The sequence below is a fragment of the Mustela erminea genome, chromosome 3 (assembly GCF_009829155.1).
Source record: "Mustela erminea isolate mMusErm1 chromosome 3, mMusErm1.Pri, whole genome shotgun sequence".
Taxonomy (NCBI): domain Eukaryota; kingdom Metazoa; phylum Chordata; class Mammalia; order Carnivora; family Mustelidae; genus Mustela; species Mustela erminea.
Genome location: NC_045616.1, coordinates 149,140,887 through 149,212,975, shown reverse-complemented (window position 1 = coordinate 149,212,975; position 72,089 = coordinate 149,140,887). Strand labels below are relative to the sequence as shown.

The window sequence follows — 72,089 nt, the reverse complement described above, 5'->3', positions numbered from 1 at the left end:
AAAGGTCTTATAATCCTATGACGTAGATGTGATTGTCCACCTTTAACAGTTAGGAAAACTGAGGGTCAGAGATACAGGAGCTAAGAATAAGTGGCCTGAGGCCCTCAGGTAATGAGAGACAAAACTGGGACGTGAACATGACTTTCAGGGACCCAAGACTTTGCTCAAAGCCATGACATTGAAAGTCCTGCACTTCCCAGCTCACCAGCTCCAAAATAGCGTGCAGTAAAAGTCTCAGGACAAGTTACATAAGAAGCATTGTTAAAGGCACAAGGGCTGGACAGCACCTGTGTGTTGTCTTTTGTACAAGGGCCCTGAGAGTTTTCAACATAACTCTGCCAAGATGAAGGGTGTAGGGGATTTTAAAGTTGTTCAAAACATTCAGAAGCACATGGCTGTGCTGTCTTCCTTAAATCCTTTATTGCCCAACCAATTCACAGTTGTTTGATAGGGCTGAGCACTGTACTAGGTACGTGGTACTAAACATAAATACAAAAGTATATAAGACATAGTCTCTGTCAGTTTGAGGTGTAAGATCTAAATATTTCTCAGGAACTACTCAATGGTTAAAAAGTCAAATTCAGACTTCTCAATATTGTAATAAACATTCTCCAAAGTCCATATTTTAAAGAAAAACCTGCTCTTACATTTATCATGGTATGAAATTACTTCTTAGTAATATCAACTTTGTGTTATCAATAATAAGGTTAAAATTTTGCTTTCAAATTTTTTATTAAAGTTTACCTTCCCTTCCCCTCCTTTGTACTTTTTTAAGATTTTATTTATTTGTTAGAGAGAGAGAGCACAAGTAGGGGGAGAATCAGGCTCCCTGCTGAGTCTGATGTAGGACTTGACCACAGAACACTGGGATTATGACCTGAGCTGCAGCAGACACTTAACTGACTGAAACACCCAATCATATCTCCTCCTTTGTATTTTGAATAATATTTTTTTACAAAAGGAATTTTATTTTTTAAAAGATTTTTATTTATTTATTTGACAGACAAAGATCACAAGTAGGCAGAGAGGCAGGCAGAGAGAGAGAGGGGGAAGCAGGCTCCCTGCTGAGCAGAAAGCCCAATGTGGGGCTCGATCCCAGGACTCTGGGATCATGACCTGAGCTGAAGGCAGAGGTTTGACCCATTGAGCCACCCAGGTGCCCCTAAAAAAGAATTTATAAAAGGTTAGGAAGTGGAAGGGCTTAGGTACAAATTTAGCCAACTGTTGTCTGGCCAAAAGAGCTCTACACTACTAAGTGAAGCTAGCTATCTCCAGGCCATGTATATTAATATTTTGTGGACAAATAAAGTACATTTCCATGAGGACATTACTGCCATACAGGAGAGTCAGAAACATGGAAAGCAGTGTCAACTAGACAGTTTTCATAGTAAAATCTAGCACCAGCTCAGGGAATACCAAGGCAATAAGTGCTTCATGAGCACTCATTAAGTGTGACTGGTTTCCATGGGCTCACCTAATATGGCACCTTAATTAAGCTTAGGGTGTCCCTAGTTTCACTGTTCTCCCTTTTAGTTAGTTTCTTTTAGTTTAGTTTCTTTGACTTACCAAATCTGACCAAAGAGAAATTTTTACCGGGACTCAACTTGGACTATAACATCCAAACTATTATAGCTACTAAGCCTGGAAATTAATAAAATGTTGGCAATGAGTGTTGGTTGATTTGCTTTCTATGATAAAATACTACAAAAAATATGCGTGCATACACACACACTTAACACTGGCCTATGAGCAAAAAAGGATTAAAGGGGAAGTAGAGAGCCTGGAAATTATGGAATTTATAGGATTAGAAAAATGAACTGGTGCTTGTAATTATGTGTAAAAAATTTTTGAAAAAGTGCTATTATTTATACAGACCCGACAAGACTCAGGATAAGACTAAGACTCAGGAATAAAATGAATTCAAAAGAATGGCTACTATGCTGTTTGTTAAGATACTTGATTACCTTAGTGTGCACCCCAATAAATATTTCCATTATTCAAAATGGATCAGGGCCAAAATCCTAAAGGAGACTGATAGGCTCTATCTTCTTGGCTATACTTCTAATCCAACCCTGATTGGCTCAGTCTTCTGGGTTATACTCCCAACCAAGTAACTGCCAATTTACAAGCTCATGAGAGAAAGATCTGAGTGCAACAACATAGGCTGTTACTGCAGATAAAACTTTCTTATAGACCACTCCATTTAATGATTCTTTTTGTTTTGTTTTGTTTTCATATTAACTTGTATCTTTTTGTTTGTTTCAGGTGTAGCTCTTACCCATACTTATAATTATTTTATGTATTTGTGTATTTCTTATTTTAACTGCCTGACTCATCACTCTACATGTTCTGTGAAGACATGGGCTGCTCTTATCACTGTGATCCTAAAGTCTAAAACATTTAGGTAGTAGATATGCAAAAATATTTGTTGAAGTAATGCCTGATTGAAAAGTTCCTCTCTTACACAGTGATATCTTTCACATATGAATGTGTATTATTAATATACATAACTCAAGTAGAAGCTGGCAATGTATTAAAAATTTTAATTGGATGTATTTAAACTTTATTTCCATCTATAGGGTTAAAGATCTCTAATGGCAGTGACCCGGTCTCATACATCTAATATTATCTGTAGTTCCATGCCCAAAGAACTTTTCCATAGTTTAAAAAAATTGATTATTCTGACTCTGAGAATAAAGCTACCTAGTCTCTCTGATACTATATGCCTGCAAATGGTTTTATAGGATTCATTTTTTCTCACTGTCATTCCTAGAATTTCCACTGGAATGAAAGTGGTACATCTCAGTGAAGTGATTACCAGGTGACATGAAGAAATATTACATCTATTCTCAGAAGCACTTTCTTCATTGCTTCAGTCATTTTTTTAGGTCTTTATCATTCAGTGCCATTCTAAGTCTTTTGGGTTTCCAATCATTCCATTATGGAACTCTGAATACTACTTTCACTAGGATTTTAGTCTCTGTAGAGAAACAAGCTGGTAGAATAATGACTGCTTATGCCTTCCTATGACATCTCACAATTATTTATGGGCCACACCATCTCCACATTGCAGACCAAATAATCTTTTCATATATATATATATATATATATATATATATATATATATATATATATTTCATCTGGAAGTGAATTTTTTTTTCTTTCTGGTAAGATCCAGCTAAATATTATAAAATTTCTCAAGTTAAGTTGGTCTTGTTCTTACAAGAACAGACATATAAAATCTGAATTATAATACTTATCATCATCCCTAAAATTTCTGCATCTTTAGAGTTTCCAGCTTTGCACACATTGTTTCATGGGGTTTTCCCAACAGTGCTATGGGACAGATACAAGTAGCACCATTTGAGAGGTAAGAAAACCAAAAACTATAGAATTTAAGTCAGGTTTCTAAAATTATGCAATATCTATAAATTATGACCCAAACTAGAGAATTATGAATGAAATGCAATAATCTTCTTATTAGTCCATTTGTGGCTCTGTTCATATTCTTTACTATAGGTAGACTTTCATGGAAATCACTACTGCTATCTTTTCTCAGTAATGGGGAAAGAAAAGCTTCTTATTTTAATTAAATAGAAGGACTTTTAGTATTTTCTGAAATAATTTATCCAAAATGGACTATTTTGTCTTAGTCAATGCAATATGTATGTCAATAAAATATACCCCCTCTGGGCAGAAATTTAATGAATTAGCTTGTTGGTCACTGTGTTGTTTTACTTCCTCCTCTGTGATTATGAAAGCCTGTGTTTCCAGTGAATCTCTGCCTTGACCCTTGTTGATCCCAATAAGCCGAGTCTCTGGGTGGCCTGTTCAGTTACTTTTTCGTTTGTTTGTTTTGTTTTGGTTTGGTTTGGTTTTTAAAGTTAAGTTAAATGTATGTAAAATTTGTGGTCATCAGAATAAGTGATATGAATGCACCATTGTAAAGAAGGTGTGTTAAGTCTGGAGAGAGCCCATATTGTACAGTTTCTTCTTGGGCCTGGTATTATATTGCACAGTAGCACAGTGCTTGGCACATGAAATATTGAAAATTAATTTAATTTTTAATTTATTTATATTAACTATAATCAAGTATTCTCTGCTATAATGTCTGGTATTGCATATATTACAAACATCTAATTTTAGGGAATGGCTATGGATTTTAAGAATTGTAAAAATGGGGGTACCTGGGTGGTTCAGTTGGTTAAGCAGGTGCCTTCAACTCAGGTCATGATCTCAGGGTCCTGTGATTAAGCCCCCCATCAGGCCCCCTGTTCAGCGGGGAGTCTGCTTCTCCCTCTCCTTCTACCCCTCCCCGACTTGTGCATAATCTCTCTCTTTCAAGTAAAAATCTTAAAAAAATAAATTTAAAGAATGCATTGATTTAGGGGCATCTGGATGGCTCAGTTCGTTGAGGGTCTGACTCTTGGGTTTGGCCTGTGTCTTGATCTCATGGTCCTGAGATCAAGCCCTACATCCGGCTCAGAGTGCAGCAGGGATTCCTGATGCTTGCTATTCCCCCTACCTCTCCCACTGCCCCACTCTCCACCTCTGTTCACTCTCTTTCTCAAATAAATAAATAATACATTAATTTGCTGGAGGGAGGGGGATGTGAGGGATGAGGTGGCTGGGTGATGGACTTCAGGCTGGGTGAGTGCTGTGAATTGTGTTAAGACTGATGTATCACAGACTTGTACCCCTGAAGCAAATAACACATTATATGTCAATAAAAAATTCATTGATTTATAAAATAACCAAATAACATCCTAAGGACACTTCCATATGCATGTTGAATACATTTTTGTGAATATGTTTTCTAATTTGTCATTTATAAGTTTAAGAAAACTCTACTTCCAAATTTTGGTCAAATGACACAGTGAGAACACTCTTTCTGGAGAAATTACTCAATGAATTATAATTTGTTAAAACACTCATATATACATACCTATTTGAAATAAAACTTATCAAAAAATATAGAATGCTATAATTTAGACTCTCAACATGTCTATTTAGATGGAGATTTTATTGAGGCACGTGCATGGCTCTGTCCTTTAAGTGTCTGTCTTCGGCTCCAGTCATGATCTCCAGGTCTTGGGATCGAGCCCCAGGTCAGCCTTCCTGCTCAGTGGGGAGTCTGCTTCTCCCCCTGCCTGTTCATGTTCTCTCTCTCTTTCTCTCTCCTCCCTTTCAAATAAATAAAATCTTTAAAATTATTCTATTTTGTTTTATTTGAGAGCAAACGAGAGAGAGAGAGAGAGAGCTTGCGCGTGTGCGAGTGCAAGCACCAGCATGGGAGAAGGAGAGGGAAAAGCTGACTCCCCACTGAGCAGGAAGCCTAATGTGGAGCTCAATCCCAGGACCTTGGGATCATGACCTGAGCTGAAGGCAGACGCTTAATGACTGAGCTACCCAGGTGCCCCCCGCCCCCCCCAAAATGCTATGAACTTTGGATACATAAGTAGTTGTCAAGGCTTTGATAGCTATTAATAGTTTATTTTTAATTAAAATATGTTATTCCATTAAAATTTTTTAAAAAATCCTAAATGTTCAATGTAATACACATGTCCTCTCTTCTTGAAATGCATCAACATGTCTTCTATGAAAAAATGTAATCAATCATTTTTGTCAGGCTTCATGTTCGTAAATTTTCCCAAATGAGTTTAATCAATTGAAGAATAATGAGTTATATATTTACAGGCAACTCAAACAGACAAAATCTTTGTTGCTTAATAGTCCTCAATGAAAATAGTTTCATAGTTTCAACTAGAAGTTGTACCGCCTATGTTGCCTCTGATCATTAACCTGTGGATGTTAGAAACAAATCAACATGATAGACATTTTTTTTTTTTTGACAGGAGAGTAGAGAATTCTAAAGATATAAACATTATTATTAAATGATGCTTCAATATGAGCATAGAAGTAAATATTAATGAGCTTTTTGTGACTAAGGGATTAATTTACTGTCAAGCAGACATTACCTTCAGAGGAAAAAGGCAGATTTATGGAAATAAAAAGTCTACAACATAGGCAAATACTTCTAATGTACAATTAAATTGTATTAATATTGAACACAGCAGTGTTAACTCTAGAGGGTTTTTGATCCATTTTGATCACTAGCATTTGTGAAATAAGAAGTGTTGGCTAGTTTTTACCTTGGCCTGTGTTTCTTCCAGAAAGCAATGCCTAATAAGCTCTGTGGGCTTCTGAATTCACTCTTGGCTCCTTTAGGGCTGTCTAAAACAAACCCTTAAGCAACTCCTGCAACATGTAATGTAGACTCTGCTTTTTTATTTTTCTTTGCACCTTGAAAGTTTGATGGAAGTTTTTATCTTTTCAAACCCAGATAAATGGATATATGCCCAGACCTTTGTACAAGTATTTTTTAAAGGGGTTCAAAAAATCCATGAAGTCTATCCATGCATCAATACAGAAGTCCTGGATTTAGTGATTTTGGCTGTTTTTTTTAAAACCTGTTCAGGTACTTAGTTATTGTCTGAAGTTTGACCTCCAAACTCAGCATGTGCTGGCAAATTTGGCCTTGGCACATGGACCATAGGGAACATGTGAAAACCATGGTACGTAAAGAAGTCTAGAATGGACTTCCCTAAGCTGAAGAGGTCTGCACTTGCTTCAGGTTTGTCTTTTTTATGAGCAGGGACCAGTAGGATATAAAGTGACTGGGAAAGTATGCTTAATATGTTGTGGGGCATTCCAGTGTAACCTTTTTTCTCTGAGTCACTTTACTTTCTTTATATTCTCTATAGCTAACTAAACTAGTGTAAGGAACATGTGTTCTCAGTGAATTTTGGGATAAATTATAAAACTAGGTCCACTCATACAGATTTTATGGTCTAGTAGAAACTTTTATATATAAGAATGCATGCTCTCTCAAATATGACTTTTTTGAAGTTCCCCTAACATACCTTGGAATGTAAAAAAAATTAAGTTTATAATGATAGTGTTATAGATATTGTTATATTTCTAATGTATTCAGAATGTATCTACTAGTTCTCAGACCTTCGTTCCATGCTAATGAAGGCTGTTTAGTCTAGAAGCAGGATGAAATACTGAAAAGGGTCAGAGTACTTGAACCTGGATAAATCCTGTTCTCTTTCCTGAAATCGGACCTATTATGTAATGGGGACATGTTCTGGGAGTGAGATGGAGATGGATGGTCTTGATTGATTGAGAGGCCAGAGCAGCCCTTATTAGGTGTGTGTAAACTATAGGTAGGAAGAAGAACAGACAATGGGTATCAGGGAGGCTGAGTAAATAAAGGACAGCTAAGTAGGAGTGCAGGAAGAAATTGCAATTTCAGTAGAGAACTACTGATAATCTCATAAAAATGAGAAGGAGGAAGAAGGGGAGAGACAAAAGAGAGAACAAGAATGAGCAGTCACCTATTTCCCAGAGATAGTGTCTTCTGCTTATGGCTTTCCAGTTTCCTTTTATGGACACACTTACTATAAAACATTTTTACTTTTTACTCCTTGAGTCCATCTTTGTTTCTTGCAGTTGAAAAAAGAAATGTCTTACTAGAAAACAGAAAATGAAAAACACAATTTTATGAAATATTTTCCATTGTGTGCTGCATTTTTAGAGACAAAACTGAGAAGCCCAAGTGAATTAAAATAGTATTTAAGGTAAATAATTTTAATAGGATATCACTTATTAAAATGTTTTTCAGAAGAATGAATGCCACCATGACCCACACCATGGTAATTGCCTTAAGACTTCATGTTTGATTAGGAAGAGACTTATCTAGTTTTTAATTTCTTTGCTTTCTTTTGAATCCTTGGTTTCATTTAATATATGAAAATTATAAAACTTATTGTATCTGATTCCAATTATTTCTTTATATGTAATATAATTATTTGGTTGTCTATTTTTATAGATTGATGGTATGTTTCTCACAGACAAGATGATCTAATTTATTTTGGTATGTGCAGAACTAGCACAGGGACTAGCAAACAGAAGATGCTTTTTCAGTATTTATTAGATGAATAAATTATTTGTCCTATTTGTAAATTTGCTAACACATTTTTATATACTCTCACTTCTAGGGGATTCATTTCAAAATATAGATTTCTCCACAAATTAAAAAAAACAAGTTCCTATCAATTGAAAGATGGGTGTGAAGAAATGAAATGAAAAAGGAGACACACACATACCAGGAAATTCTTTTTATTTTCTGCCCACTAGGAAACTGGCAATCATATTTAATTTCATTCTCCATAGGAGAATATATATTTTATTCCTTGTCTTCCTTCCTCCTTATAGTTCAACAAACAATGGTTTTTGTGTCAATCACTCCTTAGTTGGAGGCTTTAGAAACAGTGTATAAGCAAAATTTTCATAAAGTATCCCTGCAGCTTAACTACTTCATATGTATATTTCAAAAAAAAATCTAGAAAATACAACTTTTTCAGTAGGATCAATGTTAAAAGGTTTAAACTTTTCCACTGCTACAAAATTTGAAAGAAGTAAAGAAACATGGCATTTATTCAAGTAATGACCTGGAAATAGAGCCTTTTTGGGGAAAGGAGGACTGTGTTGATTCTAACATATCAACAACTTATTTGGTAAGCATTTAGTTAAAAATTTATGTTAATTCAAAATGAGTAGCAATACAAATATAAATCTAATTAGTAACGGCATACTTTATTGCTATGCTGGCTTATGCTAATTCTATTTTATTCTATTACACTAGCCCATCATTATTAACTCCAAGCTTAATAAACGTCACTGGACTCTGTCTCTAAAGCTTAAGATGGTTAGAACAACAAAACAAATGACAACAACAGCAACAAAAAAGGTAAGTAAATTCTTAAAATTCAGGAACAATTAATATTTAAAAATAAAACAATTATCTTAAAATTAGAATAGAAGATCATAGGTTCAAAGGAATTGTTTGAAAATTTTCTAAGTAAGCAAGATCTGATGCCCCAGGTATACCACAAAAATATAATGATGATAATACCCTTAATAGGGGAGTCCAGTGGCTTTGAATTCTTAATACTTACTGCATTCTGTTTCTCATGCTATCTTCCCAAGAGAAAAGCAAAAGCTTCATATAGTCTATTTATTACATATAACACATATAGCTGTAGCATGCCAGTAAATATAATTGGCTTTAGGAAAAAGCTATTATGTGTAATGTTTGCCAATTTCCCTGGTGTAAATATTCTCATTGTTAAAGGCTGAATTGTGTGTTCCCCAAAAGATATGCTGAAGTCCTTACTTCAAGGATGTCAGAATGTGACCTTTTTTTTTGAGATAGATTATTTGCAGAGGTAATCAAGTTAAAATGAGATCATTTTTTTCAAAGATTTTATTTATTTACTTGACAGACAGAGATCATAAGTAGGCAGAGAGGCAGGCAGAGAGGAGGAAGTAGGCCCCCCACTGAGCAGAGAGCCTGATGTGGGGCTCGATCCCAGGATCCTGAGATGATGACCTGAGCCAAAGCCAGAGGCTTTAACCCACTGAGCCACCCAGGTGCCCCTAAAAATGAGATCACTAGGATGGATCCTAATCCAATATATATGGTATTCATCAGAAAACTTGATTCCCAAGAATGAGATTACAGTCTTATGTTTAGTGGATTGGTTACACAGCTAAGCATGAGTGAGAAGGGATAAAGCAGATGCTGGCCACCCCTTAGGGTTAACAGCCATACTTTCAGAACCACCTCCAAGGGCTAATAGATCAGGAAAAGCCTAGTCACAAAACTAGCTCTAAACCACAAGGGGACATCTAAGATCTGAACATGTGCACAAAAGGTGCAACTTGTTCTTGACTACCTTTAAGGTCACAACAGAAGCTCGTTAGACACTTATAAATAAATATACAATGCATGGATAAATACAATTAAAACAGAATGCATGATGGAGGGAGGCATGTGCAGAGCCCAGATGTTATAAAATCACCAGCTGTCAATCAAAACCACTTTATAGGTACAAAAAGCAGACGTAAAAGGATCAAGCCAGAGCTACTTGGGGCCATCGCCACTCTTGCTCAGGTAGTGGACCACTTTCACTCTTGAAAGTGTCCTGAACTTACCTACTCAATAAACTCTATCTCCCCATTCTGGTCTCTGGTCTCCAAATCTTTGGTGCATCTGGGACAAAAACCGAGTGACTGGATGACAGATCAATAATTTAATGAAACGTTGATGAGTGGCTTTCCAAAATGGTTTTAATCTTCAACACAGAGGAAAATATGTACACAGAGAGAAATGTGACAATTAGAATTCTGCTGCCACAAGCTAAGGTACTACCAGAGCCTAGGTGAGTGGCCTGGACTAAATTCTTCCCCAGCACTTTCAGAAGAGTCTAGCCCTACCAACCACTCCAGTTCAGACTTCTAGCCTACAGAATTGTGACACAATACATTCCTGTTGTTTGTTGCTCCCTGTTACACCAGCCTTAGAAAACAAATACACTTATATATGACTGACTTCAAACTACCGACATGAAATCTTGAAGATTTAATGTCTCATAAGGCATTATGAGTCCATTCTAGCACACTTTAGTGGATTACCACTTGTTTGGTAATAGGAATTTTTATCAGTTTATTTCTTAATAATAGTTTTGAAAATTTCTTCTAAAAACTATGTCATAAAAATGAAGAAAAAAAAAACATTGCATGAAAAAGAGAAGCCTTTCTGAAGAAGGTAATGTAAGGAGCACTTAAATGATGTGTTTACTTGACTAGACTAAGAGGTGTTAAGAGGCTATCAGGGGTGGGGGGGACTATTAGAAAACTGTAGGGTAGATGAAAAGAAAGTAGCAACTTAAAGAAAATTAAAAATATATATATAACACAAACACATCACATGACAAAGCAGATCTGTGTTGATATTATCTGAATATCTTAGATATTCTTGATATTTTCTGAATATCTTGGATATTCTTCTACATCTTTACTTTGTTTTAAGCTTGTAAATGATTTTTACCTTTTTATTTCTTTGTGACAATCCTTTTATTCATCACTTCACAGGTGAACATAAGCACAGATCATACTGAAATATATAACATTTGTGAATGCTACATATTCACACATACTGATGCTACATATTCACACTTACTGTGTTTTCTAAACATCATTAACACCCACATTTACAGATAAACTTCCCATCTCTAAGTTCAATATTAACAACCTCGTGTATATATATGATACCCTCATAGATATTCTTATCAATTAACACTAAAATGCCATACTATAATCATTTCAAAAAGTACTACAATTATTTAATGGATAAAGAAACTGAGAAACCAAGAGGGTAAGTAAATTTTCCAAGCACAAATATCAAGTAATGGATTACAGAATCTGTATAACACAAAACAAACAAACAAAACAAACAAACAAAAAACCCCCACAATCTCCTGTATCTCATTTTCATTATAACCCAGCAAATTTTTTTATTTATATTTGATTCCCAGGAGTGATAATACTGACTCTCATGTTTGGTGGGTATATAATTAAATGAAATAGTGTTAAATGGCTTTCTCAAATTATTTTAATGTTTCATATTTTTTCCTCCTTTTCCTATATTGTTGAAAGAAGTCAGTATCTTATTTTTTATTTTTGCTATTCTGATAGGTAAGGAAATATATCTCATTGTTCAATATTTTTTTTTTCAGATTTAGGAATCTAGGCAAGCTTCTCCTGATCATTAGATATTTGATTTATTTGACTATAAATTTCCTATTTTATAATTCCCTCATTTTTCATTTAATTTGCATAACATTTTATAATCATCTTCATACACCTTATATATTTTCAATTTATTATTTTTATTTTAGATGCCTCTTGATGTATATTAAATGTGTAATCAAAGTTTATTTCATCTTTTTATAGCTCCATATTTTCTTTATTAATTAAGTACATCATATCTCCAACTCAGAATAAGGAAAGGATCATTACTAATAATTTTAAAATATCAGTTTGCCATCATCCGATTACATTTTCCCAGTAATAACCACTCTTTCTCTATTAATCAGAACTTTTTCTCTTTCACCAAATATGTATCTATCCTTAAGCTTTATGTCATATAATTTACAGTGCTGTAAAAATTCATATGGATAAATTTGCTTGTCTCCTTGAATATTTGTATTTTCCACTTAATGTGTTTTTGAGCTAATACATTCAGTATTTTATAAATATCCATAATTTATTTATCTACTCAAATGACAAGGGACAGTGTTTTTGGTTCAAGTACTTTGTTTTTATAAACAAAGTTGCTATGAATATTCTAATACCTAACATCTGCGTGCAATGTACATCTTCAATTTCACTAGGTATGGCCAAATTGTTCTCTAAAATGTTTTATCCCCTCTGTAAAATTCCTGTCCATAATCTTTTGCCAGCAAATTTATTGATTAGAAGTGTTTTTTTTTTAACCAGAGTATCCCACAATACTTTTTTTATTTTAAAAATTATAACATTTTCAAATATTTAATTCCTGTATCTATGTTTGTTTATTTTTACCTATTTTAAGATATTATATTTAACTTAAATTATTCTTTTTTCATTTCCTTTACTATATTTTTTGGGGTGTTTCACTTTCCCTGAATTTAGTTTGAAATAACTCCTTTTTTTGGCATTGGTCATAATAAACTTTTGAATTATTATTAATTTGACTTTCATCTTTTTTATTTGCTAATAGCTTCTGGCCTTCTGCATGGTTAGATTTGACTCTGGGTGTCTTTCACTGTTGACTTTTAGGGGAAGGAAGGTAAATAACTCACATTCTGCTTGTGTTGACTCCTCCTCACTCTGAAACAAAATCCCCAATCACTCCAATCCAGGACTCATAATTCACAGATCCTCTTTTTTTCTTTTATTTTTCTAAGATCTTTTATTGTTATCCATTCTTCCAAATTTAAAACAAATCTCAATTTCTTCATAAAGTTTTTTCTGATTATACCAACTAGTATGAACCTCTCCTACCAAGATACATTGAAAATGCATGCTCTCTTCCAGCTTTTATAGCATATGACCTTTTATTTTTACTTGTGTTTCTACTCTCAATGTTTTAATATCCATTTATTAAACATTTTTTCCAACTTAAAATTATATCTCAAAATTACAAAATTATATCTCAAAAGTTTCACTTTCAATCATTTGTTGTTGGTGGTGGTGATTTAATTTGTAGGCAACAGATCTTTGTGTCGCTCTGTATCATTTTTGGCATTACCTCCCCAGGTAAATGTAAAGGCAATGTCTATAGCTCCATGTTGATTAAATTCTAACTCATGGTTTACTCATTTTATAGTACCTCTTAATAAATAATGGGAAAGTATTGTTCAATCTAGGTCAGTTTCATTTTGTGTTAAAAGATAAACTGAGAGGGGCCCCTGGGTGGCTCAGTGGGGTAAGGCTCTGCTTTCAGCTCAGGTCATGATCTCAGGGTCCTGGGATGGAGCCCTGCATCGGGCTCTCTGCTCACCAGGGAGCCTCCTTCTTCCATCTTTCTCTGCCTGTTGCTCTGCCTACTTGTGATCTCTCTCTCTCTCTCTGTCAAATAAATACATAAAATCTTTAAAAAAAGATCAACTGAGGTATATTAAAAATATTAATTTATTGAGCAAAAATCATTTCAACTCAGGCAGCATCCCACCTAGTAGATAAAGAGAAGCTCTGAGGGGCTGAACAAAATGAAAGACATTTATAAACAGAAAGCTTTGGGGTTGGGCACCTGGGTGGTTCAGTGGGTTAAAGCCTCTGCCTTCGGCTCAGGTCATGATCTCAGGGTCCTGGGATCGAGTCCCGCATCGGACTTTCTGCTCAGCAGGGAGCCTGCTTCCTCCTCTCTCTCTCTCTGCCTGCCTCTCTGCCTACTTGTGATCTCTCTCTGTTAAATAAATAAAATATTTTTTAAAAAAATAATAAAAAAAAGGAAACTTTGGGGCAAGGAATTTATATAGGCAAAAAAGCAGGTTGGTTGTTACAAGGTTATTTTCTTTTAGAGACTGGCGGTAATCTATAAGGCATATTACCTAATTAGTACTGTCCAGGCAATTCCCGAGAATTAAGATAGCATTTCTGGGAGAACAGAAACCACAATTAAGTAGTTTTGGATTGGCGATAATGGGGTTTAGCATAAGTGACTCCAGTTTGGACCTGTTGTCTTGCTTTTAACAGTAGAAAAGTTATATTTTTGGTGATGAGTTGCTACAAGGACTCTTAATAACTTTTCTACCTTTTCAGTAAATATTTAGTTTCTATGAATTATGATCAATTATAAGATAAAACATAATGGACTCTAATGTTCAACATGGGAAATTTAGGAAGGTGTTATTATTAAGGGTAAGATGTATCTAAATATTAAAAATAAGTAAAAAATGGCTAGTCAGAATGCCTGGGTAGCTCAGTCAGTTGGTTAAGCATTTGCCTTCAGCCCACGTCATAATCCCAGGGTACTGGGATCAGGTTTGAGTCAGGCTTCCTACTTGGTGGGGAGCCTGCTTCTCTCCCTGCTGCTTCTCCCTCTGCCTGCCACTCCCCCTGCTTGTGTTCTTTCTATCTTTCTGACAAAAAATAATATCTTAAAAAAAAAAAATGCCTGGTCAAAAGGCAAATCTCTAGTTTTCTTTTTGTTTTTATTTTTCCTATTTCAATTTGTAGTTACGTAGTTGGAAAACTAGGTTTTTTTTGAAGTAGCTTTTAAATGCAGAATGATTTGCTTTTTAATAAAGAAAAATAGATTTATACTGTTTCACCATTAATTTTCAAATCAATGTAAAATTCCTTCAGTGTTAGCATATGTTTAATAGCAATTTAAATGAGAAGTGATTGAAAAACGCCTTTTAGTTCTCAGCCAAAACTCTTTCAAGTTAGTGTCCTAAAAGTGAGCCTTAGAAAGTAGCAGAAGTGTCAGTATAACAATGTCTTCAGACATCTTATATTTTACATTATTTTTAAAAAATTTTAAAGGTTTTTTCTTAAATTAAATTAAATTTTTTTATTTAAGTAATCTCTACACCCAACATGGGTGAGAACCCATGACCCCAAGATCAAGGATTGTATGTTCTTCTAACTGAGCTAGCTAGATGCCCCTATTTTATGTATATATTTTTAAAAATATTATTGGCTTTTGATTAAGTTAAAAATTAAGTATAGCTCACAAAAAAGCCCATATGAACAATGTTGTAGGAGATCTAAACTCATCTATAGATTACCAAAAAGAAACATATTAACACAAATTAATAATACATGCAAATCAGAAAATTTTTATATCCGTTTTCCACATCATTAAGAATATCTTAAATAGAACAGCACTGCTCTCTCTTCCTGAGTACGTGGTTGACTGACCTTTTTTCTTTTTTTTTTTTTAACCTCCAAGTAGATGTGTTTTTTGATTATAAATATCTTGAAGCTTTGAAAGAAGTAATAACCTGACTTTTCATCAGAGTCTCACTTCATTGCACTCATTTCTTTTTGCTTGGCCTTAAGATGAAGAGCTTAGACCTAGGTAGAAAATGTTTTCATTTTCTTATATTACGGTTTCTCTTATCTTTAATTTCATGAACTGATGTAATTTTTAAAGTGTCTTATATTTGTCTGTTGGAGATGTTCGATAATATATGTTCCATTCATAACTGAAGCCTTAGTTTCTCTGTCTTGCAGATACTTGACATTGTAAATCCACATATTTCCTTATAATTATAGTGGGCAGAATTTCTCTTTGGCTTTATTTTTAGATCTCCTTACAGAATGCTGGCTTATTCTTGAATATCTCCTGAAGTGACCCCTGCTTCTATGTTATTGATTATACCTTCTTTCAAATTATATATATATATATATATATATATATATATATATATATATATACACATAGAGAGAGAGAGAGATGAAAAAAATGGAAAACAAAGCAAACTTGCACAAATTGAAGAGTACCTCTTTCTGATATGGTTCATACAAGGGCCAATGTTGGACTGGAATTTACCCGTAATTATTTTAAACCTTGGCCAGGCATTAAGGTGCACTGAACCACATGAACAAATGACCCAGTCTTCTAAGTAATTATTTTGATTTAAAATAGACAATTTTATTGTTTCTACCACTGATCAGCAAACAGCTAGTACTACTGCTAAGGTGATCAGGTAAAACTGACTACCAGTATAAATAAGAGGGGTCACTTAAGAAAATGTCAGAAAGAAAGAGTATTCTTTCAATTTTGAGTTACTGGTCCTTATATATATAACTTTAAAATATAGTTAAATTAAATTCATTGAAAACTACTTTAGTCATTTAGAATTGCCTGAATTATGTACTAATATTGGGTTTTTATGTTCATTATAAATATTTTCAAATTATATATGAAATAGTAACTGGTCCAGAGGTCCAATAAAAATCTGTAGTCACTAAGTCTGGCATTAAAGTTTGGCATTTTATATTGTGGCTATTTAGAAGACAGTATTTTTAAATTATACGGAAATTGAGCCCAATATTCTAAATTTTATTCCCAGTTCCAAAGGTACATATTCCAATCTGTTTCTTGACATCCCTCACTTCTTTATAAAATATATATTGTACCAGATTTTCTAGAGTCAAGCATATAGACAACAAAACTCTTAATTTCTATTTTTTACACTTTTTGTGGTCTTTGTTCTTTAGAAGCCTTTATCTACCGACTATGCAATGTACATAAATGGTCTTTACAACAGTATCTGCTCTGTGCTACAATAGGACTGAAAATCTTATGAGAATGGACAATAAAAAATAAATAAACTTAAAGTATTAAAAATAAAGTTCATGGGCGCCTGGGTGGCTCAGTGGGTTAAGCCTCTGCCTTCATCTCAGGTCATGATCTCAGGGTCCTGGGATGGAGTCCAACATCAGGCTCTCTGCTCAGCAGGGAGCCTGCTTCCCCCTCTCTCTCTCCCTGCCTCTCTGCCTACTTGCGATCTCTCTGTCAAATAAGTAAGTAAAATCTTTAAAAAAAACAGATAAGCAAAGTTCACAAACCAAAACTCTAATAGTGAATTCAGGAACTGAATTGTTGCCCACTTGAAATTATTGACTTATTGACTTAGAATATTGCCTTAGAAATATTGACTTACTGAATTAGAATCTGCTAGATGTAATAAATATATATATGTATATATATACATATATATACACACATATAAATTATACTATGCCTTTAATTTGAATTAACTCAACTACAAGGTATTTCAGTACATTCACATACCAACAAGTACTGAAAAAATGGATTAGTAAACCACTTCTACCTGAATAAAATCATAAAGGATGACTGAAGTTTGGCTCTGAACAGAACAGAGATGAAGATTCACATCACAGTGAATCATAAAAATATAGGAGGATGAAATTGCAATTTTTGAAAATTACAGGGCAAATTAGTTTTATGAGTGTATGCATTACAAAGAGGAGTAATGAAGAAATTAGTATAAAATGTCACAATATAAGGAATGCTGTGTGTAAATTATAATATACTAAATAAATGTTACATATTTCTATTATGTATGGCAAACAATTATTGGCAAGATTAAGTCAAATAGTACAAAACATTTCCTTTTCATCTGAATTTAGTTTTGCTCAGGAGCAGATCTTGAGACAAAGATTCAGGTACAATTAGTTTATTGTGGAAGTCATTCCAAGAAAAAAGTAGGGGACACATGAAGTGAAAAGGGAGGTACAGGTAGTTAACAATGTGGTACCAAGGAAATTAGCACCATGAATGACCGGGGCTTAATCCTGTGCAAAAACCAAAATATGTGCCTTGGAGTTTCTCCATCCAGTGGGTGAAGAAAGTAAGGATATTTCTCCACTGATCATAGGTTAAGGCATGTTCAAACAATTTTTTTTTTCCTGATATTTCTGACCTGTTGTATGCATGGGTTTCTGCTCTGACCTGCTGTATGCAGATTTCTGCCACTAAGTGAAGGCTTCAACAAAGAGACACACACATGCTAGCATTTGAAATCAGTTCAATGACATACATGCTAAAGACCAACAGCACCTGAGTACTACACCTTCATTGCTGGCTACATGCATATTTATTGAATAAACATCATATAACTATTTGCTACACATACAACATTTTAGAAATAGAGAGGTCAAGGGGCTCCTGGGAGGCTTAGTTGGTTGTGTTGGACTCTTGATTTTGGCTCAGGACATGATCTCAGGGCTATGAGATTGAGCTTACATTGGATTCTACCCTGGGCATGGATCCGGTTTAAGATTATTTCTTTCCTCTCCCTGTGCCTCTTTTCTTACTCTCCAGGTTGTGTACAAGCTTGTGCTCAATCTCAATCCAAAAAAAAAAAAAAGAGAGAGAAATAAAGAAAGAAAGAAATAGAGAAATCAAGAAATCAAATGTAGACAAAAATAACATAGCAAAACAATTAAATATATTTGCAGATTTTTCCTATATTGTTATCTTAAAATTATTTTTAAATTGAGGGTTATTTTTACAATTATTTATTTTGACATTGTGATAGAGTATTAACATATGTACTTGATTTCCTGGTAACTATTAGTTAAATTTCAAAAAAATCTTTGAATCAAAATTATTTCTCAGCTATATCACTTTCCAATAAAAACTTTTCCCCTATTTCATAACTTGGGCTTTTTCATATAGAATATAACTTCTTTTATTTGCATCCATCCCTCTGCCTACAGAATACTCATTCTCAAATCATTCCCATTAGTTGCTCAAATATTCAACCTAACTACATTATTCAGTGTAAAGACTATACAATATAGACAATGTGACAAGAAATAGAAACAAGTTTTAAATTATATTTCATATTCTTATGGAAATTTTTAATCATGATAGTTGAAATTTTAAAACAAATCAGTAGGCTTTTCATGTAACTGGAAGTAAAAACAAGACCAGATGATGTTTACATTTTATATAATGAGTATGCTTTCACTCAAAATTAATCACTATTTAAATATAATTTTATATTATTCAACATGACAGAAGCAGTAGAATTTTCAAAGGCATTACATTTTCTTAATATGTAAACCCTAATCATTTAGTTTGCAAGAGTATACAGGTAAGGGAAATTTACCCTGGTTAACTTGTGTAGAAAAACAATTGGTTAGAAAAATATCAGGTATTTTGCAGAATCAAAGAGACTGAAGAACCAGGATTAGAAAAAGGCAACATTGGGAAGCTCTGAAAGCTATGCATGAGAAATTACTCAGTAATCCCATTAGGGAGTTTCCACAAGTAATGAACTTCTGTTTTATTTGCTTCATTATTAAATCATTTATCTCACTATTAAAAATCCCAGGGCAATGAGTCAGATTGATCTAATTTAATTCTCACCCTCTATTTATGTGAGGGCATTCAAAAATCTCCTCAAAAGGGGAAGTATAATTCTCCAGCAGGGAATCAGGCTACTCTTAGAAATATGAAGGAATGGGTAGATACTGGGTCATTGGTAAGCAAAAAATTTCATTACATGTAAAAAGAATTTGAATCCTCTTTTCGAAATTAAAGACTAAGTCAATCAAATAACCCCTAACTCTTAATGTAATAGTTTTAGAGTAAAGGGGCAAATATATAAGCAGAAGGTTTCGTGGTAATTCACTGAAGTTAAAAGAGGATAAAGATAAATAGCCAATATCCAAAACCTGTTCAAATGTGAGCCCATAGTACTGAGAGACATTGTATTGATTGAATCTATAATTCTGTCATGGTCTTGAGAGTTAGAATCTTAAACTTTTGATTCTTTTTTGGCTTGGAAAAATAAATGGTCGATCCCAGTTATGTGCATTGTATGAAGAAAAATACACAGATCATGAAAGTCATCTCCCACCGGCAGAGGGAAAAAGGGTTATGGAAGTGAGGATAGGGGAATTAATTTATGGCTTTTTTTTTTTTTAAGATTTCATTTATTTATTTGACAGACAGAGATCACAAGTAGGCAGAGAGGCGGGCAGAGAGAGAAGGGAAGAAGCAGGCTCCCTGCCAAGCCGAGAGCCCTATGCGGGGCTCGATCCCAGAACCCTGAGATCATGGCCTGAGCCGAAGGCAGAGGCTTTAACCCACTGAGCCACCCAGGTGCCCCGGCTTTTTTTTTTTTTTTTTTTTTTTGTCATTTCTGTTTTCACTTCTTTCACATACACAATGAAAATATTAAATTTCTTTTTATATTACCATATTAAAAATGATTCCATTGAAACATATAGATATTCCTACAAATTTTATTTCTGGTCTTGAGATAAGCTGTGGTCAATTACAGAAATGACCACAAATTTGTCATATTCTTGCATCATGACCTTTGTCATACCATGTTGCAGTTCATCTTCCCAAGAGTTGAAATCCAGTTCCCAGCACATTGGACTTAGGCATGGCTTACTTTGGCCAAGGAGACATTAATAAGTGTAAAACAAGCAGAGGTTTGGAAAGCACTTGCACATTGGACATTCTCTTTTGTTACTCTTGGGAACTGATGTCAACATGTGAATAACTCTGGGACCCTGATGGATGATAAAAGACATTCAGCCCAGTTTCACTTGCCACATCAACTGATAACCAGCCAAACTCTAGAAGTAGAGCAGTTCCACTAAACCATCAGCTGAACACAAATCCATGAAAGAACGTAGTTTAGCCACCAACTGATTCTAGATCTAACTGCCAACAAATAAATTTATGGGAGAAATAAATCATTATTGTTTAAGGCCACTATGTTTTGGGATGTTTTGTTTTACAACAAAACTTACTTTCCACAATCTTTAGTGGGTTTAACTGTGTCTCCATAAAATCCATATCTTGAAATCCCAACTCCTAGAACCTCAGAATATTAACTTATTTGGAAACAGAATCATTCCAGTTATTACTACTTAGGATGAAATCATTGTGGAATAAGGTGGGTCCCCAATCCAATATGACAGGTGTCCTTATGTGAAGGGGAAAATTTGGACATTGACATGAACACAGGGAGAATGTGCTGTGAAGATGAAAGCTGAGATGAGTTATGTTTTCTACAAGTGAAGGAACACAAGAGATTAGTAGCAAATTACCAGAAGTTAAGGGAGATTCCGGGAATGGATTCTTGGTCAGAGCTCTCAGAAGAAAGCAACCCTTATCAGCATTTCGTTCTCACACTTCTAACATTCACAGTGTTAACCACTACATTTCTATTATTTACGTCCACCAGTGTGTGGTACTTTATTATGGCAGTCGTAGCAAGCTAGTACACAAATGAAACTGATTTTTTCTTGAAGATATTTTGGTTACTATTTCCTCTGCCCAGAGAATAGTCTCACTTTACCTTGCATTCAAATTCTAGCTCAAGTGTTGGCTTACCCTCAATTCTTTGATCACATAATTCAAATGATCCTTCCTTCGGTCACCCTCTATTACTTTCTTTTAATTTCTCCATTATGCTTATCTCTAATGAAGCTACTTATAATCTTTGTTTACCTATTTTTTAAGTCTCCTTTAATCAAAAGTAAGCTTCATGGGAACAGACTCCTTTATTGTCTTTTTATTACTATATCCACAAGACTTAGCATAGAATAGGTCCTTAATAAATATTAGTTACCTAAAGTAATATATAGATAAGCCAGAAAGCACTTAAATAAGTTATCGCATTATTAAAATTTTAACCTACATAAGATATTATCCATCAGATACAATCTTGAATAATGTCATCATTTGCATGGAGTTTGATTGTTTTCTGAGAAATATGTGTAGTATTTACACATAATTTATAAGTAATGGAGCTAGAAATATCAAGCTTTGGGTTTTTTTGCTTTTCAACTCTTAGTGATAATCTTCTCTTAACCATTCAGAGGCACAAATATAGTCTCCAGAATAATTAAAATATGAATTATGAGGATATGAAAAGAGATTCTGATTGACAAAATTGAGTCTAGAGAGTTAAAGTCCTCAGAGATGTCAGGAGAAGGGATTAGACCTTAACAATAAAATTAGAGAGTGTAAAGTGTAAGCAAAGAATAATCCTGTGCACCCCCACATTCTCACTAAGGCTGAATAAGAGAAACCTGCTGAAGAAAGTGAAGGGATGGCGATGTTGGATTACACTGGAGAGAAATGTGAATGAAGCAAGATAGTAGATACCAGAAGATGATGTTGAAAAAAAATGGAGTCAGAACTCCATGACAGCAGACAGTTACATACCATCTGAGGCTATATTCTACTAGTAGGAAATAGAAGCAGTACTGTACATCCACTCATGTTCACGTCTGGGAACACCACTTACCACCCAAACAGATGCACATTTCTTCCTGACATTGACATTTCATTTTTGTGTATTTACTCATTTACTTATTTTTAAAAGATTTTATTTATGTATTTATTTATTTGAGAGAGAGAGAGAGCAGGAGCAGTGGGGAGGGGCAAAGGATGAGGAAGAAGCAGACCCCTGAGTGACTGAACAGGGAGCCCAACGTAGGTCTCAATCCCAGGACCCTGAGATCATGACCTGGGCTAAAAGCAGATGCTTAATGCCCTGAGTCACCCAGGCATCCCTGAAAATCAGTGTTAATGTATAGATCGCTGGTGGTCATTTGTGCTGTTTTTTCAAACAATGTAATCTTCCCTGGAAGTAGCTGTGTACATAAACCTCAACAAAAATAATGCATTCTATTTAGGGACTCAAGTTTATTCAAAAATATAACTCATGACATAGAATTATAGCTATTCCCTCTATATATCTTATCCTATTACCTAAAAACAAGTGCATTTTCACCAAAAATAATCCAATATGAAAAGTTGTAACCATACTTCACCTTAGATCATAGTTTAACTTAGGTAATTTAAAAATTACTATCCAAAATGAATGCAGTGCCCCAAAATCTCTATTTATTTTTTAAAGGTTTTATCTATTTATTTGACAGACAGAGATCACAAGTAGGCAGGGAGGGAAGCAGAGAGAGAGGGGGAAGCAGGCTCCCTGTTGAGCAGAGAGCCCGATGCGGGGCTTGATCCCAGGACCCTGAGATCATGACCTGAGCTGAAGGCAGAGGCTTAACCCACTGAGCCACCTAGGTGCCCCTAATTTCTCTATTTTTTAAAGGCCTTTATATTGAAATTGAATATCACTATGACTATCTTTATTGGTTTCCCAGAACAAAGATTCATCAAGTGAAAGGAATATTAAAATCCTTTCTTCCTGAATCCAGATACACAGAAAGCAGTTTAGAGATTTTGTATGCATATGAAGAGGGATGCATATATTAAAACTCTAAAATTCAACACATGTATATTACATCTATATCTTTGTATATAATGTACATGTTATATTTGTGCATATATATAATCTATATAGATGCTATGTATATACACACACACACACACATAAAATTCAATATCACCTCCTCTCTCAATTCCATCTTATAGGTTTTACAACAGATTTAATAATTTTATGACTCATTTTGGAGGGAGACATTTTATATTCAACTGAATTGGACAAATTTTATAATGGTTTGATATAATTCTGCTCAAAAATAAGTTATGAGGCATTATATAAGAAATGGCATATAAATTTGAATAACAGTGGGCTCCATCTGCTTGGATACTGCTGGCTTAACAGTAGAAACATTGACAGTAATCACCACCATTTGATTATTGCTTATTAAATATTACTTATGTTTTACTATATAACCCAAGTAGAAATTTTTAAAAATAGAAGTAAAGGCTCCAGGATTTACTCAACTCACATGAGTTCTTATACCTCCTCAGAGACCTTACAGTATTTGGGAAATTTTTGAGAGGATAGTTTTTAATTTTAGAGACTGGCTATACCAACATGGAAATTTTAAAATATATTTTTAGGTGTATATTAAGTAGTATGTAAGAAATGACTGTTACCCATATTTCCTGAAGGTTAGCTACTTAGCCACTAAAAATGTAGACCTACTTTCCTTCAAACCAAATCATATTAACAATCTTGTTTGTGAGTGTGTTTATGGGTATCTTGTCAGTCAAAATTTAAATCCTGTTGCTACTGTTTTAGGAAAGAACAATACATTTTCTCACAGTTTTCTGTGGAAAGTGTCTTCTCTACTTCAGATTCTTCATTTTTTTAAATGTTTCCATCTATTTGCTTTTGTCCTTAGCATAGGTTATGAAAATTAAGGTCCCACACACAATGTACATGTACTGATACAGATAAAAATATATAGATATAAATATAGACACATGGCATTTTGAAGAGCACTGTTGTATATTGTGGCATTTTTGTTGGACAAACATCTCAGTATCAAATGCTATAGAAGTAATAGTTAAAACTTGAATACACATTTATTATGGAGAGTATTATATATGATCTCCAAACTGATATTTGTATATCTTCAGCATTTGGATTAAAAAATAGTGTTACTTATCTATTGCTCACTAAGATGAACTCAATTCACAACAATTTGAAAATTGTCAGTCTTTTCCCACTCTTTGTAGTCTGTAACATTTACAGAGTCCGTTGTATCCTATGTCCACAAGAATAAATATGTCTGCCATCTTTATAATGATAAATAATAGGAAAATCAGTTATGCTTTTTTGCCCATTCCATTCTGAACAGTTAGAGGGCCTGTCAACACACATTCCTGGATTGCAAGTTTATCTTGCTAATGCATGTAAACAACATGTAGATACATCAAAGCAAGTAGACATTGGAGGGAATTATAAGTAAAGGCGGTCTATCTTTTATGCCATTCTAAAACCAGGAGATTTAGATAATATTTTCTTCCTAAAAAAATTCAGTGGATCCCCATTATCTACTTTAAAATACTGACATGAAGTCAATATATAGCCTTACTTTGTAAATAACTCCCGCAGCATGACATCAGATATGATGGGAACCTGAATTAGGTAACAGCAATAGAGAATTAAGAAATGTTTTGATATAAAACAAGTAACAGGGATGTCTGGGTGGCTCAGTTGGTTGAGCATCTGATTCCCTGATTTCATCTCAGGGCATGATCTCAGGATCTTAGGCAAGAGCCCCCAAATGGGCTCCCCACTCAGCGGGGAATCTGCTTGAGGATTCTCTCTCCTCCTGCCCCTCCCCCCACTCACTCACATGCTCTGTCTCTCTCTCTCTAATAAATAATCTTCTGTACTTGGTTATCGTTTTGCTGCATTGCAGAAGGAAAAAGAGATGTTTAAGGCAAGTTCAAGATTCCAGGCTCCAGTATGATAATGCTAGGCAGTGATACATGAATTGCTCTAATAATTGCATAATTTAGGGGGAAATGCATTGCTTTCATATTTGTGCAAATGTGAGTTTGACATTTCTGCGTGATGCTTGGTTGGAAAAGAGGATCTCAATAAATAATATTAATTGTCTTCTTTGCTCAGATTATTGTGCTGTGTCCTACCAACACTAACAGCATCACCACCACTACTATAAAGAGGAGAATAGGTAGAAGCATATTTAAAAATTGAACATCTTTACAGAGGCCAAACAGAATGAAATTATGGGTTATGAGCAGCATTTGCTGGCATACCCTTTTGGCCTTTGAATCCATAAATTAATCTACCCATATGCCCAGGAGTTTAGATTCTCTAGGAAAATGTGAGCTACAATGGAATAAGAGGAAACTTACAGATTAAAGCCTACCCTAGTGACAGTCCATTCATTGAGAAGGGGCTGACCAAGACTGAGACCACTCTGCTAGCTGCAGCTGATACTTACAAAGCTACATATTTACTTGGGGTGGCTGAAGGGTTGTCCTTGGAAACCCAGCCAAGCAACAATGTTCCTGGAAATGGTGGGCAAGATCTCCAAATATAAAATATGTTTCAAAATGGGATTTGTCAGAAGCAACCATAAGATGGAAAAGGAAGGAAAAACAAATGAACAAAAGGGAACTTCCCACTCAAAAGAGCTTGTAAATGACATTTTTCTAAAAAAAAAGAAGAAAAGAAATAGCCCCTAAAATCACCAAATATGATAATGATTTAGTTAAAAAATCTAAAACATGTTGGCAAAGACTTACACAAGTTAATTGTGGAATATATAAAAAATAGTAAAATAATAGCATCCATAAATATGAACAGTAAGTTAAGCAACACAGAAAGATATGAATCAAGAAACAGATATCCAAAAAAGTGAAGAAATATTTTTATTGAAAAGAAATCCAACATATGGGCTAAATTATCTTGTATCTAAACAAAATTCAGTTTCTTATACACGAGAGGATGAGATTGAGTTACTAACAGTTAAGTGCAGTATTCAGCATCATATGATTAGACTGACCTGAGGTAGGATTCCAACTCACGTGTCACAGAGTCCAAAACTTGTGTTATTTCCAGTTCTGTTATCTTCTTGTGGCATAAAATTAAGTTGAATTTATAGGACCAGAGCTTATAGATAGAGTCACCACATATTTTTTGGAAAATACTGGTTAACAGGGTCTAGAAAATACAGAATAATGAGTAAACAAAAAGGTTTATTGAGTTCTACTTGCATAATGCCTATTCCAAGCCTAGGTAAGCAAGCAAAGGGAAATGGGAGTCATCTTGTATTCCTTCAGCCTTCAAAATATTTTGAGCTTTTCTCTATTCCAGCCACTCGGCTAAAACCTGGAAGACAGGGTTGGACAAAAGATGCAGTCTTTTTATGAGTTCACAGTCTCAGCAGGAAGGAAGATACTAATAAAAATAAGTATAAAATAAGTTATAAATGTGTTAAGTATCATACAAAATACAAGAGGCAACACAGTAAGTCAGAGCTAACTTGGATGAACTCTAGAAGGATTTATAGTAGAAAATTGGGGTAAAATCGCAAATAGGGGTTCATAAACTGTGTATTAGGAAGATGAGTCAAGGTGGCATTGATTCATAGTGCCCCTGGGACTTGTTAATAATGTAGGGATCTTAGGACATATACAACTCCCTTAGCATGATAAGTGGAGAGTATGATACACGAAGGGCAAGAGATGATTAAACCTGTCTTGTTATGTTAAGTTCAAAGAAGTATTGCCACTAGTTCTAGCTCAAAAAGGACTATGACTAATAGACCAGCTTTCTAAAACTGAGGAAAGGAATACATGTTGAGGGAGTCAAAGTCAAAGCCTTATGAACAAATGTGAATGAAATTTCTTCCAAGTTAGGTCAGCATCATGAAGTGCATTATATTAAAACACACACACACGTGCACACACAGATATAAAGGGAATACAGTAAACCAATTTGAATAAGAAATTAAGAGTAGGAAAGAATTCCTGTTGATTTTCTTTTGAAAGAAAACACTTTAGGAAAGTAAAATTATTGGTTGTAGTGTGATGGTGCACTGGTGTCACAGACAGGAAAGAGAAAACGCAACACGAAAGAAGGGAGTTCTATAATTTCAGCACTATCATTATCTTTAGTTAGAAATTTGCAAAGGTGGCTTTTAAGTAAAAAGAAATTGGCCATTAAGGAATGGTGTAAATGATTGCATGTCTAAACAAATATTCCCTGAAGAAATCTCAGAGAGATTTCACTGGAACAAATATTATCTTAAATAGAAAATTATTTCATGAGAAACTTAATTTGTCAAATAGTTTATCATCTTTCTCCTTTGCTCTTATTTTTCTCTTCTTCTTTCCCTGTATGTTCCCTCTCACACATACCCACAAGCATGCACACATATTCGAGATTCAAATGCATTGTTCTTTTTCACAATAGTGTGAGTCTTTGTAATATTTTCTCAGTCCCATCTTTCCTTAGGGAGCTTTCCTTAAAAGACTACTTCACCGTTGTTTTTCAAGTCATATCATTATTATAAGATGTTCATTTTAAATAATATCAATTCAATGTTGATAAATGCATATTTTCATTAAATGGGAGTATTTGACTAATGCTTCCCATCCTAAAGTTATCTTAATGCCACGATGATAGGCAGAATAACACCCTCTCCCAAATGTCCGTGTCCTAATCCCCAGCACCTGTGAATACGTCAGATTGCAAGACAAAGGGGAAATAAGATGGCTAATCGGCTAACTTTAAAATAGAGAGATTAGATAGTCTTGGATTTGTGGAGACAAGGAAAGAAGAGGATATTATCGGGGTGTAGGGATCCCTCTCCAGGCCACTCTTTTTAATCCATCACAGGCAGAGCAGCTGGTCCAGGATCTGGTCTGGTGAGTGGAAAAGCTGGACCAGACTGACCTTCAAGATACAGAAAACTAGCTCTGAAGGAAATGAGGTGCTCTTCTGTTTTGGTGGGAAGGTGGATGGTGACAGTGATATGGCTTGCAGGTGCCACAGAGGATGGAAGTGTTGCCTTTGTGGTAGCATGATAGGAAGTGAGGCTAGAGAAGGTTGCTAATACTTTATCTGAACCCAGCATACTGAAAGAACCCATTGCCCAGGAGAGGTAGCTGATGTGCTCCTTGTCTGGGGACAACAGGGCTCAGATGGCTTTCAGTATGGTAAGGCTCTGTGAAATGGTTGATTTGGGACTACCTAATTCAAGGGAGTAGGGTAGAAGTGCCTAGGGAGCGAAAAGCAGCCCAGAGTAAGGGCTGGTAAGGGCAGGAGATGGGCTCAAGGAAGACTGCAAGCAGGGAGAAGGAAAACCTGGGCCTCTCTGGATCATGCAACTTGGACTTGGATTGGAGAGACAGGTTGTCCTGTTTGACTCTGCTTCTGGGGTGGAGAAAACTGCCTCACCCTGTCTATGCCTTGGCCTTCTCTGCTAGCCATGAAGCTTGCTTTGATCCCATAGATATTTGAGTGCAACTCCTAGGTTTAAATGATTCGGAATTCAAATCCTGAATCTACTGCTTAGTAACCTTAGGAACTTTGACAAATTAGCAGATCTTTCTGTGATTCCAAATGAGGATACAACACAATACCTACCTTATAATTTTGAACAGGAAGTTGCTTAATTTATACAAAGGGTTTAGAGTGGTATTGTTGTAGAAAAATAAAAATCAGACCAGCAAGAGCCCAAGTGACACTCAGAGTTGTAGGAGAACTTGGGTTTATTTTATGCTGGCGGACCAAGATGAGCTCGCACTCAAACTTCTGGGCATAGGATAGGGGGATTATATGGCTTTTAAAAGGGAGTGCAGAGGGGGCATCTGGGTGGTTCAGTTGGTTAAGTGACTGCCTTTGGCTCAGGTCATGATCCTGGAGTCCCAGGATTGAGTCCTACATCAGGCCCCCTGCTCAGTGGGGAGTCTGCTTCTCCCTCTGACCTTCTCCCCTCTCATGTTCTCTCTCTCACTCTCTTTTTCTCTCAAGTAAATAAATAAAATCTTAAAAAAACAAAATGCAGGGGGCCTTGAGAACAGAGCCTTTCCAGGAAGGCACTGTCCTGCAGGTACGCGGTGGGTGTCCCTGTCTGGTCAGTGAATCTAGTGCTGTGGCCATGGGGAAGATGTGAGACTAGTATCTGAGGGGTGCTGACCATCAGATAAGCACAAGACCCCATTTGTAGGTTTTCAGGTGGAATGTCCTTCCTGCCAGAAGGCGGTGAAGGGGAGGTGAATTGTGTACTTCGAAAACTTCTATAATAAACGAAAGTGAACATGTTGTAGAAAGAATATTTTACTCAATCTTTAGGATTCAATTAGTGGGAAAGCTACATGACTATATGCTGGTGCCCGCTTTGGAAAAGGATGTCCTGTCAAACGGCTTAGTGCTTTATGCCATTATGTCACATTTCCCTGGTACTCTATTTTAGATTAAAAAAAAGAAATAAGGAGATTATCATGGATTATTCAAGTGGGCCCAATGTAGCCATAAAAGTCTATAGTGGAGAGGGAGGCAGAAAAGACATGAAGGCAAAAACAGATGTCACAGGGACACCATATGAGAAGGACTCTAACCTCCCTTGTTGCCTTCAAGATGGAAGAGCACTACAGGATGCAATGGAGGCTATCTCCGAAGACTGGGAATGATAAGGAGAGGGTTTCTCCCCTTGATCCTCCAAAAATGAACAAAGTCCAAGTGGCACTGAATTTTAGGCCAGTGAGGTTGCTAACCCACAGAACATTAAGGTCTGTTAAATTGGTGGTAACTTGTGACAGCAGTAATAGGGAACTAATCCAACCACCTAAGTTTTCATAGTCTTAAAACACTCTTATCGTGATATCCTTCTTAATTTTGTTTTTATTCCATCCACAATTAAGAATAAGCAGAAGATAGGCTAAAATACATTTAAAAGGGGCGCCTGGGTGGCTCAATGGCTCAACCGAAGCCTCTGCCTTCGATTCAGGTCATGGTCTGAGGGTCCTAGGATCAAGCCCCACATTGGGCTCTCTGCTCAGCAGGGAGCCTGCTTCCCCCACCCTCCCTGCCTACTTGTGATCTATCTCTTTCTCTGTCAAATAAATAAATAAAATCTTTAAAAAATAAAATAAAATACATTTAAAAGGACAAATTTAGTATTCTACACATTTATGAACAATGGTACTTTTTTTTTTTTTTAAGTCAAAGAAGGTCATGATTTTGTCTCCAAATATAGTAACATTATATGACCAACTGGGTAATCTGCCTGTAATTCTTTGCAATCATAGCAACTTAGGATAAAACTCCATGTGTGTAATATATATGGTGTTTGGACTGGAAACTCAAAAGTGCTAAGAGGTTGTGGCAAAATGTAATAAAACATACAAATAAACCAAACAATATCAACCGATGTCAATGTCCCGATAGTCTTAAGTAAAATTTAATCTCAGTCATTATGAGGTTTTGGGTTTTTTTTTGTTTGTTTGTTTTTTGTGGGTTTTATTTCTATCCAGGTTTTGTGGAAAATGTTGAAGTCTGAAATATTTTTAACTGAAACAAACAACGTTACTGCTGAAATGATCATTGTTCAGAGCCCCAGGGTCCACACTCTACATCCAAGATGTACTCACACTGTGTGTGGTCATGTCACCCTTTCTCTTCGTCCTCCTGAGTCGGCTAAACCTTTTCCATTCCTTCACTCATTCAAATATTGTATTTGAGTTAATAGCCCAACAAATTTTGTTCTGTATATTCTTTGTGCTGGAAATACAGCCCTAAATGCATCTAAATTCCTTCCCTCAAAAGTTTTAGTCTATGGTTTTCTTTGAAAACTGGAAGTTACTGTCAAGCAGCTTCTGCTTTGTGTTCTTTTTCTTATTTTTTTCTGAAAATGAGAGCAGGAGGGGGTGTGGCTGGAAAGTTGATTAAAAAAAAAAAAAACCACTAAAATCTAAATAAATTACCTCGAGTGAAATGCATTATATCATATTAAGTAAATCGAATACTTTTAGTAATACAAGTATACCTTGGTGAATATCTGATATTTACCAAGAATAATAAACTTCCCCAGCCTTTGAGAGATCAGATCTGTTAAAAGACAAAGACACGACAGGAATGATTTATGCTTTGGGGTTTACTTGCCACCTATGAAACCTTATATTATAAATAAAAATACTTAAAATTTATTTTTTTCTTTTATGATAAACATCATGATAAATTTTGATCAGATAAATCTATAAATAATTAACTTTATTATATTTGAACAAATATGAGTGAGCCACTTATTTCAGAGATAAACTCATATCATTAAATACTTTAGTTACTGTGGGCAGTCTCTCCAACCATCCCTAGTGATTTCTGTACCCTGGATCCATGTCCTTGTGTAATAGTCACACTTTGAGTTGGGACTGGACTTATTTGACAAACTTTTACATAATAGAACACCATAGAAATGATGGGCTAACATTTCTGAAATCAGGAAAAAAAAAAAAAAAAGACCAACTTTCATCTTGGGAACCCTCTCATTTACATGGCAAGACAGAACAGAGAATGGGCAAGAGGGACTATTCAAAGACAGAAATGCTGGACAGCTTCCCAGATTTTAATACAGAAATGAATCTTAGGTAGGATGGGAAATATATTAATATCTAGACATATTTTAATGAAATTGCATTTAATGAATTGCAGTTGTTGGGAGGAGGAAAAGAATGCCGGATTTTGAAAAGGAAAATAGGAACAAAGGAAACTGGATCAACCTAAAAAAAGTCAGGGAAGGAGGAAAAAATAAATATTGCTAAAAGCAAAATTAAAAAAGAATAATTAATTATATATATATCAATCAATACAACACATTCAATACCTATTTTAAATACATTTTACCTTAGATGTGTGTGTGCATGTCTGTTTGTGTGTTTAATTAGCCTAATTTAGACAGAGAATCACAGAGTGGCTTAAACACCATGGGAGTATCAACTCAAATGGTATTCTGCTGAATAATTCTCTTGTACTTTAAATTCATAGTTTAGAATAATTTTTAAAAAAGTATTTCAGAATGTTTTATATATTAGTAAATCCTGATTTGATAAAAATAGAAATAGAACACTATAAATTTTCAGAAATAAAAAGTAGAAATGCAAATAAAACTTTGGAATATTTAGGCAAAGTCCTATATAGGACAATAATCAGCTTAACAGAATTTTCTAAAAGAATTATAACCTATAGTCAAATGGTATTTTTATTAGAATTAGAAGAACATGTTTATCATACAGCTAATAAAAATTTCCAAAGAGATTTATTAATTCTGAAACATATCAAATAAAATCCCATATCCACATCTGTAAAAAACAAAGTGAACAAATCAATATATTAATAATAGAAGCTACTCTCTTCGCTTCTCATAATTGCCCCAAGCTAACAACAAATATTCCTCAGCGTGGTGACCCTGTTAACCAACACTCCCTTTGAAACTGAGAACAAATAAACTTTCTTACTATCAGCATACTTAGTTTTCTTTAGTTAAGTTTACCCAATGTAAGGAGCATTACATAGAAGTAAGAACTACAAGCATATAAGAAACAGTAGTTTTCATGTGTATCAGAAAACACAGAAGACATATTGGGTGGAAATATCCCCTTAAAAGCAACAACTGAAAAAAAAATAATAATCTAGATATAACCCAAATAAGAAATGTTAGGGATTCTTATGAAGGCAACTGCAGTTCTTCAATACAAAAAATAACTGTGTGTGTGCATGTGTGTGCATGCGTATGTGTGTAGAGTCGAAGAGAAAGAGCACTAACAAATGGCTCTGAGAGTGAAGACTAAAGAACGTCCCAGAAAGTAACAGATAGTGAGAGAAAGTTATATAAGATGAGGATAAATGAAAGAGAGCAAGAGGAGAGAGACAGAGGGACAGAGGGATGGGAGAGAGAGAGACTGGAGGGGGAGGGTAGGAGGGATAAGACAGTGTGGAAGAAGCTGGGCTCAGGTAGAGAAGGAGATAGGGAGTTCTAAAGAGAAAATCACAAGAAAAGTTTACGACTGTACCTACTGATAATAAAAGAATTCTTCAATTGCTGGGAAAGAGTTTTACATTTTATTCCCGATAAGGTTCTGAATTTTCAAATTTTATAATAAGAATGCCTCAATTTTACAATTCAAATAATAAAAGTTTTAAAACAGAAAACATTTGCATTGCAAATTTTGTCTAATGCATCAGAGCAGTTCTATACATTTTTTTTTTTTTAAATCACACTAACTGGAAGACCTGAGTAGCAAGCTTTACATTAGCACACAAATGATAGGAAATCAGAAGACTGCAGGAATTTATAAGATGCTGTGTTTAGTTACATAAACATTCTCAGATCGCTTGCAAGGTTTTACCCTCGTTACATAATTAACGTACATGAGGAGGCAGAGGTGGAAATGAGGTAGCTTAAGTGGGCGTTTTCACCCAGAGCTGAAGACATTACTAGGCCTAAGCACATGCACACAGCTTCTCATTTGGAGCATCGGTTCAAGTTAATTTGGTTTACGGCTATGCTTTAAAGAAATGACGATCTTCAAAATAGAGATTAGATGTACTGTAATAAGTTCTTCACTGTAATTTAATACTTTCTAGGGGGATTTGATTCCCCATTTGGTTCATCTACAGATTCTGTTTATCAGGATGTAGGCAAGATTTTTGTAAACAAGCTGCTACCACCTCCACTGAATGAACTTTCAAGGGGACATTTGCGGGGATATTTATAGGTACATAAATGCTCTGACAGAGACAGCACCGTCTCTTCTCTGTAGCTTCTCATCCAATGATCTCACACTAATATTCATGTGAATAGGCCTACCCTGTAAACCTCATGGAATAATTCTAAACCTAAGAACTATACAAATCTAAGAGTATTGTTGGATGGAACTATTCAAGACTAAATTTGACATAGCAACTCTCGTATTTCAAAACATTCAAAACGCTTGATGTCTGAGAATAACATCTAAGGGAGAGAAAGCAAATGAGAAAGGCCTGCATGGGGCCCCGTGGCCTTGACTCTTTCAATAACCTCCCTTCTTTTGTATCCATTTGTGGGTCTATTTGCCTGGGTTGTACGTTCTTTAAAAGGGTGTTAACCTAACTGAGCAGATTGACTGCCTTCTTAAGACATTGATGATCCTTTAAAAGATTAGCTTTTAACTACTGATAAAAGAAGAAAATAAAATTGGACAATACTAGCCTCCGAATGAGCTTTAAAAGTAAAGAAAAGAAAGGAAAATGACCAATGGAAGTCATTTTAGAAATGTTACATTGAAAATACCCACAGGCACTGCCGGTGGAAATGTGTGGACAAGGTCTATGACGCAGAAGAGAAGTCTGCTCGGAGCTCATGATGTAAAGCCAGAGCATATTTGTTATTATTTTCTGCTTTATTTACTTGTTCCAAAATAAGTTAATGCAACATAGTTTGGGGTCATTACGAGGATAATTATGATACTTTATACTTGGTAAATCAAAGAAACTACTAATTAAAAAGCCACAGAAAATAGGCCCATCCTCGTATATTATACAGACTGTTGCCTTTTAAAATGCAAGACCCGACGAAGAGAAAATTAATGTCAAAATTCTCTATTCTGATATTCTCCTGTAATTTAGAAAAAAAAAAAAAATCCTTCATTCCATTTAACTGAGGAGAGGCAAACTTTTTTTTTTTTTTTTTTAACTCCCTCAGAGTATTTTCAGCTTCAAATCTGTGTTTTAACCTGGACTTTTGGCTCTGAGTTATATGAAATGCTGCTCTTGGGAAAATGCTTGCACTGAAAATGAATTATCTCTTCTTTTTTATTTCAGTTCCCTTAGAGCAACTATTAAAGGGAAGAGGAAGAGAAAAAGTCACAAGGGTACTGAGTGTAAGAGCCCCTTAATGAGGAACCAGAGGAGGTGCAGGGGAGGGCTTAGCACTCGGAGGGAAGGGGCAGTTCGTCTCACTGCGCCTTGTCTGGAGCAAATGTTGGCAATTTCTCTTGTGACCAAGCAATCTGGCAACACATTTGACACAGGAATTCAGGCGTTTTGCCATGTAGATTGTTAAATTTAAGAAAAAAAAAACCTGGGGCGCCTGGGTGGCTCAGTGGATTGAGCTGCTGCCTTCGGCTCAGGTCATGATCTCAGTGTCCTGGGATCGAGCCCCGCATTGGGCTCTTTGCTCAGCGGGAGCCTGCTTCTCTCTCTCTCTCTGCCTGACTCTCCGCCTACTTGTGATTTCTCTCTCTGTCAAATAAATAAATAAAATCTTAAAAAAAAAAAAAAGAAAAAAAAAGAAAAAAAAACCTGATGAACATAGGGGAATGGAAGGAAAAATAAGAGAAGATTAAAACAGAGAGGGAGGCAAACCATAAGAGACTCTTAACTATAGGAAACAAAGTGATGATTGTGGGGGATGGGGTGAGTGGGTGAGGGGCATTAAGGAGCGTATGTGATGTAGAGAGCCCTGGGTGTTATATGCAACTGATGAGTCACTAAATTCTACAACTGAAACTTCACTATATTTTAACAAACTTAAATTTAAATAAAATCATATATACATATAAATATATTAACATATATGTGTGTATGTGTGCTTATGTATATATATGGTTAAAGTTGAAGAAAATTTGAAAACCTCTGTTTAAGAAACATTTTTTGGGGAGCCTGGGTGGCTCATTTAGTTAAGCGTCTGCCTTCTGCTGATGTTGTGATCTCAGGGTCCTGGGATCCAGCCCAGCATCAGAATCTCTGCTTACTGGGGTGTTTGCTTCTCCCTCTCACTCTCGCACTGTGCTCTCTCTCTCTCTCTTGCAAATAAATAAATTCTTTAAGAAAAGAAAGAAAGTTTTTTTTTTTTTTGGTATATTCTGTCCACATGGAGAAATTGAAAGTAGTAAGAGTATGTCTAACAGTACAGTATATGTGAAACTAAGCAGAGGATTGGTCTGAAAATAACAAAACACATAATAAGATATATGATGTGATCAATACAGAGCTGGCAGAAAATGAAACTGATGTAGAAAGATAGAAAAGATGTTAGGGCTCAGAACGGACACCAAGAAAAAATTCTTGAGGTCTTTGATACAAAAAGGTGGTTTTATTAAAGCACAGGGAGAGGACCTGTGGGCAGAAAGGACTAAACTGGGGTCAAGAGGACTGGCCCATGATATACTTTCCAGTTGTGAAGGGATTAGAGATAGTCTAAGTCTCTAAGGGATTTTGGAAGCAAGGTTTCCAGGACCTTGAGGGGAATAGCTATTGTTAGGAAAAGGTCATGTATTACTCTCTAAAAATCCTTGGCCACGAGACCCTTCAGATGTACATTAATGGGTCATATGCTTGGGGGATGACTGCTTACATGTATCTTGGGGGAGGGGTGGAGATAAAGGAAGATTCTTAAAGGTAGACTCACGGGATCCTGGGCTGTCGGTTGAGATTGCCTTTTGCTCTTAATGAAGTGTCACCATCGAGGGAGCTGAGTTCCTGGGGCAAGGTCACTCTGCCTGTTTCAATGACCTGTCAGTGGGCCGTAAATAGTAAGGAAATTTAATTATTCTTTTGCCTGTTTTCCACATCAAAACTACTAAACTCTGACTTCTACCTCAGTTTTTTAAATCAATAAGTTTGAAAAAAAAACCTTATATTTTCCACATAAAGGAAGAAATGCAACACAGATGATGAAATCACAACTATGACAGTCTCCTGTGTGTTGGTGTGGGAGTGTCTGTGCGTGGTGTGCTTCTCTTGGAATGACTGGTGTAGTTGAGTGTGGGTGGTTATCACTGAACAGGGAGCATCTACGAATAAACTTTCTAGTTAATACAGTTGTTGAACATAACCTTTGTTCGCAAATGTTCTAATCTTGCATCTGTACGACATCATCTTTACAACCTCGAGGTACCTGCTGTAGAAAATCCATGGGACCTGAGATGTGTATTGACACTCTGCACCATTTTTATTTTCCATTGGGCAGAGCAGGGGGAACTAGTAAATCATGACTCTTAATAATTGTCTCCTGCTCCTCTGCGCTCAGGAGCCCTCCTTCTCCCTAGCATCAATAAAGGTGAAATGATTAGAACTGTGAAATGTTAAAATAACGGTTAGCTCATGAGTACCATCTCTCAGAGTTCCACAGGGGTTCCTTTCCAGTTCATATTTCAAGGGGCCATTTTAGAAATTACTGTCAGTGTATAATATCAACATGCCACCGCACTGTGATGAATGGTCTGGCTTACTAAGAAACTGTACAGCATTATGAAACAATATTGGTGAATTTTCTTTCACAAGAAAAGAACCATATTTTGTTTTTGTAATTGACACTGAAATACATGATGCTGGTGCCAAAGTTTGCCGATAGCAAGTTGCTCCATATGTTGGTTAATATTTCTGATATTTGAAGGCAAGTGATTTCTTTTAGATCCTAAAATGTACTTATTTCTAAACAATTAATGTACTTCTTGAAGTCAAATAAAATTCTTACATTTTATTGCCAGTCATAATTGTTCTGGAATAAATTATGCCAAGCACACTGTTCTTTCCATATTTGTTCTAAGGGATCACTTCTGGAGATCCTTTTTTTCTTTTTCTTTAAGTCTGGTTTTTTTTTTTTTTTTAGGAAAACACTTGGCTCACTCTTTTTCATATTTGGGAATTTGTAGAAAAAATTAAATTTTTGCTTCTTAAAAGGATTTTGTGAATGTCCATCTTATAAACTTAAAACTGATGCCATATTACAAGTAATAACCTGACCTGAAATTCCCTTAAATTTTGGTATTGTCCCCAGTGTTCCCTAAAAGGATTCAGTTTAGACTTGAAAGTTACCTTCTATTATCTCCTTTCCTATAATCATCTTGGTCATTGTTAAAGGATAGCTCTGAGCTTTAAGGACTTTCAGAAAATTAAGAAAAAGTTAAACTTTTCTTCATTTGGTAAAAGACTGAAGCAATGCAGAAAAAGATCTGGCTATTGTTAAGTATTACTGTTGAAAAAGAACAGTAGGTTTGTGAAACCCATTGTTTGCTTTGTACCTCTTGGTGTCCTGATCTCAATTCCAATATATTCCAAGGTATCTTAGTATGGTCTGTTCCAGAAAAAATAGTAGGCACTCCAAGGTCTGAGAGATATAATATAGAGAATGGCAAAACTAATTCACAGTCATTGATATAATGAATGATGGGAGAGTAACAAAATACTGGAATGGACTGTTTTATAAATGATTTCTAAGCTCTTACAACATGTTATAATGGTTAAATTTGTTAACTTATAATGGTTAAACATTGTATTGGTCCACTCTAAGGATTCACACAAAATTAACCCAATCTTTAAAGAGGAAGATGAAGGCTATATAGTATAGGGATTTTGGTAGCCATTTAAAAATATCTTTATTTTACTTTGTGGAGAAAATATTTGTAGGCTGATAGTAAAGTTGGGATAAGCGCATGTATTTTGAGTGTATATCTCTAGAAATTTACTGACTTTTTAATTAGATAAAACTATTTTATAGTCTTGTGGTAAAAGAAAAGTGGTGAAGGTTATTTTTTAAAAAGTACCAAAAAGGTAGAATAGTTAGAAAAGATTTTTGTCATCAAACATTAAACCAACTCACTAAACAATTTTAACAAAAATAGTATAACATTTTAGTGATAACAGAAAATAGTTTAGAGAAACAGAATGAAGTTTCCAAAATTAGATTCTAGTATGTATAGAAATTTAATATATGACAAGATGGTATGTCATCTCTATGGGATATATAATTTTGCTGAAAAAATAGGCCATGAATCTAGACAAATACATTTATAGTTTTGCTTCATAGTATAGAGAGATCAATATAAATTGCATGAAAGATAAAATATTTAAAAAGAATCAAGAATATAGAATGTTAGTGGGATAAATGCATACGCAAAGGAAGATAAATAATCCAGAAGTAAAAAATATATAAAACACTGATACAAAGTTTTATACTTCTAAATTTAAACCTATTCCATTCTACAACTTCAAAACAAAGCAAATGGCAAGTATTTAACAGAGATAAAGTTTTGATAGTTATATTGTCCAAACACCTGCTACTAATTAAGAAAAAGATACAGTGTGATTAAAAAAAAAATGGCAAAGGATTTGAATTCATGAAAGGGGATATCCAAAGAGAATCCCAAAGCTGGCAGTAGATTGAAGGAAGGATAATCTTAGAGGTTGTCAAAAAAATTGAATAAAAATAACAATGAAATGGATTTCCTTATTAAGAAAAACAAATAATAAAACCCAGTGCTTGCAGGAATATAAGAAATGTGGCATTCTCACACACTGCTGTTATGAATGTGCATTGGTAAAGTACTTTTTAAAAGCAATCTGAGAGTAGTAAATAAAATTAAAATATACATCCATCAGTCAAAAATCCCACTTTATATGAGAAATCTATAGAGATGAAAGCATCACTATATAAAGTAATACAGTGATTATTTTGACATCTTTTATAGTAGAAATCTGGGAACTTCTGGAATATTGATTAACAGGCAAAGGTTAAGTAAAAAATGGTACATTTTAATGGAGAACATCATGCTGCTATTAAAAATAAGTCACATATATGTAAATATACATTTGAAAATATATTAAAATACATGTACAAATTCTGTGTACAAGGTGTATATTTACACACAGCAGGCATTTTTGTAGTATTTTATTAAGTGAGAAATAAGATGAGAGAAAATAATATAGACTGATACTATATTTACTCTGAAATTCATATATATACATATGAGAGAGGAAACAAGAGAGAAGTCTTGACACTATTTACCAAAACTGTAATGGCTTGAGTGGCATAGGAAGAAAAAAATAGACCATAATACAATAGATTTCACATCATTATGATGTTTAAATGTTAAATGTGCAATAATTTTATGAAAACATTGTAAATATATAAAAATAAATGTGTGCATGGTAAAGACTAAAAACTGACATTGGCAAATAAAATGGTTGTCTGTGAGGAACTGGATTTCTTGCATAGTCCCTGGAAAACGTGCCCAAACTTTGTCAACACCTTGATTTCCGCTCGGTGATGCTCCATACCTGTGACAGAATGAATTTCTGTCCTTTTAAACCAGGAGGTGTATGTTAACTGGTTACAGTAGCCACAAAAACCAAATTTAGGCAATAATTGGAAATAGCTTTGATTCAGAGATACAAGCCTGAAGGAATGGGTCCCATGGAAGACAGCTAACACAGTATTAGTTAATTAAAATAATAGCGAGTTTAACCACTGGACTTTATCAGGATACAAACAGGACAAACCCCATTTTGTGGCAATAAGAAGATATTTTCTTGATAATCAAACCTTGGGAAAGATGGTGACATTTACAGACGTGGGTTCAATTTGAAGTAATATCCATGCCTGTTACTAAAGTTTAGGTGCAGGGAAAATGTTTTGGGAAAAAAGATGTATCGAAGGCTTATGAGATATAGAAGTCATTGGTCTAGACTGGAATTTAGTAATGATTCTGCTTCCCAGGGTGATAATTGTCATAGCAAAGGCTCCTTCATAAACACATATGTGATGAGTACTGACACCACAGACGCGTGTTTTAAGATCCAAGACTAAGCCCAGACAATGCCGACTACTCATGAGTTTGAGGTTATCAATTTCTATCCAAACTGAAGGCTCCTGACTAGAACTTGGAAAGGGTGGTGAGACTATGAGATAGAATTTGTCATTTGGACAAAAATCTATTAATGCAGTCAGGATATTTGGGAATTTCTCAGCCTATATGTCATCTTGAATTATCTTGAGCTGAATTCTGTATCTACTGCTATCAACATGTACCTCATACCTTGAAGTTTGATACTCCAAGGTCTACAATTATATCATTGTTCTGATAGTGATTTTTGTTCTTAAAATACAATTATTTCCATCTTCCATGTGCATGGTCAAATTGTACTTCACTATGGGCGCCTGGGTGTCTCAGTGGATTAAGCCGCTGCCTTCAGCTCAGGTCATGATCTCAGGGTCCTGGGATCAAGGCCTGCATCGGGCTCTCTGCTCAGTGGGGGGCCTGCTTCCCTTTCTTTCTCTCTGCTTGCCTCTCTACCTACTTGTGATCTCCATCTGTCAAGTGAATAAATAAAATATTTTAAAAAAATGTACTTTAGTTCATTTTTGAAGTTTGGTGTGATCACATGATTTGCCCTGAAAAATGAAAGGTCAGCAGAAATGCTAATTTATTTCCCAGATGGAACCTTGAGAGGCCACTGTTGAATTGCCATTAATTTAATTCTCCTGCGTAGGAAATCATGGATGCATGGAGTGGCAGGCACCTGAGGCTTGATCCTTCACAAAGAAAGGTGGAGTAATGCTCCCTTCCACTCTACTCCATTCCCTTGATGCCCCAATCTAATATTGATGGAAGTGTGTGAGCAAGAAAAAATGGCTATTTTTTAATCCAGTGAGATGCAGAGTTTATTTATTATGGTAAAATACCTAATGTATGTTGAATAATTCAAGCTTAAGCATTTTTTGGTTTTATGTTATAACTATAGATTAATGTAATTTTTATTTATAATTATATAATTTATTTTTGCACTCGGAAAATATCATATCTTATATACATATTTGTTTGATCCAATCACAATCTTTTTAACAGAATCATCGTTTTTATTGAAAAACAGACATGGGATATGATTATATCTTCAACATATTTTTTAAATTAATTAATTAATTTATTTGACAGACAGAGATCACAAGTAGGCAGAGAGGCCAGCAGAGAGAAAGGAAGGAAAGCAGGCTCCCTGCTGATCAGAGAACCCGATGCAGGGCTCAATCCCAGGACCCTGAGATCATGACCTGAGCTGAAGGCAGAGGCTTCTACACGCTCAGCCACCCAGGTGCCCTCTCTTCAACATATTTTTTACAGAGGCCCCAAAAATAAAGAAGAAACTTTGGAAATGCTTTGTGAAATCAGTAGCATCACGCTTTTTTAAATGACTCATATCTATTCATTTCTTTTAATGAAAACAAAATACTAACTTCGCTCCAAGTAGATTGCTTTTAGTTGGAGATAAAGGTTTTGTAAAATTGCTTTTTATAGTATATGTCATATGATGCAAAAAGAATATCAAAGTATAAAAATCTCATTCCCAAATCTTTTTCTCTCCTTCTCTGTCTTTCTGTTTCTCTCTTCATACACACAACACACACACACACACACACACACACACACACACTCACACGCACATATAAACAGACATATGTACTCATACATACGTTGATGTGGATCGGATCCTAAATTTCCTCACAAAAAAAGGGGAGCTGTAAGATGAGGACCATCTCCATCTTGTTCACAATTTGAAGCAATGTGTTGTCTAGGGCCTAGAATAGGAAGTAAGGAAAGATAGCAGGAAGAGAGAGAGAGGGAGAGGGGAAGGGAAAGATGGTGGGAGGCAGGAGGAACTAGTTTGGATTCAGTAAATCAGAATTCAGACAAAAGCTGGGTGAGAGGAAGATAGTTTGAGAAATGCACAAGATTCCATTTGACACACAGGTGCATATAGTCTTTTTTTCAAAGAATTTTACTAATTTCTTTAAGGTTATTCAACTGTAGTTAGATCCAAATTACAAAGCCTCTTAAATGACTTTAAAGGCTCAGGCCTAGTGTTTCTGGGAACCTGCTAGAGAGGAATAAATTGGATTTTACAAACAATTTAATCCTTCTTTATTCAGTCACATTCACAAAAGTTTAGAAAGAAGTGAAATTAGAGAAAGGTCACCCTTTCTACTTTCAGCCTCACGTAAATTTAAATAATGACTGCAAAGATTAAAAATTAAAATCCTGCACAATTCCTGGATTCTATAATGTTTGACCTCCAACTTTTTTTTTATTTATTTTACAGATTAACCTGTCAATATCTTCTGCTTCTAGCTATAGTAGCATAAACAATATAAATAATATACATTGGATAATAAAATGCTAATATAATGTACACTGAATAATTACTTGAAGAAATATATATATGATGTTAAACATCAAACAATTTAATAATACCAAATATATTTTTTGCTTTAGTGCTAAAGATATTAAAAATAAATTTTTCTTTAATTCTTTTAGAGTTTTTATTCATTTATTTGAAAGAGAGAGACTGAGAGTGAGACATAAAACCCAAGAGGGGGGAATCCCCGAGGGAGAAGCAGACTCCCAGCTGAGCAGGGACCCTGATGTGGGGCTCAGTTCCATGGCTCTGGGATCATGACCTAAACTGAAGGCAGCTGCCCAACCAACTGACCTACCCAGGCACCATTTTTCTTTTAAGAAAATATGACAGCATAAAAACTAAAAATAAGCAATATGGAATAAAGGCTTACTATACTTTATATACTAAACTGCTAGATGAGAACTACCGAGTAAAAACAAACGCCATGGCTATAAAAATAGATAAATATGAAAGAATATTGGCTTTTATAACAGTGAATGGTTATTTCAAAACAAAATGAAAAATGTTCTTTTTTGAAATATCAAACTACAAAATTGTATTTAATTGTAGAAGGAATTTCTGATTCTCAGAATTGAAGCTCACTTCAAATTTGGACATATTTAATATATGACATAGATTATGTACTCAAAATTATTTCAAATTATGCCTCAATCCAAATGAAATTACATGCATTTAAAATCTATTCTTAAAAAACAAAATAGTCAGGTGTAAATCTAAATATAATATGCTAGCCTTTATGAAAAAAAATTATATCCATCACAGAATAAGTGTATGTGGTGAATTTACTAAATTTTACCAAAGACAGCCTGCTATTTATACATTTTTTAACACGTTTTTCATTTAAAATCATATATTGGAATTATTTCAAAAACCTTACACAAAGGGCTTCCTTATTCTTTTTAGAAGTTCATAGTAGTTTGTTTCTTGTATATGCTGCAAAATGTCAGTGTTGCAATTCTTCTTTGTTTTAATTTACGTTTTGTGGTTTGCATTCACCTGACATTGTATGTCATTTCAGGTGCACTGACCTGACACCTGATATGAAAATTGCTATTCCTCCTTTTCTAAATCTCCTTTTCCAATATAATTTTGTCTGTACTTAATAGATCATTGCTCATTCTTTTATTTTATTATTTTCTGAATTAATTTGTTTTAGGTACATTCCTTACACAAGACACAAATTTCAGTTTAGTCATGTTATTCAGTCTGAACAGAATTTTTTTTTTTTAATATTCTATTTATTTAAGAGAAAAGAAGGGAGAGAAAGAGAAGAGAGGAGGGGGAAGGAAGAGGAACAGAGGGAGAGGGACAAACAGATTCTATGCAGATCACAAACAGATTCTATGCAGATCACAGAGCCTTCTGCAGGGCTGGATCTCACAACCCGGAAATCTTGACCGGAGCCAAAATCAAGAGTTGATTAATGAACAAAACGAGCCAAGCAGATACCCCCTGAACAGGAATTTAATGGATGTTTTAAACACATTTAAATTTATTGATTATTACAATATGTTTGTTCTTAACTCACTTAAGCTTTTATGCTGTTTTCTTTTTTATACATTTTTAAACTTTTAGTTTGCGACATGTTCTCTAGTGGTTAACTTTATAATTTATCTTTATAAATCACTTTGATTCATTAGTATTAAGCTCTCTGTATTAGTACTCTAATATGAACAAAGAACAAACATTTCCTCTAACTATGGTATATACATCATTTTTGCCTTTACAATACTTCATATTTTCATAATTCTATTACTTGGTCTTCAGCAAGAAAATATTTTTGATCAATCAATCAATGAACGTTAATTTTATTTTTCTTATATTTGTGTTGATTACATAATTTATATGGAGCCAAGGTATACAGCAAATATTCTATTCTGTCAATTCAAGGATATATTTGTTTTAGTCTAATTTTTGCTTCTTTTAAGTGCTCTCAATTTATCTTCCTCCCACTCTACTTTTGTATTCAGTACATCCACCAAGGGATACCTCATGAAAACAAAAAAAGAAAACTCTTTTGAAAAAACTTATCTAATTAAATCCAATAACACATGAAATGATAATACATCATGCCTGAATACAGTTTATTATGAGAATATAAAGTTGATATAATATCTTAAAATTAATCAATGCAATTCACCATTTTAAACAACTTTTCCAAAACCCATATGGTTACTTAACTGCAGATGCAGAAAGTCGTTTGAAAAATATTCAACATTCGTGCTTCACTGAAAAAAAAAAAAACCAAAAGAAGAATAGAAAGAAACTTCCTCAGCCTGATAAAAAAACATCTAAAACAATCTACAGATAATATCACATAATGGTGAAAGAGGGAAGGCTTCCCATCCCCGCCCATGCTCTGGGATCAGAAAGGAAGTTCTTTCTTGCATTGCTAATTAGATTACATTAGCTTCCAGTCAGTACAATAAGGCATGAAAAAGAAGTAAAAGGCAACCATAATGGAAATAAAGTAGCAAAACTGTTTTTACTAACAGATAACATAAACGTTGTAGGAAATCTAATTGTATTTACAAGAAAAAAAAAGTTACTATAAGTAATAAGTAAATGTAGCAAGGTTGTTGGGTAAAATATCAAAGTGCAAAAATCAGCTATACTATAAATAGCAGTAAAATTTGAGACAACATAACTTACAATAGCAACAACAGTTTTAAGTATTTGGGAGAAATTCTGGTAAAATATGGGGAAAATTTGTATTTTGAAATTATACATTATTGGCAAAGAAATCAGTGACCAAAAAAAAAAAAAAAAGAAAGAAAAGTGAGAGATATATTGAGATTCAATATTGTTAAGATGTCAACTGTCCCCTAATTAATCTCTAGATTCAACTCAATGCCATATAAAATCAAATACTTTTTTTTTTTTCAAAATCAAATACTTTTAACTATTCTGGTGGGAGACTAAACTGACAACCAATTTTTAAATCCATATGGGTTATAAAGGAGCTATAATAGTCAAGACAACTTAGAAAAAAAATACAAAATAGGAGGAACAACATTTTCTGACTTTTTTAAAAAGGTTTTATGTATTTATTTGAAATACAGACTGAGATCATGAGCAAGGGGTGAGGGGTAGCAGACTCCCCTCTGAGCGGAGAACCTGATGTGGGACTTGATCCCTGGACACTGGATCATGACCTGAGCCAAAGGCAGATGTTTGACAGACTGAGCCACCCAAGTGCCCATAATATTCTCTGACTTATTAAAATTCTAGACTTGCTGTGAAGTGTGTAAACCTGGTGATTCACAGACCTGTACCCCTGGGGATAAAAATATATGTTTATAAATGGGAAAATTCTCTTTTCAAAAAAAAATAAATAAATAAAATAAAATTCTAGACTTATTTTTAAAATGTGGTATTGGTACAAATATAAATAGAATAAGGAAACAGAATGGAGAACCCCAAAATAAGTCCCCACATATATATATACACATCAGATTTTTGATAAATGTTTAAAGGCAATTCTGTGGAGAGAAGATGATTAACATCTTTCAACAAATGGTGATGGAATAAAGACCTATACATGTGCCATACTGAAAGCCTGGATCCAGAGATTATGCCATATAAATGTTAGCTTAAAATTGGCTGTGGATCTAAATGTAAAGCTAAGATTATATTCATGTATGTACATATATATGAAGATTATATTTATAGGAAAGATTATATATAACATATGGGAAATATTAGTATATATATATTTCCATATGTATCTTACTATATGTGTGTGTGTGTATATATTTATATGGAAATCTTTGTAGGACCTTATCAATATTAAAAAAAGAAACTGTAATATCTTGAAAAAGAACAGTGGTTGCCTGATTAAAGGAGGGTGAGGGATATGCTTGCTTTTTTGTGATGATAGTTTCATTGGTGATACCATGTCAAGTTATTATATTATAAATTTAAATATATGTAATTTATTATATGCCACTTATATCTAAATAATGGTATTTTTTTTAAGGATTTTATTCATTTATTTGCCAGAGATCACAAGCAGGCAGAGAGAGGGGGGAAGCAGGCTCCCTGCTGAGCAGAAAGCCCGATGTGGGACTTGATTCCAGGACCCTGAGATCATGACCTGAGCCGAAGGCAGAGGCTTTAATCCACTGAGCAACCCAGGCACCCCAATAATGATATTTTTTAAAAGTGAACATTAAAGACCTTCTCAGATGAAATAATATTTGGAAGACTAAGAGAATCCATTAGCAGGAGATTGCTCTAAACCACAAATATATTATCCAGTAGTTCTTCAGGAAGAAGGAATAGGATAACAAATGGAAATTTGAACTATGCTAAAGTTAATAGTGCTGAAAATTGTTTTAAAAAAAGAAGGTAAGCATAAAATATATACTTGCTTATTTTTAATCTATGAGAAAAATCATCTAAATTAAAAGAATGTATTATGGACATATCACATAAGCAGAAAAATAAAAATAAAATTGCAAATACTGAAAGAAGAAAACAGGCATTTGCTATTATAAACTCTTTAACCTAAATAAAATGTGTTACATTATTTGAACTCTGACTCTGACAAATAAGGGTGGTCATAATCCACAAAAACAGAAACATTGAGAAGAAATACTGTAGAAGAAAAAAATCAAGTATAATATGAAATCACAAAAACCGAGGAGAAAGAATAGTAAAAAAAAAAATGTCAATCAATTATATTTTAACTATATTTTTCAATTTTGATACAACAGAAGAGAGCCAGAATGATGCAATTCAAGGAAATGAGGGGGTGAGTAATAAGGAAGAAGAGAAGATGGTATAATTGAGCAGAAATTGATTAGCCTAAATCCAATATAGGACTACTTCCACAAAAAGAAGTAGGCAAGTCTGGATGTTGCTAAAAATGTGGAGGTTCTTGTTTTTGTTTTGTTTTTCCTTTTAATTTTTGGGTTTTTTGGTTTGTTTGTTGTTTGTGTTTGTTGTTGTTGGTTTTTGGAGGCATGGTGATGAGAAGATAACTGTTATTGGTAATGAGACAGATGGAAGAAAAAGAACAGGTCTGCCTTCAAAGGAAAATTAAAGTTTTCAAGAGTTGATAATGCAAGGATTTGACACATTAGTAAGAGTAACTAAGGAAGAGTGGAAGAAGCAGGGATACAGAGGGGAAGGTCATTAGAGACCAAGGAAGATTAAATAAAACATCTCATATGAGATGAATAAATGTATGAATTCAAATTATTATTCAAATATTAGTAATATGTAAGTATTTTACTTCTACTCAATTTATCTCATTAGCCATAACCATCCACAAGCAATCGTATAAGTAGATTTTAAGGCAGGAAATAATGTAATTTTCAATTTTAAACTCAATTTTCCATTCTGAACATTTTGCTTAATTTGTTATTTTGGCATAGCCCAATTTATAGATAAATTAATAATTTAAAAATGTATTATTCACTAGGAAAAAACAAACAAGCTAATTCCACAGAACTGAAGCAATGGACACCCCTTTATGGCAACCGTCACTTACTTATTATAGTGTTCTCTTAAAAACTGTAAGGAAGAATTAAGGGAAGATACCAAACTCTCAGCTATACTAATTACTATCTTTGTTAGAAATAAATTATTTAAGCACATTTTATTTTTCTAACATAAAATATATCTACTTGGCAAAGCTACTGTAAAAAAAAACGTAGGATAACTCATGTAGAACTCTTGGCAATGAGTAATCCTAAATACAAGTTAATCTTCTCATTCTTTTATATAAATAATTTAAGCTAAATTGTTTCTTTCCTTTTTTTTTTTTTCAGAAAGCCTGTCTAGTTCTAATATTTTATTATTGAAAATAATCACATAGAGGAGAGAGAGAAAGGGAGAATATTAGAATATTAGAAGATAAATATTTCCCTCAGCAATGTTCCCCCAAGTATAATATAATACTCTAATACAATGTAATCAAAGAAATGAAATTAGCACCTTGAAATTTTGGTAGTGTTATTTTGTATATAGAAGCTTCAGGAATAAAATCAGTAAGTGAAAATGGTGTTACAGATTTTTTCTTTTCTAAATAAAATAAATCAAAACTATCTCTCTGTATCCAAGAATTTCATTTAAGAAGTATATATAATGAACGATTTCAAAATATTTATTTATTGCTTAAATACCACATTCTAATACCTACTTTATTGAATTGATTAGAGCAATTTAAATCATCTACTGCTCACTAGGCCAGTGCGTTTTCTTCATGTTTATCCTGGGATTCCTGCCTCAGCTTTGGTCTTGCTAGCAGTATCATACGTAGGTATCATACTAAGAGTCCTGGCACAGAATGTGATGAGAAGCAGTGCTACCAACACTTAGAGAGATCCAGCATTCCAAAAATCAGCAGAATATCCACGAACACTATGTACCTTGCATTTGGCAGTACAGAATGTAAGAACTATGTCTACCAAAATTAATATAATGGTGTATCATTTTGGATACCCATTTAAACCAAATTTTCTCTGTAACAAATTGCTCCTAGATGTTCCTGGCTTACTAAAAGAAAAAAAAAACATTTGAAAGTGACTTTTCTTTACCATTTTATAATTTTCCTTATTCTAATGTTATGCAATGTAGTCATTTACTTACATAGACTTTAAGGTATCCAATAGACAAAATCTAAATTTAAGTATTGACTTTACCATTTAAAAACTGCACAACACAGATATCACCTAACCTCAGGTGTCAATTTACTTAATCATAAAATGAAAATATGTAATTCTAAATGTTATCATAATTAGTAAATATGACAGTGCTAAATAAAGCTTTGCAAATTATGAGAGTATTTACAGATATTGTTAATAAAAATATTAAACATGCAACAATATTCTATTTACTAAGGTGAATGTATAATAAATAAGATATGTCAGTTTCTAAAGCAAAATATTGGAATTTAGTCCAATCATAGTTGAACAATTAATAACAGGTAATAAATCTAGTCAGAGACTTGGAATACAAACTATATAAGTTAGCATATACTGAACATAGGCTACAAAGAAGTACAAGGTATGAAGAGACAAATTTGTTGGAACTGAAGTGAGAATTAGAACAAAACTAAAAATGCAAAGAGCTGACCTCCTCTGATAAATGTTAAATTTCCTAGTTTTTCTGAAAAGGAGAGTGAACTTACTAATAAAAATGGGACTAAGTGCATTTCAGTTGTGTGAAAATAGAAAATAAGTAGAAATAGATACTCAAGGGGTGCCTGGGTGGCTCAGTGGGTTAAGCTACTGCCTTTGGCTTGGGTCATGATCTCAGGGTCCTGAGATCGAGCCCCACGTCGGGCTCTCTGCTCAGCAGGGAGCCTTCTTCCCTTCCTCTCTCTATGCCTGCCTCTCTGCCTACTTGTGATCTTTTTCTCTGTCTAATAAATAAATAAGATCTTTTAAAAAAAAAAAAAACTCAAGAAAATAGATTAATGTATTGTTTTTCTGTTTAAGCTTTATTTATTTATTTATTTGAGAGAAAGTGAGCAAGCGTGAGAGAGCACAAATGGGTGGGAAAGGCAGAGGGAGAGGGAGAAGCAGACATTTTGCTGTGCTGGGAGCCTGATGAAGGAATTGATCCCAGGACCTTGGGATCATGACCTGGGCCAAAGGCAATTGCTTAACCAACTGAGCCACCCAGGGGCCCTAATATATTCTTTTTTAAAAAATATTTATTCATTTATTTGACAATGAGAGAGATCACAAGTAGGCAGAGAGTCAGGCAGAGAGAGGGGAAAGCTCTCTGCTGAGCTGAGCATAGAGACCGATGTGGGGCTTAATCCCAGGACGCTGAGATCATGACCTGAGCCAAAGGCAGAGGCTTAATCCACTAAGCCACCCAAGCACCCCGATTCTTAATATTAAAAATAAATATTTATTTGTCAAATGCGAATTTTGGTGTTCTGTTGACTAGTATCAGACAATGACAACACAGAGTATCCATTATCCAACACAGAGTATACATTAGCACTGCAATGTAATAAGGTCATGTTCTCCTTGAGAAAGAACTCATGAACAGCCATTCATCTGTTGCTAATAAAACATAAATTCCACAGAGAGCTGTGTATTCCTGTATGCAGACCCTGAATAATTTAGGTAGGAATCCAGAAATTAAAAGATCAGTAGAAGCCTTTGGTAAGAAGACACTCAGATGGCTACCAGTAATCCCTACGTCCTGATGCTCAGGTTTTCATCTTGGTTTCTCTCTCTTTTTCTCTTTCAGATCCTCTTTCTCTCTTCCTGGTGGAAGCCAGTTGTCGTGTTGTAGGATCGTTAGCTGCCATGTCATGGAATCGCTCTGTGCAGATGTCCAGGTAACAAGAAACTAAAACCAGCCAACAGTTTTGAAAATGAGTTTAAAAGTGGACAATTTCCCTCCGGTGGAGCTTTTAGATGTGTCCACAGCCCCTGCCAACACTATGACTCTAAAACTGTAACAGACTTTGAGCCAGAGGGGACCAATGACACCTGGATTCCTCACCCTCAGAAACTGTGGGATAATAAGTGTTTGCTTTCTTAAACTGTTAAAAGGTGAGATTTTTTTTTTTTTTTTTGTACAGCAGTAAATAAGTAATACAACCATCAATTGAAACAAGTATATTTTTGATTTATCAATCCAGTGTCATAAAAGAGAAAGTCTTCTGATTTAGCTTCTTGCTGTTTTTCTCAGTATATACATCCTAGCTCTCTGTAAAATAGCAAGTTCTATCTATGAAAATTTGGACAAAGTAGCACTGATCTGATAGGAACAGGAGCTGTGCATACAGAAAATCAGTGATGCAGAAAGGAGGATACTAGGCTCTGTAAGAGAGGCCGAAGAGCTTATGCTCTCAGAGGATTACGGCAGACATCACTCTCTGAGAACATACCTTGCTATTCAAGCATTACGTACCTCTTTGCTTAGCCTTACACATCCCGGCTTTTAAAAACATCTTTAGTCCTAAATCATATTACTCACCAAAACATAAAACTCATTGTTAAAATACTTTATCCTCCATATACTTAATTTTCTCTTGATAACTTAAAAAAAAAGGCAGACTGAAATTTGACTATTTAAATGTAATATTAGTGTCATATAAGAATATCAATCCAAATGCAAAAAGTGAATTAATTTAGTAACTTTATTTTGAACCATACTACTGATCGTAATATCCTTCTCTTCCCATTTGCAATTATCTTCAGCTTTGTTTTGAAAAATATTGTTTTATATTTTTCCTGTTGAGTTGAAAAAAAAATAAAAAAGGAATTTTTTAAAATCTACATATCAACTGCCACAGAACTACAGAATATCAGTGTTGAAAAGGCTATTTTTGGCAAGGAAGATCACAAGATGTTGGCAGGCAGTAATTTAGAGTATATTAAATATCTCTGCTGATGGTAACTTCTCAGTAAGCAATCCGATCCATTGTTTTAATGTTTGGATTTCTCACCATTAGAATAAAAAATATTTTTAAGTTTTAATTGGAAACTGCTTCTCTATAACTTCCCCATTTTACTCAGGAGGGTAGTTCACACTAAGTCTAGTCTCTTTTCTTTACTCTGGGCTTCAGCTAGGTAACACTGGTTTTGCATTCTTTTTCTTCAAGAAAAATTGGAATCTTGGGAACTGAGGGCATGCTGTTTTCCAGAGTTGGCAACCCCTGCAGATTTATCAAAGATTATATATATTATTAAATTATCACATTATGCTTTTAATAGTGATGTGTAAATTTTAATGCGATAAGCTATGTTTCTTAGTATATTGTTGGCTCATATTATTACTGTCAAGTAAATGTCCCATGTCTGTTTTACATAAATCACTTCTGAGGTAACTTTTTTGGTGTTCTTGAACATGGTGGTTTGTTAAAAACAAAACAAAACAAAAACAACAACAACAAAAACCACATACACCTAATAAATAACATTGCTATAGATTCACATCAAAATTGAATTATCTGAGATTATGTTAATCTGTATTCAGTTTACACCCATGATACAGCTCTCAAAACTTTCCCCCCTTAATACTGTCATTCAAATTATGGTTTTAATCCTTGGGTGATCTACTTGTCATGGGACATTTCATAGTCTTTTAGTCTAAAATGAATCCCCTTTTCTAATAATTTAAGTCTACAACCCATTCAAGTTTGAATTTGCAAGCAACACTTAATTTACTTTTCAGTTAAAACCCTTGCCATCACAGGAGGTCAAGCTTAGAATCATATCTGCTATGAATCACGGCTGTACTCTGCAAGCATATCAGAGATTCTTTCCAAAGAGAGTAACTCTCTTTCGATCTCTTTGTTCATATGGAAAAAAAAAAAATAGGAGTCAAGCGGAATAAAAATAAATAGAATCACTAGATAGTGGTCTTGAAAGTGAAATTATGAACTTCTAACAGCATATTAAAGAAAGGAAGCCAGTTTGAGGATAAGTGGGATTACTACATAAAGAGGGTTTAAATGAAGTTCTTTTACATTAAAGGAAGATTGCAAAGAGACTAAATAGATTTCTCTCAATTGCCTTGCCTGGGGAAAATGTCAGGGAAATTCTTGCACTTGGTAATTCCTTGAAATGGGCAATTAGCAGTATGATATTGACGTGACAGGCTTTTGTCAGTGATTTATATTTTAACATGGATTAATCATTTATGTACTAAGTATGTCCAAAACACTCTTATTAAACCATCAAGTCTTTTTTGAAAATGTGTAACTCGTATTATCTGGTACTTACTACTTGTTATCAGATTTTACAAGTAGAAGACATTCCTTTAGATTGTTTTTATTCCATCTCTGTGAGATGAAATGTCATAGATGATGCGAGCTTGTTCTAAGATGAGAAGGTAGTGCAAGGGAAATGGTGAATGTCATTTCATTTAGAAATAACAAATAAATGACATTGTTTGTGATGAATCATGCGGTTATTTCTTGACTCTCCAGTCATTTAATTCATATCCAAGATTGTTATACTTACTAGTAAACAGAAATAAATGTCAAAATCTTAGTTCCCAAATATTCCTTATAGAATTTGCATTAATCTTTATGCTTTCTAGGCAAATTACATATAAGATTTTTAGTAAGAATGATCAGAGTGTTATTTATGGGCACAGATGTGTACTGAATACTTTCATTGAGGGACAATTCTTAAGGGATCTCTTGTATTTCTGAAAATATTGTGAAGCAGCCTTGATAGTCCGTGTTCCAGACTATTTATTTCAAGGATATTTGTCTAGCAAATAACATTGGAACATGGATATGATATCTCTTTCTGGAAAAGAGGGCATATTTTTGTTTCTGATGAGGATAATACAAAATAAATGCCTATCTCCCAGGAAATATGGGGCAGGTTTGCATATAGCCCACCTCTAAATTGGGGTTTTCCTGAACATGGAGTTCCTCAGCCGTGACCCAACCCTATTGTGTGGAGAGCATTCGGCTGAAGTCCTCTACATTGCCCCAAGTAAATCGAGAGGAGGGCAAGGGGTGCTGAAGGGAACATGCTGCTGCTGCTGCTTTCTGTGAGTAGTAACGGTCTTTGTCTCTGACCCAGGTGCCTTGTGTTTTTCACTAACACTTTGAAACTGGGAAGCTGACAAGTCAGCTTACAAATTGGATAAAACCTCAAACCCTTCACAGTTTTTGGCAATTCCTTCTTGTAAAGATCTGTGCTGTGTTTATGTCTCAGTCTATACTTTGTGGAACCACATTATATAACAGGAGGATTGTATTTTGCCATGATACCAAGAATTCAGTATTCATCACCAAAGTATGGTATTTACTAAGACCTTAAGCTTTTTATCTTTCTGAAACACATCATTTTGTTATATTAAAACTTCATAATGCTTTACAGCTGGACAAAAGTTTTACATAAAATATCTAATTTAATCTTTCCTTAAAAATTGAGGAATATTGTCAAATGCAATTTTTTGATAAGAAAGCAATGAGACTAAAAAATATAGAAACAATAGAGGAACAACAGTCAACAAATGGTATCATCTGACATTGTGTGCCTTCCCGTTGCTATATATCACCTTGCTTTTTATTGTATAACTATATTTTTCTATATTGTATATATAAAAAATCGCCTAATATATGCCATTATAAAGTGGTTCATGAAACTCTACACAAACTACATGATATTTTGAAATTATTTAGCCCATTGTCAGAGGCATACATGCTATTTCTGGAAACATCTGGTATTCATGAGAGTACAAGGTATTATTAAAAAATAAACAATTTTCTTTAAACAACAAATAAATGAATAATGTAATATCATTTAGTGTATTTTGAAATGAATGTAATGAAAACACTATATCTAAAACTAGTCTGATGTAAATAAAACAGTAGATGGAAATAATTTATTCTTAAATGTGAAATTAAAAAATAAGAATATAGGCTCAGGTCATGGTCCCAGGCTCCTGGGATCCAGCCCCCCATCGGGCTCCCTGCTCAGTGGGAAGCCTGCTTCTCCCTCTCCCCCTCCCCCTGCTTGTCTTCACTCCCTTGCTGTCTCTCTCTCTCTCTGTCAAATAAATAAATAAAATCTTTTTTTTAAAAGAAAATATTGAATATAAAAAGTCCTGAAGTTAAAAAGAAATGCAGCAAATTAACCTTAAAACATAGAGAATGTGATGTTATTAGAAAAGAATTAAAGAAAATAGAAGAAAATAAAATGTGGAGCTAAAAGGAAAAGGAGGAGGAGGCAGAGGAAGGGGAAGGAGAAACCAAATTTGACTTTTTGACAGGACTAGTAGTATTTTTAAGATCTCAAGACACATTAAAAAATTAAATGTACAACTGAGATAGATAATTTGGGTAATATGAAATAGACAGGACTATAGATAGAATATATATTAAGTAGAAAAACCTATTGAAAATAGATACAATGTAAGGGCACCTGGGTGGCTCAGTGGCTTAAAGCCTCTGCCTTTGGCTCAGGTCATGATCTCAGGGTCCTGGAATTGAGCCCTGCATCGGGCTCTCTGCTCAACAGGGAGCCTGCTTCCCCCTCTCTGCCTACTAGTGATCTTTGTCTGTCAAATAAATAAAAATCTTAAAAAAAAAAAAAAAGAAAATAGATACAAGGTAATTTCCAGTAATGTATACATGTATAAAACCTTCTCAATGAACACATTAAAACTGAATTTCCTTATCAATACTAACCAAACTGAATCAGCAGTTTAGTAATCACTGGAAGATCCATCTACTCAGTTAATTTTATGAAATGATCAAGAAAAATATAGTTCCAATCCTATAAAATTATTCTAGTGTACATAAAAAAGGAAAAGGCTGCCAGCTCACTTGATGATTTTAGTATGATCTTTATCTCATATTGTCTAAATTGTTAATAATTAGTAATCAACCTCCAAGGTAAGAGAAATAGGGGGAGGTCAGAATCAAAGGGAGGCTGTAAATCGTGGCTATCCCCTTTGATCACAAATGCTAAACTCGACTCCATACCCCATTGGACACTTCACCTGACACATGGCCTGAAGAACATCAGAATAATGTCAGGAATGTACTCAATTCATTTCGGAATGTGTCTACTGGAAAGATTTGCTCCTCATCCTTCTGGGTGAGAGATGACTATACAAGTGGTTGGACTTACAAAATGTTGTCACAAATGGAATGTTTTAATTTCTTTTATTTCCGGTCTTAATTGGAGAAGCACAGTGGAAATGCTAGGGACAAAACTGTAGTGAATTTAGGTTTTGGTCCTTAAACATATATTCTAAGTAAAGTTCTTTCTGTCAGAGCCAAAATTAAGGCCCAGCAACAATAGGGCTTAGAGCTGGTTGTGGGGTTTTATAACATTAGATTTCCCCTGAGACTGAATACTGTACTTCCACTAGTCTAATGGAACTCGAAAAATGAATTACCCTTTCTTATCCAACTATGAATCATGTATGTGTTTCTTCCTAAATTTCCTACATTCGCTAACAATTCCTGATACTCCATTTTGGGATATTTTCCATTTTCTGATTATTCTACACAGGCCACAGTGACTGGGCTTCTCATCTTTTTCTTTTTTAAGATTTTTAAAATTTTATTTATATGACACAGAGAGAAAGAGAGAGAGAGAGAGCACAAGCCAGGGGAACAGCGGGCAGAGGAAGGGGAAGCAGGATCCCTGCTCAGCAAGGAGCCTGGTATGGGGCTCAATCCCAGGGTCCCAGGATCATAATCTGAGCTGAAGGCAGACACTTAACCAACTAAGTCACTCAGGCACTCCAGGTTTTTCTTCTTAAGCCATAAGCTTCCTATTATTTTGTTTCTAAAATCTATGCTAAGGCTTCCTGTTTCAGTTTTCCATTCCCCTTGGATCTTTCCACTTCTCAGCTTATATATATTTGTATGTTAGGGATAGAGCTAACACAGAACTTCTTTTACTCTTTATATCTGGTAATTTTACCCATTTTAAATATGTGTTTTCTTTAAGAATTAAGATTGTTGCTTGGCCCAGGCCCACCTCTATATTAATATCACTTTTATTTTCCCATAGAATAGCTAATCTACCTTGCTTGGACCTTACTCAAGAATGAACATACTTAGATTAGTAACTCCAATTCTCTTGGGCTTAGGCTGTTTACTAAAGAGACAGACCTGAAGACACCGAGCCTTGTATATATTCTCTAATACTCACACACACACAAAATATGTATTAAAGCATTACTTGTCTCTCTTATCCATAAGAAAAGTGAGGCTCCAAGAAATGAAATAATATGAACATTTTAAATTACTTGTGAGTAGAGTCAATATTTGATTTCATATCCACTTGATTTTAAATCATATGCTCACTTATAACAATTATCACTAATATTTTGTTTTTCTTTTCATCTATAAACCATATACTATTACATACATCTTTTATTTTTCTATATAAAGATGGGATAGTCAGTTATTTTTAGACATGTTTATTATTTTAAAATATGTTTGGGTATTTTTCAGAGTATTTTCATATGAAAAATATCTAGTTATAGACTATTCTACACAGAGAGAAAATCTTTTCAAATTATACAAAAACTATTCTGTATGATGATTTTCATTGTCAGTAAACTACTTCTTGTTCTGAACTGTTTTTAATCATTAGGAGCTTTTACTCAGAATCAAATCAAATACATTTTTTTTAAAGATTTTATTTATTTATTTGACAGAGAGAAATTACAAGTACACTGAGAGGCAGGCAGAGAGAGAGAGAGAAGGAAGCAGGCTCCCTGCTGAGCAGAGAGCCCGATGCGGGACTCGATCCCAGGACCCTGAGATCATGACCTGAGCCGAAGGCAGCGGCTTAACCCACTGAGCCACCCAGGCGCCCCCTCAAATACATTTTTAATATCATCATTTCTGTAATATTTTAATTGAGAAATAGATGAGATTTAAGCAAGTCTACTCCACCTAAGACTACTCTAATTTTTTATTATGACCTAAGAATCACACTAAAAATAATGTAGTATTACTTTCAGTATCTATTGGTCTACTTTGATCTTATCTCCAGGAACAGGAATGAAGTTGTACAAATTCAGCATAGTTTCCTTATAGAAATTTCTATAAAGGAAATTATCAATCAATGTTATCAGGAATAGTCTTAAGAAATCAGAAAATTAGACCATAAAAATAGAAACAAGGGATAGACTTCAAGATCCTTTTCTAATATATATAATGCTGAATCAAATTCATTACAGATCTGCCTTAAGCTATGATAGGGTTATCCTGATAAAACCATCATAAATTGACAATGTCCTAAATGGAAAATGCATTTAGCAAACCTACCAAACATCATAGCTTAACCTAGTCAAGCTTGAAAATGCTCAGAATGCTTACATCAGCCTGAAGTTGGGCAATATTTTGTGATAAGTGTTGACTAATGTCATTTATTTCATAATGTACTGAAAGAGGAAAACAGAATGGTTTTATGGGATAGGTAGAGATGGTTGTAAGTGTACCAGTTGTTTTCTCTTCTGATCAGATGGCTGACTGGGAGCAGCACTGGCTGCCACTGCTCAGCATCATGAGAGAGGATTGGGTCACATATCACTAGTCTGGGAAAAGATCCAATTTCAGAAAGTGAAGCACAGTTTCTGCTAAAGAAGTATCACTTTTGCACTCCTGCAAAGTTGAAAAATCATTATGTCCAACCATTATAAGTTGAGGACCATCTCTTATTGCCCCCATGTTATTACAACAGTGCCACTGTAGAAACTAAATGTGTGGAGGGTTTTTCTGTTTTCTGCTTAACAATTGTGCCAAAGTCAGATGCATTCAAACTTCTCTTTTGCAATGACATAACAGCAGTTGATTTTACATGAACCTCTTGATGAAATTGTTAGACTCTGTATAGATCCAATCATTTCTATAACTACTGGAGAAACAGAGGGATAAAAATGTCGATCTAATGTCATCTTCTAAATGATTAGACAAAGATACTTGCAGAAATTTTCCAGGTTTACCTTCCGTTGCAGTTTTCATTTCTCAATATTCCTTCTTACATCGAGGTTTAATGATGGATATTTAGAAACACAAGTTTGGAAACAGCATTCTGATATTCTCTTTAATATAGGAATCTAGAGTCTCAATTTAGTATTTTACCTTATGGGGCTGACCCATAATTCTTTGCTGAGGAAATCTTTTGTATTTGCTGGTAAGTATTCCCTTGGTCTACTTCTGTGATACGACTGGATAACAGTCTGCTCAGGGAGAAGTAATGGTTAGACTCATCAACTCTCATTAGAGGATTCAATCATTCATGCAACAAATATCTATTGAGTGTCGACCATATGCCAAACATACCATGCAGGTCTCTTGTATTATATCGGTAAATGAAAGGACAACAATAATTGCCCTTGTGAAGCGTATCAGTAGTGTTGTAGAAAGTGAAAACAAAACACTATTATCTTGCAGCATGCAACATTCATCTCTAGATATTTCTCAAAGCTGATAACCTCAAAAATACAACAACACAATATTTATCAAAAATGTGGTAGAGAGAAATGGTTATATCAGTTTTCTAGGGCTGCTGTAACAAACTACTACAAACTGGGTGACCTAAACAGAGCTGTGTTTTCTCATAGTTTTGAAGGCTAAAAGTACACGATTGACGTGTTAGCAAGATTGGTTTCTTGGCTTGTAGAAACATCACTCATCTGTCTTTATCATCACATCGTGTTCTCTCTTTGTCTCCACAGATTGTCTTCCTTCTATGTGTATCTGTCTCCATGCCCAGATTTCTCTTTTTTAGGATACCAGTCATATTGTTTTAGGGCCCACACCAATGATATCATTTTAATTTGACTGTATTTGCAATGACCCTATTTCAAAATAAGTTCACATTCTGAGATACTGAAGTCAAGACTTCAGCATATGAATTTTCAGAAACACATTCAACTCATGGAAGTGTTTATAGAAGAATATCTAAATGAGGATCGAGTCAAGCCACAGGCTTGTGCACTTAAAACACAGTCTATGCCAAATTGTCGTCCTCCACCTCTCCCATTCCAGCCATAAAAACAACTTTTCCTAGAATGTGTTTTGACTTTATGGCATTATTCTACATGGAGGGAATTTTAGACATAAACATACAAATCCTTGTCATATTTACCACAAGGAGTTTCTGGGTTAGTTACTAATTATACAGTGGTGTCTACTAATACAGCTGTGAGGATCTACCTAGGACATTCATTAGAGGTCTCAGTGTTAAGGATATTTATAAACTTAAGATAAATAATTGATAGGCCATAGACTTTTTTTTAATTAAGGAAAATTTAATTCACATGACCAATGGTGATTCTGTCTTTTATTTTGGCTTTTGAAAACTACAGTTATATAATTGATTTGACTCTGAGCTAATTTATAGCAATATATTGACTACTTACTAAAATTTCTGTCTTTATTCTATTTTTGTCTCCTTTCATTGATCCCTATTTGTTCAACTATTTTTTTGGGGGGGGGTCATAATTTAGTGTATGAAGTGTGCATTTTGCTCTTTTTGGGAAAAAAAACAGGGTGTGTAAATAATATATTATTCTAAATAAAATCAAAATTATACCTACATCTTATAACTAACATATCATGTTTTCATTCAGTAAACATATGAGAAGGAACTTATTTTCTGTTTGTAAATTAGGTGCATCTTCAAAATTTTATAACCCTTTTTATTCCAGTTTTCTTCTTTTCTATTTTCTTTTCTATTTTCTATTTATTTCTTTTCTATTTTCATTTCTATTTTTCTTTTCTTTTTTTTCTTTTCTATTTTTTTCTTTTATATTTTAAGGTTTTTTTTCTTTTCTATTTCTATTTTTTCCTTTCTATTTTCTATTTATTTCTATTTTATTTTCTTTTCTATTTCTGGTTTTGCTCATGGTTAAAGTGTTCAACTTCCATTCCAAGTTTTTAACGGTTTTGTTTACTATTGTTTTCATTTAATCCAAATGAGTTTTTATTCAGGACTATGACAAAACAATATATATGTGCCCATCTCAATGGACAATATCAAAGAAGTATTGGAAAGTATGTCCTGCACATTCAAGGAGTCATTTGTCCAATAGCTTCTACATCATTTGTATTATTTGGGATCAGTGAGATGAATGGGTCTACTATTCAGTTTTTTAGGCATCTATCTGTGTAAATCAGAAGTGTTTAAATACATCATGACGGATTATTCCTCAAAACTAACAACTACCAAGAAGGACAAGTAGAGAAGAGTAAACTTCTATTTTTGTTCTGCATATCATTTTAAATTATATCATACCAAACTGAAATTATATTACAATCACATCAATGCATTATTAGATAAGGTCATAACCTAAACGATAAATTCTAAGAGTTAACAAATTCCCTAAAGGTCTCTTTGGTTTAAATTAACTTTCTATTTATTTTTTTTAATTAACTTTTGAAAATGTGAAAGTAACATTCACCTACACATTCATTGTAAAAATGAGAATACAGTTGTGTCTAGAACAAAAAATGGGGCTCCTTATTATTTTCTCTCTTTTATTTCTGCAAACAGTTTAGGATATATCAATATAGAACTTTTTATTTTTTGCATTTTTATGTATATGCCTTGGAATTTAACTTTATATGAATATCTATATGTGTGAATGTCTATCTACATATATATGTATTTTTTTTCAAAATACTAATAGTGCAAAACTACTAATTGCCTTCCTAGTAGCAATGCGATATCTTGTGATTATTCCTTTTCAAAATACTTATATACAGCTATTACTTTCTTTTCATCTATTGCATAGTTTCATTATATTTTTTATACAGCATCTATCTTGTTTTTGTTTTTTAGGTTTTTGTTTTTTCTTTTGTTTTAAGATTTTATTCATTTATTTGACAGACAGAGATCACAAGTAGGCAGAGAGGCAGGCAGAGAGGGAGAGGGGGAAGCAGGCTCACTACTGAGCAGAGAGCCTGATGTGGGGCTCAATCCCAGGACCCTGAGATCATGACCTGAGCTGAAGGCAGACACTTAACCAACTGAGCCACCCAGGCACCCCAGTTTTTTAGGTTTTTGATTGTTACTTAATCAAAAGCAAAACCTATTCATGGTTATCATTGATCTATTCCCCTTAACCCAATTCTACTCAATAATTTTTATATGTTTACTATTTAATATACTTTCCTTATTATTACTATTCTTTTACCCTATTTTATTCTTGATCCAGCAAGTAATTCTAAAATGTCTATACTTCCTCCATTTCTAGTACATGGTAGATTTTTTTTTTAATCAAAATGCTAAAGTAAATACTAATCATGGCTGTCAAGAAAATACTTTTTTTTTTTCTTTTAGTCCTTTCATGTACTTCTTTTTTTTTTTTTAATTTTTTATTTTTTATAAACATATGTTTTTATCCCCAGGGGTACAGGTCTGTGAATCACCAGGTTTACACACTTCACAGCACTCACCAAAGCACATACCCTCCCCAATGTCCATAATCCCACCCATTAAATTCTAAATCTCCAAGTCACAATCTCTCATGTGTTAGAATAACTAGTGATTTTATTTGTAAGCTAAAATCATGTTTTTAATTTGTCTTCTTTTTCATAACTCTTAGATGGCAGCTGAAATTATTATATAATTTCTTTAGGTTTAACTGTAAATAGTATAGTTTTTATTCACTTTTTTTGCCTTATTTTTCCTTTCTCTTTTAAGATCTTTTTTGATTTATTGTTATACTGACTAGACTTTTATTTCCCAATAAGTCAGTTTTTTAATTCTCCCATATTTGAAGTATCTTTCTTTGTCCTTCTTATTAAGACATATTAAAATACCACAGATAACATCTTTATGGGAGAGCTTTTTTTGCTGAATGAGCAAAATGAGGGGATATATCATACACGAGAAAAAGCTTATCTGGGTAAGATAATAGAAATAAAATAAGTGTATTCAAGAAAATTGGAAAGGTCAATAAAACCTTACCCAGAAAAATTACAATGAACAACACAAAAACACAACAACATAAAGAGAAGTAAGAGGAGGAAAGACAGGCAGAACAACTGCATTTTCTATATCCCCCAGCCCTACCCCTAACCTGGGCTCCACCTGGAATTGGTTAGAGAAGCCCAGAACTCAGCAGGAGTTTTCAGGTAGCACTATGTGTATGTCCTCTACTCTCGATGACCCATCATAGGAATACCCTCAAATATTTACACTAATTGCAACTGATCTGTCACTCCATTTTCCTGATGAGAAAACTAAAATTCAGAATTATTTAAAAACTAGCCCTGTGTCATGCAGGTGAGTAGAATACCAGGTATTCAAAGTAGCATTCACTCTTTGGAAAGGCATCATTTAATATAAACATTGACCTCTACAATGTCAGATCACATGGTTTCAAACAGTTATTAACTTTCCATTCTTTCTGCAGAGCAAAGACAACAGTTGGTGGAAAATCTTTTATGTTACCCAGTGAGATCAGTAGCTTTCTGAATAGTTGGAAGTGTGGGAAAATACTACAACTAAAGGAAAGTAGCGATATGTGGTATAACATCAAATGAAATGTAAAAGCTGCTTGAAAAACTCATTGCAAAATATGAGAGGTCTGTGGATCTCTGCCTCCAGCTGGAAGAGTCACTTGAGGAAAAATGTGACAAAGAAAAACTATGTTTTCTGCTCCTTTTCTGCTCAAAAAGTTCAAAACTGAAGCAAAGCCATTCTTAGGAGAGGATTCAATCAGGAAACATGTCAAAGGTGCTTGGATGTAATCCTCTATTCCCACCATTCTTTCTTCAGGAAAAGTCTTTTATGGATTATACAGATTTGAGGCAAGGAGGCTGGGGAACATATCAAAAGACTTCACATGTCAATACACTTGCTATTAAAACTCCAGATCTTACCAGCTACACATACAAATTTAAGAGATTGCAATAAAATATTAAATCAAGACTGAATAAATAATCATTTTTGTTAGGCATGCTACTGTTCCTATTTCATATATATCCATATATATGTGTATATAAAACCATCTAGGTTGACATAACTATTTACATAACTAATTAAATACACATATAGTTCAAGTGGTAATGCAGTTTGACAAATGACTGATGTATTTGAAGATTAAATTGTGAACTCTGAGGTATTGATCATTACTTGGGATTTAGGGGAAAGAAAGTTCTGGTGTCTGAGAAGAAGGTAAGTTCTTTCTTCTTTGCTTAATTTTCAAACCAAGACACCCTCATCCGTGTGATGTATCTTTCCCTACTGAAGAAGGAACTAAATTATCTTACAATTCAGGACAGCTTGAGGACACCAATGAAAATGAGAGTGTGAAGGAGAAGTTCAGGAGAAGAGAACAGAAAAAGTAATTTCCACACACACACAGAAGCGGAGCCATGCATTTTATGGAATCCAATTATTAAATGCCAGTATGGCATATATAGAAAATGTTAATAGAAAATGTTAATAAAAATTCACTGCAGACAAAACAGGTCAAGATGGCAGAGAAGTAGCAGGCTGAGACGACATCAGGTAGCAGGAGATCAGCTAGATAGCTTATCTAACCATTGCGAACATCTACAAATCCAACAGGAGATCGAAGAGAAGAAGAGCAGCAATTCTAGAAACAGAAAATTGACCACTTTCAGAAAGGTAGGACCTGTGGAGAAGTGAATTCAAATTGACAGGAAGATAGACTGCAGGGGAGGGGCCAGCTCCTGGCAAGTGGCAGAACAATGGAGCACAAAATCAGGACTTTTAAAATCCGCTCCACAGAGGGACATCGCTCCAGAGGCTAAACCAGGGGGAATCCCATGTGGGGTCAGAGTAACCCCAGGTCCCGCGGGGTCACAGAAGGACCAGGGGTGTCTAAGTGTGGCAGAGCTCACAGGTATTAGAGTTGGGAAGCCGGCTACAGTGACAAAGCAGAGGAGTGAGCTATCAGCTCGGGGTTACCTTGAACCGGTCACAGGCTGGGTGAGCTCAGAGGACCGCCGGAAGCCACAGACACAGAAGTGACCGGGCGCTTATCTCCAAGTGCGAGCAATTGAGCGCTTTCCTCCAAGCACAACCAAAGGCCAGGGAGACTGAGGCGGTTGGGCGCTTTTCTCTGAGGGCGCACGGAGGAGCGGGACCCTGAACTCTTGGCTCCTCCAGGCTGGAGATTGGGAGACCACCATATTCATTCCCGTCCTCCGGAACTCTATGGAAATTGCTCAGGGAACAAAAGCTCCCAAAAGCAAACCCGAGTGGATTACTTAGCCTGGCCACTGGTAAGGGTGGTGCAATTCCACCTGGGGCAAATACACTTGAGAATCACTATAAGAGGGCCCTCCCCCAGCAGATCAAGAAGAAACCCAGCCAAGACCAACTTCAGTCACCAAGGAGAACAGCGGAATTCCAGAGGAGGAGAAAGCAAATCTTATCTGGACAAAATGACAAAGCAGAAAACCTCACCACAAAAAAAGAGAACAAGAGGGGGCGCCTGGGTGGTTCAGTGGGGTAAAGCCTCTGTCTTTGGCTCAGGTCATAATCCCAGGGTCCTGGGATAGAGCCCCGCATTGGTCTCTCTGCTCAGTGGGGAGCCTGTTTCCTCCTCTCTTTCTTCCTGATTCTCAGACTACTTGTGATCTTTGTCTGTCAAATTAAAAAAAAAAAAAAAAAAAAAAGAATAAGAGGCAGTACCAAAGGCTGGGGACCTAATACTTAATACCAATGTCAATACAGACATTGGTAATATGACAGATCTAGAGTTCAGAATGACAATTCTCAAGGTTCTAGCCGGACTTGAAAAAGGCATAGGAGATATTAGAGAAACTCTCTCCAGAGAGATAAAAGCCCTTTCTGGAGAAATGAAAGAACTAAAACCTAACCAAGTTGAAATCAAAAGAGCTATTAATGAGGTGCAGTAAAAAAATGGAAGCTCTTACTGCTAGGATAAATGAGTCAGAAGAAAGAATTAGTGACATAGAAGACCAAATGACAGAGAATAATGAAGCTGAGCAAAAGAGAGTCAAACAAATACTGGACAATGAGGAGAGAATTCAAGAGATCAGTGACACCATAAGACAGCACAATATTAGAAAAATTGGGATTCCAGAAGAAGAAGAAAGAGAGAGGGGAGCAGAAGGTATATTGGAGAGAATTATTGGAGAGAATTTCCCTAATATGGCAAAGGAAACAAACACCAAAATCCAGGAGATGCTAAGAACGCCCCTCAAAATCAGTAAAAATAGGTCCACACATCGTCACCTGATAGTAAAATTTACAAGTCTTAGTGACAAAGAGAAAATCCTGAAAGCAGCCCAGGAAAAGAAGTCTGTAACATACAAGGATAAAAACATTAGATTGGCAGCAGACCTATCCACAGAGACCTGGCAGGCCAGAAAGAACTGGCATGATATATTCAGAGTACTAAACGAGAAAAACATGTAGCCAAGAATACTATATCCAGCTAGGCTATCACTGGAAATAGAAGGAGAGATAAAAAGCTTCCAGGACAAACAAAAACTGAAAGAATTTGCAAACACCAAACCAGTTCTACAGGAAATATTGAAAGGGGTCCTCTAAGCAAAGAAAGACCCTAAAAGTAGTAGATCAGAAAGAAACAGAGACAATATACAGTAACAGTCACTTTACAGGCAATATAATGGCACTAAATTCATATCTCTCAATAGTTACTTTGAATGTTAATGGGCTAAATGCCCCAATCAAAAGACACAGGGTATCAGAATGGATAAAAAAACAAATCCCATCAATATGCTGCCTTCAAGAAACTCATTTTGTCAGAAGACACCTCCAGATTTAAAGTGAGGGGGTGGAAAAGAATTTACCATGCTAATGGACATCAGAAGAAAGCTGGGCGGCAATCCTTATATCAGATCAATTAGATTTTAAGCCAAAGACTATAATAAAAGATGAGGAAGGACACTACATCATACTCAAAGGGTCTGTTCAACAAGAAGACCTAACAATTTTAAATATCTATGCCCCTAACATGGGAGCAGCCAACTATATAAACCAATTAATAACAAAATCAAAGTAATACATTGGCAATAATACAAAAATACTAGGGGACTTTAACACTCCCCTCACTGAAATGGACAGATCATCTAAGCAAAAGATCAACAAGGAAATAAAGGCCTTAAATGACACACTGGACCAGATGGACATCACGGATATATTCAGAACATTCTATCCCAAAGCAACAGAATATACATCCTTCTCTAGTGCACATGGAACATTCTCCAGAATAGACCACATCCTGGGTCATAAACCAATTCTCAACTGGTATCAAAAGATTGGGATCATTCCCTGCATATTTTCAGACCACACGCTCTGAAGCTAGAACTCAATTGCAAGAGGAAATTTGGAAGGAACCCAAATACATGGAGACTAAACAGCATCCTTCTAAAGAATGAATAGGTCAACCAGGAAATTAAAGAAGAATTGAAAAATTTCATGGAAACAAATGATAATGGAAACACAACGGTTCAAAATCTGTGGGACACAACAAAGGCAGTCCTGAGAGGAAAATATATAGCAGTACAAGCCTTTCTCAAGAAATAAGAAAGGTCTCAAATACACAACCTAACCCTACACCTAAAGGAGCTGGAGAGAGAACAACAAAGAAAGCCTAAACCCAGCAGGAGAAGATAAATCATAAAGATCAGAGCAGAAATCAATGAAATAGAATCTAAAAAAGCAATAGAACAAATCAATGAAACTAGGAGCTGGTTCTTTGAAAGAATTAATAAGACTACACCCTGGCCAGACTTATAAAAAGAAAAGAGAAAAGACCCAAATAAATAAAATCATGAATGAAAGAGGAGAGATCACAACCACCACCAAAGAAATACAAACAATTATAAGAACATACTATGAGCAACTCTACACCAACAAATTTGACAATCTGGAAGAAATGGATACATTTCTAGAGACATAAACTACCACAACTGAACCAGGAAGAAATAGAAAACCTGAACAGACCCATAACCAGTAAGGAGATTGAAACAGTCATCAACAAGCTCCAAACAAACAAAAGCCTAGGGACAGATGGCTTCCCAGGGGAATTCTACCAAACATTTAAAGAAGAACTAATTCCTATTCTCCTGAAATTTCTTCAAAAAATAGAAATGGAAGGAAAACTTCAAACTCATTTTATGAGGCCAGCATCACCTTGATCCCCAAAACAGATAAGGATCCCATCAAAAAAGAGAACTACAGACCAATATGCTTGATGAACACAGATGCCAAAAATTCTCACCAAAATACTGGCCAGTAGGATCCAACAGTACATTAAAAGAATTATTCACCACGACCAGGTGGAATTTATTCCAGGGCTACAAGGTTGGTTCAACATCCACAAATCAATGTGATATAATACATTAATAAAAGAAAGAATAAGAAACATATGATACTCTCAATAGATGATGAAAAAGCATTTGACAAAGTACAACATCCCTTCCTGATTATAGGGATAGAGGGCACATACCTCAATATTATCAAAGCCATCTGTGAAAAGTCCACTGCAAATCTCATTCTCAATGGAGAAAAACTGAAAGCTTTTCTGCTAAGGTCAGGAACATGGCAAGGATGTCTGTTATCACCACTGCTATTCAGCATAGTACTATAAGTCCTAGCCTCAACAATCAGACAACAAAAAGAAATTAAAGGCATCCAAATTGGCAAACAAGACGTCAAACTATCACTCTTTGCAGATGATATGATACTATATGTGGAAAACCCAAAAGGCTCCACTCCAAAACTGCTAGAACTTGTACAGGAATTCAGTAAAGTGTCAGGATATAAAGTCAATGCACATAAATCAGTTGCATTTCTTTACACCAACAACAAGACAGAAGAAAGAGAAATTAAGGAGTCAGTCCCATTTACAATTGCACCCAAAACCATAAGATACCCAGGAATAAACCTAACCAAAACGGCAAAGAATCTATACTCAGAAAACTATAAAATAGTCATGAAAGAAGTTGAGGAAGTCACAAAGAAATGGAAAAATGTTCCATGCTCCTGGATTGGAAGAACAAACGTTGTGAAAATGTCTATGCTACCTAAAGCAATCTACCTGTTTAATGCAATCCCTATCTAAATCCCATCCATTTCTTTTCAAAGAAATAGAACATAATCCTACAACTTATATGGAACCAGAAAAGACCTCGAATAGTCAGAGGAATGTTGAAAAGAAAAAGCCAAAGTTGGTGGCATCACAATTCCAGACTTCAAGCTCTATTACAAAGCTGCAATCATCAAGAGAGTATGGTACCAGCACAAAAACAGACACATAGATCAATGGAACAGAATAGAGAGCCCAGAAATAGACCCTCTACTCTATGGTCAACTAATCTTCGACAAAGCAGGAAGGAATGTCCAATGGAAAAAACATAGCCTCTTCAACAAATGGTGTTGGGAAAATTGGACAGCCACGTGCAGAAAAATGAAATTGGTCCATTTCCTTATACCACACCTGAAAATAGACTCAAAATGGATAAAGGACTTCAATGTGAGAAAGGAATCCATCTAAATCCTTGAGGAGATCATAGGCAGCAACCTCTCTGGCCTCAACATCAGCAACTTCTTCCTAGAAACATCGCCAAAGACAACAGAAGCAAGGGCAAAAATAAACTATTGGGATTTCATCAAGATCAAAAGCTTTTGCACAGAAAAGGAAACAGTTAACAATACTTAGACAACTGACAGAATGGGAGAAGATATTTGCAAATGACATATCATATAAAGGGCTAGTATCCAAAATCTATAAAGAACTTAGCAAACTCAACACCCAAAGAACAAATAATCCAATCAAGAAATGGGCAGAGGACATGAACAGACATTTCTGCAAAGAAGACATCCAGATGGCCAACAGACACATGAAGAAATGCTCCACATCACTTGGAATCAGGGAAATACAAATCAAAAGCACAATGGGATACCACCTCACACCAGTCAGAATGGCTAAAATTAACAAGTCAAAAAATGACAGATGCTGGTGAGGATGCAGAAAAAGGGGAACCCTCCTACACTGTTGGTGGGAATGCAAGCTGGTGCAACCACTCTGGAAAGAAGTGTGGAGGTTCCTCAAAAAACTGAAAATAGAGCTACACTATGACCCAGCGATTGCACTATGGGTATATATCCTAAAGATACAAACGTGGTGCTCCAAAGGGGCACGTGCACCCGAATGTTTATAGCAGCAATGTCCACAATAGCCAAACTATGGAAAGAACCTAGATGTCCCATCAACAGATGAATGGATAAAGAAGTGGCATACATACGCAATGGAATACTATGCAGGCATCAAAAGAAATGAAATCTTGCCATTTGCAACAATATGGATGGAACTAGAGGGTATTATGCTTAGCAAAATAAGTCAATTGGAGAAAGACAACTATCATATGATCTCCCTGATATGAGGAAGTGGAGATGCAATGTGGGGGGTTTGGGGGTAGGAAAAGAAAAAAAATGAAAGAAGATGGGATTGGGAGGGAGACAATCCATAAAAGACTTAATCTCAAAAAATAGACTGAGGGTTGCTGGGAGGAGAGGGGACGGGAGAGGGTGATGGGCATATGGACATTGGGGTGGGTATATGCTATTATGAGTGCTGTGAAATGTGTAAACCTGGCAATTCACTGACCTGTACCTCTGGGCATAAAAATACCTTATATGCTCATTAAAAATAAATAAATAAATAAATAATTCACTGCTGAAGCAAGTGGGAATTGAAAATTTTTGGTGGCTGAAGTCTAGAACCCTGACACTAAATTCAGTGTCATTCAGTGGCCATTCTGATGGTGATTGCTACAGGACAAGAGCATTAGAAGATGCAGCAGAAGTTGAGTAATTCTATATAAAATGACCAAAAATGAGAAAAAATACCACTCATACTTAATCAGTATATAATCCCTTTTAAATGAATGTTGCTTGACAGTTAAAAATTAAATCCACTTTATTTTTCTTAAAGATTTATTTATTTGAGAGAGTGACAGAGACAGAGAAAGCAGGAATGAAAAGGGCAGATAGAGAGGAGAGAGATTCTCAAGCAGACTCCGCACTCAGTGCAGAGCCTGATGTGCAGCTGAATCTCACTACCCTGAGATCACGATCTGAGCAAAAACCAAAAGCTGGAAGCTTAACCAACTGCATCACCCAGGTGCCCCATTAAACCCACTTCATATAGAAATGGTATATAATTACTGCTTCCTTTATGTAAACAACATCTCTATAATTCTCATTTTATGATATTGTTTCAGTAGTCATTTCTTTGTATTACAGAATTTATTGATTTTTTCTGTTTAAAAATACTTATTGAGCATTTATTATCTATTTGGAAACCAGAACTATGCTAAGTTCTTTAGCAAATAACCCTAAATTCATCATCATTGTTAAGATTCTAATAATGCCCAGAAAGAGAAAAGAACCTAAGCCATGTCCTTAAGAAACTGCTGCCTTAAAACATCTTGCTTCTGTCATAGTGCAGAGTATATTTATAGTATGAAACCATTTCAAA

General features: G+C 34.8%; 1 long non-coding RNA gene across 2 annotated transcripts; it reads left to right on the top strand.

Annotated features, from left to right (window-relative positions):
- Positions 1-36,600: 36,600 nt before the first annotated feature.
- On the top strand, positions 36,601-64,529 carry LOC116585667. 2 transcript variants are annotated; one of them, XR_004283756.1, is made up of 3 exons: positions 36,601-36,711; positions 51,375-51,682; positions 63,996-64,529. It is a non-coding gene; the product is annotated as an uncharacterized LOC116585667 (long non-coding RNA). The 2 variants fall into 2 exon arrangements; XR_004283757.1 differs by having other exon boundaries at positions 36,601-36,718.
- The last annotated feature ends 7,560 nt before the right edge of the window (positions 64,530-72,089 follow it).